We start from the raw sequence: 72,089 nt of genomic DNA on the forward strand, positions 1-72,089 counted from the left end.
CCACAACATAATAAGCTTATCTGCAGAAGAGAGTGTCCCCTCATCTCACTCAGAACTTGGGTTTGCACTGTTGGTGGAAAAGGCACAGCAAGAAAAAACATACATTTACATAGGAGACACCTAAAAGCAAGCCAAGCAGTAAATGAAGGAGTTTCAAAGAAAAATGTATTCTGAAAATGCCGCTCAGACATTGTCTGGCATATCAATGCCCCCCCCTACCCACAAAGTAGCCCATGTATTGGATTCTAACCTCACGGGTGCTTTGGGGGGGGGCAAGCCAGGATGAGCAGGTTCAAGGCCTGTGAGGTTATCATTTTCCAGCAAGTCTGCTTCTTGTTGGACAATTGAGACCACATAGTTCGCAGAATGTCGTCTTAGAAAATTGTGAAGAACACAGCAGGCCAGCGCTATGTGATTTAGTTTGTATTCCGCCATGTGGATAGGCGTTAAAAAAAGGCGGAACCGGCTGGCCAGTATGCCAAAGGTGTTCTCCACCACTCTTCGGGCTCTGGACAGGCGGAAATTAAAAATCCTCTGGTCTGGGGTGAGGGTCCTCATCGGGAAAGGCCGCATCAGATGGTTCGCCAGGGCAAACGCCTCATCCATGACGAAGATGAACGGGAGTCCTTCCTGATTCTCCTCTGGGGGTGGCAAGCCCAGACTGCCACTCTGGAGACGCCAGTAGAACTCCGTCCATGCGAACACTCCACCATCTGACATCCATCCATTTTGCCCCATGTCCACATCCAAAAACTCATAGGTTGCAGACACCACCGCCAAAATCACGATACTATGAAACCCCTTGTAGTTAAAATAGTATGACCCCGAGTTGGGTGGTGGGACGATGCGGCCGTGCTTCCCATCAATTGCTCCTCCACAATTGGGAAAGTTCCACGGACTGGCAAAGTGGGAGGCCACAGTCTGCCATTCCTGTGGCGTTGAAGGACACTGTGGAGTGAAACAAGACCAAAAATTATTAATTTGACAAATCAACATGGCAAGCAGATTATACACAAACGTTTTTGGCCAAGATTAGTATAACATTTTGGGAACTGAGTATTTAAAGCCTAAAGTATAAGGTCCCCTTATCAGAGTCATCACCCCCCCATCCCTCCACCACCCCCCATCCCCCCCATCCCTCCCATCTGATGGGCCCTTGCTAAAAAATGATGGGGGGGGATGTTTTGGACAGGTAACCCTCTCCACTTGATTGAGAGCTGAATGCCTAAATAATGTGTGATACTTTGGGAAGCCCCTCCTTACTTACACTATTGGCAGCCCATCGGACAGGTAATAAGTCTCATAATCCCAAAAAGAAAACAAAATGGAAGCACATTTTGACATTCTGCTATTACATATCAAGATAATAATAGGGGGGGAAAAATAAAAAATATAGCATTTGAAAGTATTGAGGCAGGCCCTTGCACTACATTCTTAGGTGAATTCATCCATAAATGTAACCATAAAAAAGGTAGGTAGAGTGTTTATTGGGTTTGGTAAAGTCAGCAGATAGAGGATTGCTATCAGCTGACCTAGCAGTTGGGGGGAGGGAGTTCCTAATGAGTTTGGCACAACCAAAAAAAAAAATGTCACTCTGCATGAATTGAAGCACACACATCACATTTGTAGACATTTTAGGGGGTGTTTAGGGGAAAGCAATACTATGGAGCTGACAAAAGACATTGTTAAGTGACTAGACTATAGTTTTATGGGCCAAGAAGAGCATGGTAGGGAAGTTAGTGAGGCAAATATGCCTGAGGACAAAGGGGCAGAGCATATGAATTTGAGCATATTGCAATGATGGTAATTAGGGAATGAGGAAAGAAATGCAAGACATTAGCAATCATGAAATACATAGAATGTGTTGTTAAAGGATAAAACTTACCTTCATATAGTCCTTCTGCAGGACCTGAATGATGGCAGAACAGGTCTCTATAATAATGATCCCCGGATCCTGGGGGGAGATGCCTGTAGTGAACTTGAGGTCCTGAAGGCTTCTCCCAGTCGCCAAGTAGCGCAACATTCTTAGGTGAATTCATCCATAAATGTAACCATAAAAAGGGTAGGTAGAGTGTGTATTGGGTTTGGTAAAGTCAGCAGATAGAGGATTGCTATCAGCTGACCTAGCAGTTGGGGGGAGGGGGTTCCTAATGAGTTTGGCACAACCAAAAAAAAAATGTCACTCTGCATGAATTGAAGCAAACTTACCTTCATATAGTCCTTCTGCAGGACCTGAATGATGGCAGAACAGGTCTCTATAATAATGATCCCCAGATCCTGGGGGGAGATGCCTGTAGAGAACTTGAGGTCCTGAAGGCTTCTCCCAGTCGCCAAGTAGCGCAACGTGGCGATGAGCCTCTGCTCCAGGGTGATGGCTTGCCGCATGCAGGTATCCTGCCTGGTGATATAAGGGGTCAGCAAAGCCAGCAGACGGTCAAAAACAGGGTCCGTCATCCGGAGATAATTCCTGAAATAATCAGGATTATTCTCCCGGATCTCACGGAGCAGAGGCATGTGCGAGAACTGGTCACGCTGGTGCAACCAATTCTTGGTCCACAAACGCCTCCCCTCACTGTTCATGGACCGGGCTTGTGTCAAAGTAAGAACCCCAACACGAAGCCCCTGCACAGCACAAACTCTAGGACGAGTACGTAGACGAAACATGGTTTCAAAACGGTCGGCTAGTCAGAAGGACAACAGAAAGCACCGATAAACAGCAAGGCCTGAAAGAATGAACTGAATAGCAGAAGCAAGCAGACAATAATAAATGCAAATCAAAGCATACTATACCAAGATATAGTCCACAATGAGAAACAAATACTTACCGACTGCACGCACCGATTATCAGATACGCAAAGACAAGCAGAAACTGAAGAGCAGTAGCGATCTGAATAATCTGAAAAGCGCGAATCGTCTCTCACCAAACTTCTACTAACACACGATACACACAAGATCAGCAGAAGGAGCCCAAAGGGTGCCAGACGTAGTGCTGAACTTCCCTTTTCTAGTCCCGCCGTACGCGGCTTACGTAACTGCGTTCTTGGCAACTGTAAATACCGACAACTTGGTCCGACCGCGTGTATGCAACATCACTTCCGGACCTCGTCCGGAATTAATCCGTAGGAATAACTCTGACGGATTTTGTCGTCGGAATCTCCGACCATGTGTACAAGGGCTAAGAGTACCTGAACTTCCTTCCTAACCCTCTGATCCTATTTTAAGAGACTGTTCATTGTCTACATTTTTGCAAATAAAAATCCCTTTATGCGGATCTGTCGTCGGTCTCTAAAGTTACTGGGCCATCTGCAACGGGAAACCCCTAGACACAAATCGAGGAGAAGAAGGTAACGGTAAGCCCAATCAAACCAGCAGCTCCTTGGGGTGTGTGATAAATTAATTTTTACCATTACATTCTTGTGTGCTCACCTCAGTGACAGCCTCATGTGCTTTAAAGTCCCATTATTTGATAGAAGAGTGGGTTCGCCTGCAGATATACTATCAGAAGGAACACAAGGCAAATTGTAGATTTTTCAGAATACTGCTTTAGTGTAATGAATCCATCTATAGTCTTCCTATAAAATAGCAAATCTCCACATTTTAGTATAAGTCCACTTTAAACTTTGCTTAGAATTTAAGTAGCATTCAAAGACTTTGATTTAATACAGACAAATACAATAATGGGAAATAGCATGATAACACACAGGAGTTTACACTGCTGTCAGCAGTCTGCCCTTTTGAAAGTATCCAAGCTGTAATCACCTTTGAAATTACATTTCTATTCATTGTATAACTTAGGTGCAAATATAATATCATTCTTGAATTATTTAATGTTGCTAGTGACTTTGTGACCTAACAATCTTTTTCTGATGATAAAATCAGAATCGATCTCTAACAAACTAGTTTGCTCCTTGTCTGGATAAGAACATTTGCAGGAATCGGTTCCTTATCTCCAGAGTCAGCTGTTTATTATTCATAGATTGTACAAAAAATAAAAAAATATATTTTTGACAATAATATATATTTAGCTAGCAAATTATATCTGTCTGTTTGTTATGCTGTTTTTTTTGTTCATATTTTGAACCACTATTTGAAATTGATTTTCATTACGCCTCAGTGTTTATAGCTTTTCATGGGTAAGGTGAAGGCTCTTCAATAGAAATATTTACTTCAAGTAAATGAGAACTGGGATTTTCTTTACCTCGCAGAAGTAATTAGAGAAAGTGTATTACATGAAAGAATGTCAGCATTTTTCATGGTGACATGCTTGTCAATGCCTGTTTGCAGCTCTTGAACGAACAAGTTTACTCAAATTTATGTTTGTATATTAACCACTTTAGCCCCGGAAGAATTTACCCCCTTCCTGACCAGAGCATTTTTTGCGATTCAGACTGCGCCGTTTTAACTGACAATTTGCCCGGTTGTGCGACGTTGTACCCAAACAAAATTGACATCCTTTTTTCCCCACCAATACATCTTTCTTTTGGTGGTATTTGATCACCCCTGCGTTTTTTTTTTTTTGCGCTATAAACAAAAAAAGAGCGTCAATTTTGAAAAAAATACATTTTTTTTACTTTTTATTATAATAAATATCCCCCCAAAATATATATAAAAAACATTTTTTTTCCTCAGATTAGGCCGATACGTATTCTCCTACATATTTTTAGTAAAAAAATCACAATAAGCGATTATTAAATGGTTTGCGCAAAAGTTATAGTGTTTACAAAATAGGGAAGGTTTTATGGCATTTTTATTAATATTAAATTTTTTTCTTTTAAATGGCGGTGATCAGCGATTTTTATCATGACTGCGACATTATGGCGGACACATTGGACACATTTTTGGGACCATTGTCATTTATACAGCAATCAGTGCTATACAAATGCACTGATTCCTGTGTAAATGACACTGGCAGTGAACGAATTAACCACTAGGTGGCAGTGCAGGAGTTAAGTGTGTCCTAGGGGCGTGTTGCTAAATGTGGGGGGCGTGGCTATGTTTTACAGATCACTGATCTCTGCTTCAATCACAGGGAGCAGAGATCAGTGTCACTTGTTGCTAGGCAAAACGGGGAGATGCAGATGTAAACAGCATCTCCCCGTTCTGCCTAGCAACAAGTGACACTGATCTTCTTCCTCTCCGTGAGGCGATCGTGGGGATCGAGTCCGCGGGACCCCCGACTTGACTCATGGAGCTTCCCGCGTGCGCGCGAGTGCGCACCCCCGCCGCCTCTTAAAGGGCAACGTACAGTTATGTGATTTTTTCCTGTACGTGCCCTTCTGCCGACGTATATCGGCATGAGGTGGTCGGGAAGCGGTTAAAGCAGCATTCAACCCAAAACCAAAAATGTAATATATTACAGCTTCCCATAGTCGTGATGACTGCATTCATTTTCTTTTTTTTTTCCCAGCTTTTTTCCCTCTTTTTTCGCCTGATGATTGGGCCAGAAACACAACACCTGTAGTAGAGTGTCCCCACTCTGGATGAATGAGCACACCGGGCACCTTTGGACAGCAGCATTATCAGCCTAGGGGGAGGTGAGTGTGAGATGTACTAGCAGGTTTAGATACACTAACCAATTGAGGCTAACCTCCACTTAACACTTAAGCAGTTACAGCAAACATTTTTTTTTCCTTTCGGGATAAAGGTTTTAAATAAATAAGCCAGCCATTGTAAGCACCCCTGTGAGCGGTAAATGTTTTGCCTCAACCCTCTAATTGATGCTTCTGCAGAACAATGTGTTCTGATGAAAAACAACAGACTTTGCCAGATCATCAGGTGAAATTAAAGGAAAGACAGCAAAAAGAAGAAAGCTACTGCAGCAATCATATTTAAAGAGGAACTGCAGTCTGCTCACATAATTTGTAATAAAAACATTTTTTGCCATTCTGAAGCTTACCTCCAACCACTTAGCATATTATTTTATATATACTGTGATTCTGTACTTGCCAAATATGCTGCAGAAATCTCCCTCCACTGAATCTGATGGCAACCATTTTAACTGTGGGCAACTGAAGCTGATACCTGTTCACTTCCTGGATTTACACAGACATACAGAGGCACACCTCCAGCTCTGCAGCCCTTCAACTCTCATTGACCCTCTTATGACTCACTCACCCTCCCTTCCTGGCAAACTCTCATGAGAGTGAAAAGAGAGTTGTGCACGATATAATAAGCCTAGACTTTTTATTAGACAAGAAACAAGAAGTGGGCCGTATAAGGTATTTACTGGCAGAAAAAAAAATGTTTTACTATCCAAAGATAAAAAAATAAGGGCAGAGGATTTAATAGATGGAAAGTTGAAAAAATTACTAAAGTTCCGCTTTAAGAATTGGTAAGCTGCAAAATAATAAATGTTTGATTTTGGGTTTATTAATACTTTTACTCTTTTAGTAAAAAAAGAATACATTTTAATATTTTTTATGTAGCTTCCCATCCAACTCCAGAAGAGTAATACAATGGGGTTAATTTGGTAAAGGCAAATAGGCTGCTCACCTTACTAGAGAATTTTTTTAGTTTAATGAATGAGTTGAAACTGCTGATTTCTATCATACATTCACATGCAAGCAAAATTATTATTGTTTCCTTGCACATGATTGTTTTTTTTTTTTGTTTTTTTTTTTGCAAAGGGAATTTGATCGCATCCATTAAGCTAAGGGAAAATTCCCTTGCAAAGTGAGCATGCTGTTTATTTTTAGCAAATCAACCTCTTTATTTTTTATTTTTTGCAAGGTGAATTTTCATCACATTCAAGCTGCAAAAAAGTCCCCTGCAATCTGAAAACTCCCTTTCAATGTGAACAGCTTATTTGCCTTTAGTTAATCAAACCCCGTAATGGAACATGCAGAACTTGAAAGTGTAGTTTGTAGGATTTACTAAATCATATTGAAAATGTTTTTTTAAGGAACAGTTGAATCTCAGATTTGTATATCCTGAACAAAGTTTTCACCATTTGCAGAATTTTTGTCCCTGAAATGTGAAAGTAGCCTTAGAAAAATATTTGTCTTCAGTATCCAACAGCAAAATTTGCTTTAAAAAACATGAACTCCCTAACTGAAACAATTAGCAAACCTTTTTTTGTTCTTCTCAAATTCATATGTACATTCAGAACATGTTTGAAAATGCAATAATGAATTGTGATTTTCCTAAATAGCCATCTTGTGTGTGAACACTAGAGGGAGCGTGTGCTAAAACATTAGCTTAAGTTGTGAGAGCATTTAGAAGTGTACGTGTCATAATGTGAAATATAGTAAACACATTTACAACATGGAATGTGCTTCAAAGGCTGCTGGTGTTAAAACGAGGTCACTCTCATACTAAGCAAATTATATATATGTTTTATATAGATGTAATAAAAATGTTATAGGTTAGTTTGGGTCAAAACCTTGCTATTGTTCTTTTTTAATCATTTATTATCATCAGGGCGTCATGCACACTGGATGTTTTCAATGCTGCTGTTAGGGGCATCTGGCATTTTTATATATTTTTTCCATGTTAGCCATGAAGTTTAGAGGTAGAGGGTTTAACTGCTTGCCGCCCGCCCTCCGTCAAATGACGGCGGGCAGTGCGGCTCTCGTTTTGGGATGACGTCATAGGACGGCGTCCCAGAGCAGCTGCTCTCGCACGCTGATAGAGGCTGCGCCGTGTTGCTAGGACACAGCGTGACCCTGATCTCTGTAGAGCCACGTCTGTGGCTCTTTAACCATGTGAACGGCTGTGTCCAAGCACATCCAGTCACATGTAAACAAGGAAGTGCCGTTAATCGGCGCTCCTTGCCTCACACTGACTGAGTGTGAGGAGAGGAGAGCCTATAAGCATCATCTCCTCACAGGGGACAGCTAGGAATGTGCCCTGATTACAATAGTGCAATATAGTGTCACAAATCAGTGCCCACCATTGCCCACCAATGCCAGCTATCAATGCCCACCAGTGGCAGCAATCAGTGCCCACCACTGGCACCAATCAGTGCCCATTAGTGATGCCAGTCAGTGATGGCAATCAGTGCTGCCCATCAATGACCATCAATGCTGTCAATCAATGCCCATCAGTGTCACTCATCAGTGCCACCCATCAATGCCCATCAGTTCCCATCAGTACTGCCTATCCGTACCACCTATCAGTGCCACCTAACAGTACCCATCAGTACCGCATATCAGTGCTCATCAGTGCCACATATCAGTGCCACCTATCAGTGCCCATAAGTGCGGCATATCAGTGCCACCTAATCAGTGCCCATAATTGCTGCCTCATCAGTGCCCATTAATGCCACTTCATCAATGCCCACCAGTTCAGCCTACCATTGTATGCATTCAGATCATGGACTACCCCTAGGGGTTATTGAGGTATGGATTATCCTCAGCTGTGAGTGTTCCCTCATCTTCTCACAGCTGCAAAAGACATCATGCATGACGCTGGCAGGGACCCGCCCAGGGCCTGGGGTATATGAGCTGGGACAGACAGACGGTTCACTCCTCCACTGCACTCCACTAGGAAGGGATCACTCCTTAACTCTACATATGGGTAATAGAGTTTTATTCATGTTTTTTTTTTTCTTCTCCTCTATGCACATACATTGTTTCATTCAGAGCACTGCACACATTTGAATTGGATGATTTTGTATTTCCCTATCATCCATTCCCACTTATTTAACACACATTTAGCTTTCTCCTATTTCCCAATCATTTGTGCATATCTTATTCACACGTTTTTTTCAGTAATTAGCTATATTTTTGAGATGTTTCGGAGGTAAAGTCTGAATAATTTGGATAGTGATTGGATTTGGGGCTGAAAGGACATGTCAGAGTCTAGGATTACACCAAGTACCTTGGCATGAGGGGAGGGACTGATGGTTGCATTATTGATAATGGTGGAGAAGTTGGGGGGGTCATGGGCTGGAGGAAAAATTATGAGCTCAGTTTTAGAAAGATTGAGTTTGAGGAAGTGGTTTGATATTTATGTTGATATGTCAGTTAGTAAGTTAGTAATGCGAGAGGAGACTGAAAGAATGAGGTGAGGAGTAGAAAGATAGATTTGTGTGTTTTCAGCATAGAGGTGGTACTGGAAGGCATGGGAGTTTATTAACAGACCAAGGGATGAGGTGTAAATGGAGAAGAGAAGGGAACCAAGAACAGAACCTTGAGGTACGCCTACAGAAAGTGTAAGTGGAGAGGAGGAAACAGAGTTATAGGTAACACTGAAGGAGCGCTGTGATAGGTAGGAGCAGAGCCAGGAGAGAGCAGAGTCTTGAAGGCCAAGAGAGTGGAGTTTTTTGAGGAGTAGGAGATGGTAAACAGTATCAAAGGCTGCAGAGAGGTTGAGTAGTATGAGTATGGAGTAGCGGCCATTGGTTTTAGCAGTTAGTAGGTCATTAATGAGTTTCATTAGGGCAGTTTCAGTGGAGTGTAGCATGCGAAAGCCAGACTGTAAGGGATCAAGAAGGTTGTTGTCAGTGAGTTAGGAGCTAAGATGGTTGTAGACTAATCGCTGGGATCCAGTGAGGGCTTTTTAAGCATTGGGGTATCAGGGCATGTTTTAGAGGGGAGGGGAAGGTGCCCGTAGAGAGGGAGAGATTGAAGATGGGAGTGAAGGAGCATACAATAGAAGAATAGCGTGACCGTAGTAAATGTGAGGGAACAGGATCCAGAGGACAGGTGGTAAGGCAGGCTTCTGAAAAAAACTTTAGAGACCTCTACGGTAGTAGCAAGGTCTAAAGAGTAGAGTTTTGAGAGTGGAATTCTACAGGGTATGTTAAGTGGGTTAGATGTCTGTGCAGTGGAGATGTCCCCACGAGTTGCATCAATCTTGTTTTTGAAGTGATTGGCAATCTCATGAGCAGTGAGCGAGTTACTGGGTGGAGATGCGTAGTAGCAAGTAGGTTTATTTGGCAGCATGGAGGGAGGAATTGTATTTTAAAGCAGAGTTACGCCCGCCCCTTTAAAAATTAAAGTCAGCAGCTACACATACTGTAGCTGCTGACATTTAACATTAGGAAACGTACCTGTCCTGGAGTACAGCGATGTCGGCCCCACAGCTGATGTTTCCATCAGCTGTGCTCTCTCACTGGCCCGGCTGAAGGGGAGGAAGGAGGAGGGGGACCGAGCTGATGACGTAATTTGCCACGGCCTGGTCTCCCAGAAGTGGGGACAGGGTACCCGCTCCCCCCCCCCCCCCGAAAGGGGACAAATGTGTCACTGGAGGGAGGGGAATCAGATAAGCAGACGTTCCACTTTTGGGTGGAACTCTGCTGTAAGAAGGCAGATTTATATTCGGTGAATGTATTCTGGGAGTTGGTTTTATAGCACACTCACTCCAGTGCTCGGCTATGTTCCTTAAAGTTTCTGGTGTTGTCGGTCCGCCAAGATTGTAATTGTCGGGGCCTGAAATTTTGTGTAGTGAGAGGAGCAAGAGAGTTCAGTGAGGATGAAAGTGAACTGTTGTAGATAGAGGGGACCAGGTTGGGGCAAGACAGGGGTGAGATTTTGTTATGGAGGAGGTCAGTTGCAGAGTAGAAAAGAGAAGGAATAAAGTGGCAAAGGTTTCTGCGGGTAATTGTTTTCTGTTTGGGGGACAGGTGGTTGGAGACAAGCACATTTTGGTCAGAGAGGAAAGGGGATGTTGGTGAGGTTGTAGGAGGTGCAAAGACTGGAGAAAACAAGGTTGATGGTATTACCTTTAGAGTGAACTGTGTTCATTGTATAAGGTCAAAGGATGAGGTTAAGTTGAAAAGTTGGGATGCAGCTGGGCTGTTAACATTGTCAGGGATGTTGAAATCACCAAGGATAATAGTGGTTATTGCAGAGGAGAGAAAGTAGAGTAGCCAGGCAGAGAAGTCCTCAAGAAAGCGTGACACTGGTCCAGGAGGCCGATAGATCACTGCAATCCTTAGAGAAATGGGAGAAAACAGACAAATACAATGGGGGTTATTTACTAAAGGCAAATCCACTTTGCACTACAAGTGCAAACAACAAGTGTAAAGTGCACTTTAACCCCCCTGACGGTATTCCCGAGTCTGACTCGGGGTGGATTTTTCATACCAAAAGCGGTATCCCCGAGTCAGACTCGGGACTGCATCGCTGGATCCAGGAGGAGGTTTACTCACCTTCTCCTTCGGATCCAGCGTTGTCTCCCCGCTGTACGAGCGAGCCGTGTCTCGCTCGATGCATCACACCGCCGATCTCCGTGCCCTGCGAGCGTTGCGACGCACGGGCACGGAGATCGGCGCCAAATTCAAAAAGTGAAACAAACAGTATACATACAGTATAATGTAATCTTACAGATTACATTGCTGTATGTAAATATTTCACATCCCCGTTGTCCCTAGTGGTCTGCCCAGTGTCCTGCATGCAGTTTTATATAATAAAAACTGTTCTTTATGCCTGGAAACTGGAGATTGCCCATAGCAACCAAAACTGTCACTGTACATCAAAAATGATTTTAGAGCAGCTAGAAAACAGCGATAATAAATTAGAATCACTCGCAGAATTGAGCGATAGCGATTTGTGGGGAGATCCGTCATCAAATACTGAAAAGTAATGACAGTGACAATTCTGCAACTGAGCAAATTTCAGTGTTTTTGATTTGATTACATTATTGAATAATTTTTATTATTGTTATATTATTATTTGGTACAATTATTTATAATTATTTATTATATTATAATTTATGATTTAATTTTTCAAACTTTATCATACCCGGGATGTCTGCTAGACTCTGGTTTGGACAGATTTAAGAGAGTTATTCCTAAGAATTGCAGGACTACAATATAAAACGCCAAATTTTCATGCAAAATAATGGTACCGCTTTTAGCACCTAAAATCCGAAATAATCGTACCGCCAGGGAGGTTAAATTACACTGAAAATGCACTTGGAAGTGCAGTCGCTGTAGATCCGAGTGGGACAAGCAAGGAGAATAAAAAAAACAGCATTTTAGCTTGCACATGATTGGATGATAAAAATCAGCAGAGCTTCCCCTCATTTCAGATCTACCCCTCAGATTTACAGCGACTGCACTTCCAAGTGCAGTGCACTTTCACTGCAATTTCAAGTTCACTTTGCACTCATAGTTTGCACTTGTAGTGCAAATTGGATTTACCTTTTGTAAACAACCCCCCAATGTGTCTTAAAAGAATTGAAGGATAGAGAAGGAGGGTTTGACAGGACTTGAAAGGTGGGGATATAAGCAAACCAGCTCCACCACCTTTCCACCCACTGGGGCTGGGGGAGTGAGTCCAGTGAAGGCCTCCATGGGAAAGGGCTGTGTGCGAGGCAGCATCTGGCTCTTGAAGCCATGTTTCCATGATTGCAAGAAGGTTAAGGGAGTGGGAGTCAAAAAGGTAATGGACAGAAGTGAGGTTATTGCAGACAGAGCGGCTATTCCAGGGGGCACATGAGAAGGGGAGGGTGGTTTTTAGGAGCAGGGGGATCGAGATAAGATTGTGGCTGATGCTAGAGGAGGGAGGGTGCCGGGTGTGGGGGTGAGATACTGGAGGACCGGGATTGGGGGAGATATCCCCAGAGGTTAACAGAAAAAGGAGGGTGAGGAAAGTATGATGGGAGTGGGATGTGTATGAGTGCACGTGCTTCCCTGTCCTTGTGTGTCAGCAGGTGGGTTAAGTATTAGCAGGAGGTGATGAGAGCAGTAGTAGGGAGAGGGTAGAAGTGACGTGATATGTACAAATTTTGGGGTGGAGAAAAGGGGAAAAGAAGTGAGAATTTGAAAGCAGATTAGAGGGGACATATTAAAGGGCATAGGATTCAGACTTGGAGGATGCCTTCCAAAGTGGTGGTTTGTGGTCAGTCCAGAGTGGAGCAGAGTTCTTTGTGATCTTTTCTTGCTGCTTTCGTTATCCTGCTTTAGTTATACTCATGGCTGCAAAAAATGTATCTGCCTAAACCCCTTGTCTCTGACGTCCCACATGGGCACAACTCAATTTATACACAGATGATCAACTGAGGAAAATTACAAATAAAAAAACATAAAACTTAGATGCATACCCCAGTTATAGCAAAGTTTTGCAAAGCAGTGAGACAGTTTTGAATTGCTTGAGAGAGTGGTGCATGCCTGTGAAGAAGCAGAAAAGGTGATGAGATGATGAGAGAACATACTGCTGCGTTCAACTGCTGATTGCTCCTGCAAAAAATTGCTCATGGCTGCAAAAATTGATCTGCCTAAACCCTGTGTCTTATTCATAAATTCCAACCTTTGCTTCTTTAAACCTGATCTCTTGGCTCACTGGCTCTATTATCCATTGATCTTGATCGATATCCTATCCAGTTTAGAAATGTGTTTACACATATTTTGCTGTCAGCCAGGATCAGTATAACGAGGAACTGGAAAAATCCTGATCCTCCTTCCATAAAAGAAGTGATAGAATCGACTCAAACTCATTACATTTATGAATCAATTCTAGCTCTTCGGCCTCACAAAAAAGAACATACTCATAAAATATGGCAGCCCTGGTTAAAATGGGCTAGTCCCCAAAACATTGCACGAGTTCTTTGTTCATAGATAACTTGAATTAAAAAATTACTTACCCCGCTCTAATATTTTAATCTTTGTTTTGTATCTATTAATTGACAGGTTACTATTACTGTCTCGAAAACAGTTTAGCACCCATAGGGGTGTTCGGGAATATATTTAGGTTCATCATCTTTGAATTACTTAAATTGGCAGTATATAAATATATGAAGATAATATTTATATTACTTTTGTGTATTGTCTCCACAATGGATGTATTAATAACCTCCCGATCGTTATCTTTATTATCCCGATTATAATTCAGATATATTAATATGGTTTTCTTTATATTATATTTTTTATTATTTTTGGATACTATTATCTATGTATCTAAATACTGTAACTGATCTGTTATTTAGTCATAATTTCTGTCATTTGTCTTGATAAAAATGTAAACTTTAATAAAAACTATTGATTAAAAAAAAAATCTGATCTCTTGGTTACTATGTACAGCTGCACCAGATTATGTGTGCACCAGTTTTAGTAACTCTCCCCCAATGTGTCTAGTGTAAAGCTACATAGTTGGTAAGTTTGAATAAAGACACAGTTCGACCAGTGTGAGTGTGTGTACGTTTGTGTTTGTGTCAATATCTTTTCCCATATCCCAGTATATTGCATTTGCTAAGATGCCCACAAAGTGTGGTAATTTATTGCAACCAATCTTTGCTACAGTCAGACTAGTGCAAGAAACGCTGTTACGTGTTGCTCTTTTAATTGGTCCAGCTAAGCTACCTCTAATGCTGAATGTACTGGGGTTGATTTACTAAAGGCAAATAGGCTATTTTGCAATGGAGGTTTCCTTAACTTATGAAATATGGTCAAAATTCACTTTACAAAGAATATTCATTACAAGCAAAGAAAAAAGGTCCTTTTTTCCCACAAATAGAGCTTTCTTTTGATAGTATTTGATCACCTCTGTGGTTTTTATTTTTTGCGCTATAAACAAAAAAGAGCGACAATTTTGAAAAAAACACATTATTTTTTACTTTTTGCTATAATAAATATCCCACAGTTTAGGCCGATACGTATTCTTCTACATATTTTTGATAAAAAAAATAAATAAAAACGCACTAAGCATTTATTGATTGATTTGCGCAAAAGTTATTGCGTCCACAAAATAGGGTATAGTTTTATGTCATTTTTATTATCGTGACTGCGATGATTTTCTATCGGGACTGTGACATTATTGGAGACACATTGGACAATTTTGACACATTTTTGGGACCATTGGCATTAATACAGCGATCATCAGCTGCCCATTCCATATGCACTAATGCACCCCCATACGATCAGAGATGCAGGTTTTTGAAAAGAGTGCTGATAAAAAGCCAGGTTTTTCTCCTCTTTCGTCCGAAGGACGCATAGTTGCCAAAACGGAAGTCAAGTATCTATTTATCTGACCACAGAGCAGTTTTCCCCTTTGCAACATTTTAAACAAGCTTTGGCCCAGAGAAGATGGCGGTGTTTCTCGATCATGTTCAGATATGGCCTCTTCTTTGCATCATAGAGCTTTGCATTATTGGATGGCACATTGAACTGTGTTTACAGACAGTGATTTTTGGAAGTACTCCTAAGCCCCATGCAATGATGTCCATCACAAAACAATGCTTGTTTTTAATGCAGTGCTGTTTGAGGGCCCAAAGACAATGGGTATCCAATACTGTGTCTCAGCTTTGTCCCTTGTGAACAGAGATTTCTCCAGATTTTTGGAATCTTTTGATGATGTGTAGATGATGAAATAATTGAAGTCTTTGCAAAGTTACCCTTTAAAAAAAAGTCTTTGCAATTTTACATTGAGGACCATTATTGCTAAACTGTTCAATCATTTCTCAACCTAAGCCTATCTTTACTTCTGAGGCCGCGTACACACGGGCGGACTGTTGGCTCAACTTTGTCCGCTGACCAGTGTTTCAGCGGACAGTCCGCTCGTGTGTGGGGCTTCAGCGGACAGTTTCAGCGGACAGTTTGACGAACAAAGTTTTTCGGAAATTCCGAAAAACTGTCCGCTGAAACTTGGTTTGAGCGAACAGTCCGCCCGTGTGTAGGCTACTTTCGAAATGAGCAAACTGTTCCCGCTCGGAGGGAAGTCTGCTCATTTCGAGCGCGTGTGCAGGTAGGCGGGGCCCGCGACGGAGACGTCGCGGGCTCCGCCGCCTGGAATGGACTTAAAGGGGAACCCCAACGCCGAAAAAAATCGGCGTGGGGGTCCCCCCAAAGTCCACAACAGACCCTTGTCCGAGCACGCTACCCGGCCGGCCAGGAAAGGGGGGCGAGCGAGCGCGCCCCCCCTCCTGAGCCGTACCAGGCCGCGTGCCCTCAACATGGGGGGTGCCTTGGGGAAGGGGGGGCCGCGCGGCCCCCCCACCCCAAAGCACCTTGTCCCCATGTTGATGAGGACAAGGGCCTCTTCCCGACAACCCTGGCCGTTGGTTGTCGGGGTCTGCGGGCGGGGGGCTTATCGGAATCCGGGAGCCCCCTTTAATAAGGGGGCCCCCGGATACCGGCCCCCCACCCTATGTGAATGAGTATGGGGTACAATGTACCCCTACCCATTCACCTGTAAAATAAAAGTACCCAAAAAAAAACACAACACACGAGATAAAATATTTTATTGCACAGCTCCGGGGGTCTTCTCGCCGGACTCCTCCGCTATCTTCTTGTAGCTCTTTTGCTAGCGGAGGAGTCCGGCTTTCTTCCTCCCCGCCGCCGGCCTCTTCTCCCGACTTCGGGGGTCTTGTTCCCCTCTTCGGTTCTTCTGCCGGGCCACCGCGCCTTCTTATAGCTCTTTTGCAGGCGATGGCCCGGTCTTCTGTCGCCGCTGTCGCCGCCGCCTTCCGTTCTTGTTCTTCTTCTTGTTCTTCTTGTTCTTCTCCAGGAGATGTTGACACGTCGCTCTCTCCGGCCGGAATGCCAGAGCCGCGCTGAGCGGCCACTTATATAGTGACAATGGGGCGGTGTCACATGGTATATGTCACATGGGTTGGTCACATGGGTTGATGTCACATGGGGACTATGACATCGTAAGGGGGCGGGGTCACCATGTGACCAACCCATGTGACATATACCATGTGACACCGCCCCATTGTCACTATATAAGTGGCCGCTCAGCGCGGCTCTGGCATTCCGGCCAGAGAGAGCGACGTGTCAACATCTCCTGGAGAAGAACAAGAAGAACAAGAAGAACAAGAACGGAAGGCGGCGGCGACAGAAGACCGGGCCACCGCCTGCAAAAGAGCTATAAGAAGGCGCGGTGGCCCGGCAGAAAAATGGAAGGCGGCGACAGAAGAACGGAAGGCGGCGACAGAAGACCGGGCCACCGCCTGCAAAAGAGCTATAAGAAGGCGCGGTGGCCCGGCAGAAGAACCGAAGAGGGGGACAAGACCCCCGGAGCTGTGCAATAAAATATTTTATCTCGTGTGTTGTGTTTTTTTTTGGGGTACTTTTATTTTACAGGTGAATGGGTAGGGGTACATTGTACCCCATACTCATTCACATAGGGTGGGGGGCCGGTATCCGGGGGCCCCCTTATTAAAGGGGGCTCCCGGATTCCGATAAGCCCCCAGCCCGCAGACCCCGACAACCAACGGCCAGGGTTGTCGGGAAGAGGCCCTTGTCCTCATCAACATGGGGACAAGGTGCTTTGGGGTGGGGGGGCCGCGCGGCCGCGCGTCTGTTGTGGACTTTGGGGGGACCCCCACGCCGATTTTTTTCGGCGTTGGGGTTCCCCTTTAAGTCCATTCCAGGCGGCGGAGCGGACTGTTGCCTCGTGTGTGGGCGAGTCCGCTCATTTCAAAAGTTGTGCGGACTTAGTACGACGAACAAAGTTTGCCGTATTTGTCCGCTCAAAAAGTGCCGTGTGTGGGCGTGTTCGTTCATTCAAAAGTTTGAGCGGACTGTTTGACGAACTTAGTTTCGGCAGACAGTCCCCGCGTGTGTACGCCGCCTGAGACACTCTAACTCTCTAAGATGCTCCTTTTATACCCACTGACCCGTTGCCAATAAACCTAATTAGTTGTGAAATGTTCTTCCAACTCTTCCTAGAGTAGTAGCACTACTTATTTTCTTCACAGAATATAAGGCATTCTGTTATTGGATTAGGAGTGATCGTGTCATTCATCTACCCCTCTCCCCTCTCTTCCCTTGTCCAATCAAAAAAAGCTTTGCATTCTACGAATTTAACCACTTCAATACCGGGCACTTAAACACCTTCCTGCCCAGACCAATTTTGAGCTTTCAGCGCTGTCGCACTTTGAATGACAATTGCGCGGTCATGCTACACTGTACCCAAATGAAATTTTTATCATTTTTTTCCCAAAAATAGAGCTTTCTTTTGGTGGTATTTGATCACCTCTGCGGTTTTTATTTTTTGCTAAACAAATAAAAAAATACCGAAAATTTTGAAAAAAAAAATGTTTTTTTTTGTTTCAGTTTCAAAACTTTGCAAATAAGTAAGTTTTCTCCTTCACTGATGGGCACTGATGGGGTTACACTGATGGGCAATGATAAGGCGGCACTGATGGGCACCGATGAGGTGGCACCAATGAAGTGGCACTGATGAGGTGGCATTGATGGACACCAATATGTGGCACTGATAGGCGGCACTGATGGGTGGCACTGATGGGCGACACGGATGGGCACTGATAAGTGGCACAAATTGGCATGGATTGGCATGGATGGGCATGGATAGGTGGCACAGGTGGGCATGGGTAGGCATTGATAGGCGGCACAGATGGGAACTGATAGGCGGCATTGTATTATAATATATTGTACTGATGGATGCCAATCAGTGCCAATCAATAATGCATGCCAATCAGTGATGCCCATTGTGGGCACTGATTGGCATCCATTATGGGCACTGATTGGCATCCATTGTGGCACTGACTGGAATCCCTGGTGGTCTAGGGTGGCATACCTTGTCCTTGGCATCCCTGGTGGTCTGGTGGCTTCCCTGGTGGTCCAGTGTGGGCATCCTCGGGGGGGCTGTGCTGATAATCGATCAGCACAGACCCCCCCTGTCAGAGGAGCAGCCGATCGGCTCTCCTCTACTCGCGTCTGACAGACGCGAGTGAGGAAAAGCCGATCACCGGCTTTTCCTATTTACACTGTGATCAGCCGTGATTGGACACGGCTGATCACGTGGTAAAGAGGAGACTCTTTACCGAGATCGTAGTTGCCGGGTGTCATCGTAGCAGCGGCTCATAATCCTGATCACGTCATATGACGTCCGGTCAGGATTATGCAACCACTTTGCCGCCGTCTATTTGCTATAGGGCGGGCGGCAAGTGGTTAATAAAGCCATTTTATGAATGGATGAGGAGGATGGTAGGAAAAGGGGGAAGTAAACAACACTATCTTTCACTATAGTGCTCCTGGAACTCAATACAGAAAGGAAGAAGATCAAAGCTGAGATTAGTATTGAAGTATGTCGAAAATTGTATGCATCCCCAGCAGTCATCCAGATGTAGTATATTCAGCATTAAAGGTAAAAAAGAAAAAAAAATGTTTTTTTCTTGGAGTCACACTTAAACATTTAGATTTTTCCTCTTTCTTATTGAAAAAAAAAACATTTGAAGAAAAAATAAAAGATGAGTAATAAATAATTTACATGGTGTTAAAAGCTATTTTGCTATAGACAGCCGCTGAAAATATATCACTTCAGTATAGGAGAAACCATCCTAGTCAATAAAAATTAAACTGTTACCTCAAGTGCTGGTGCTTCTACAGATAACAAAAAAAGAAGTTCAGCAATACATAATCGAATATTATGTATATTTTCTGGAAACTCTCATTTACTTTGGAGTTCTCTTTTAATAGCATGTGTGGAATACATATGAAGTTGAGTATGATATTGCAATGGAAGTAATGCAATTTGCACCTTTTTCTTTATTACTGCACATATTTTGCATCACGTTTACATTTAAAAAGTGAAATCATTTATTTTAGATCAAATTTTAAATTCTAGGCTGTGAAAGGTGGTTTTATTGAGATGGAGATAAAGCTACCAGATGTACAATTTTACTGTGGAGACAGATAAGTCAACTTAAGTTCAAGTGAAGGTCAGCAACATATAGCTGCATTTATCATACATTTATCAGATAAACATTGAATAAAACATTGGATAAATCATTTCCCATCCAACTTCATTTGTTTTTCGATCCACCATACTGCGGGAGTCCAAGTACCAGGATATTGCTTGTAAACATGAAGCTTGTGGTAAGATTCTGAAAGCAAAAATATTTAAAAAAACAGTAAACCTATATGTGTTGTATAATCAAAGGCCCCTTTCACACGGGACGGATCAGTAATGATCCGCCCCGTGATGATCCGCTCGCTCAGCAGGGATCGCTCCATTGTCCCCGCTGAGCCGGCGGCGGACAGGGCGGTCTCCGCACACTGTGCAGGGACTGCCCTGTCAGTTCTCCATTCTCCTCTATGGGGATCGGATGAGCACGGCCCGTCTGTCCGTGTTCATCCGATCCGCTCTGCAGACGGATAGAAAAATAGGATTTTCCTCCGTCTGCAGAATCGGACTGTTGCGAAGGCGGACAATAGCAGGTGTCTGCGGATATTCATCCGCAGACACTCGCTGTCCCATAGGGATGCATGTATGTCCGTATTTCATCCGCAAACGGATGGATGAAATACAGACATACTGTCCGCATGTGTGAAAGGGGCCTAAGAGGTGCTAACATTATTCACAAAGAGACATTTCCTAAAACCTGATTCACTGACAATTTGCCTAATTGTCCCCTTGACTCAATTTTTTGTTAAGTAAGCATCTAAACCAGTGATGGCGAACCTTGGCACCCCAGATGTTTTGGAACTATATATCCCATGATACTCAACTACACTGCACAGTGTATGAGCATCATGGGAAATGTAGTTCCAAAACATCTGGGGTGCCAAGGTTTGCCATTACTGATCTAAACAATCAGTGTACTTGATCAGTTAGACCAACAATAATGAAAATAGGGAGATTTGGGCTACAAAATGTTTTACATACGATGTGTGACAAAACAAACAATCATGACAGTATGTAAAAGAATGAAAACACCACAGATTTGTACTAGGTTTAGGAAAAGTTTATCTTGACAACATATCATAGAATATGTTCAACGCATTTCAGGGGCTCACAGATTTCTCTTCATCAAGGCTTAAAATGTTACTAAACTCACAACAGTAAAATCAGTCTGTATATACAGTAAAGCATGCTTTACTGTATGTGTTCTACATGTGTTCTACATGTGAACAACTTACCTAAGAATTTAAATAACAAGTAACACCCATGTTATCAAAAACAAAATTCTGTGAAATAATAAATACAGCTGCACTCATAAGACAAGTAATTTTTCTCAGCTCAAAATAGGCCACTTTTTAGGTGTAAGGCAAGACAACTACTATAAACATCTAGAACAGCCATAATGTGCACCTTGTGAACGTGAAAAAAGTTATTCTTAAAGTGGTTTTAAACCATTCTATATACTCAGTGAAGAGACTTTTCTTAGTGATACACAGAGATGAAAAAATCCTTCTGCATACAGTATCTCACAAAAGTAAGTACACCCCTCACATTTTTGTAAATATTTTATTATATCTTTTCATGTAACAACACTGAAGAAATGACACTTTGCTACAATGTAAAGTAGTGAGTGTACAGCTTGTATAACAATGTAAATTTGCGGTCCCCTCAAAAAAAAACTCAACACACAGCCATTAATGTCTAAACCGCTGGCAACAAAAGTGAGTACACCCCTAAATGAAAATGTCCAATTGGGCCCAAAATGTCAATATGTTGTGTGGTCACCATTATTTTACAGCACTGCCTTAACCCTCTTGGGCATGGAGTTCATCAGAGATCCACAGGTTGCCACTGGTGTCCTCTCCCACTTGTGACAGTGTTGTCACATGAAAAGATATAATAAACAAGTTACAAAAATGTGAGGGGTGTACTCACTTTTGTGAGGTACTGTATGTTGCATCTGTCTGTCTGCCATCTTTTCTTCTCTACTTCTGTTCAAAAGTGTTGAATTTATAAGCTTGTATGAGAGTTCAGAAAAAAGGGGGTGGAGACCCGAAGTTAAACTCTGCAGTGCTCAGTGAGGAGAGGTCTCAGAGCTGATTGGAAGGAAAAGACACGCCCCCTTCACACAGCTCACAGGAACAGAGCTGAGGCTGTTAATCTGCTGGAGGTCTCTCCCCTGTCACCATTTTTTTTCTTGGTGTTAGGAAAAATTGACTCCTACTGAAACCAATATTATGTACACTTGATGGAAATGATCATCAGCTCTGGGGTTCTCTTTCAGTAGCATGTGTGGGATGCATATGAAGCAGAGTATAAATATGAAATGGAAGTATTGCAATTTATACACTTTCTTTATTACTATACGTACTTTGCAACATTTTTACATTTAAAATTTGATAAAATGTGTTTCATATCAAATTTTAATTTCTAGACTGTGAAACGTGGCTCTTGAGATGGAAATAAAGCTACCAGATGCACAATTTTAGTATGGAGACAGATGAGTCAGCTTAAGTTCAAGTGAAGGTCAGCAACATATAGCTGCTTGATGCGCAATATCTAAAAATAATCATACATACATTTATCAGCTAAACATCGATATTAAATCATTTCCCATCCAAATTCATTGGTTTTTCTATCCCCCTAATTATTTATGGAGTCCAGGTAAAAATAAATTGATTGTAAACATGCAGCTTGTGGTAAGATCCTGGAAAAAAAAAGATATTTAAAAGTCAGTAAACCTAAAATATGCCTTGTGTGATGTAAAGGGGGTGTTAATAATATTCACAAAGAGAGATTTGCTAAAATCTGCATCACTGACAGTTTGCCTAATTATCCCTTTGACTCAAATATATCTCAGTAAACATCTAAATCATCGATGTCTTGGATCGGTTAGACCAACCATGATGAAAAATAGGGAGATCTTGCTTCCAAAATGTGTTACATACAGTTCATGACAAAGTGAAGGTTCATAACAGTATATAAAAGGATAAGAGCACCACAGATTAGTACTAGGTCCAGTTAAAGTATATTTATCCTGACAACAGATCACAGAATATGTCCAACTTATTTCGGGGCTCCCAGCTCTCCCTTTATGAGGGCTTAAGTATTGGTATTTAACAAAATGTGTTGTGTGATGTAAAAGAGTTGCTAATGATATTCACTAACATTTTATAAAATCTGCTTCACTTCTGCTTAATTGTCTCTCTTGTTTTAAATTTTTCTTAATAAGTAGCCATCACGTCCCTAATAAGTAACCATCTCTTGGAAGAAGTCTGTAAACACCAAACACAACGGGATGTGGAAGAGCGTAAACAGGGAGTGAGTTTACTGAGAGAGGCGTCTGTCTGTATGAGCAGGGCCATGCTTCAAACTATCCTTCCCGGCCAGGACTGTGTAGTCACCGACCACAGGATCTGATCTCCTTCCAGGAGCCCTATAGGGATCACCAGGACTACTGAACACCCCCCTCCCCATGGGAGGATTACAGTAGAGGCTCCTTGACACCACCACTTCTATCTGCTCTGATCTCCGGATTACAGGAACATGCCTCTCCCGGCACCGTTGACACGTACCCACTCTTCTGCCTCCCCTTGCACCTCTTCCTTGGATTATATCTGGATGGCGTAGTGCCTTGTCCTGGCAACTGCATCTGTACAGCACACAGCAGAGAACTTGTATTCACATGTCATTCTCTCTCTCCCTCTCTCTGTCTTTCTTGCTTTCTCTCCACCATATCTGCTCCTTTACATAACGCAGTGTCTCCCTTACATCAGAGTTCCGCATTAAATCAAAGTCTTCAGCATTCCCCTTTACAGAGATCATATTTATATTATATATATATATATATATATATATATATATATATATATATATATATATATAATATTATCAGGATAGAAAAGGTGATCATACTGTCTTCATTTGATTCTACTGGGATTTTCATGCACAGCCATCTTTACAGAAAAAGAGAAAATATCCAGTAAGTGGAAATTGTGTGGAAGAAAATGCCTTGTTGATGTCAAAGGTCAGAAAAGGATGGGCAGACTGGTTTGAGATGATAGAAAAGCAACATTAACTTAAATAACCACTCGTTATAACCAAGGTATGCAGAATACCATCTCTGAATGCACAAAACATGAAACTTTCAAGCAGATGTGCTACAACAGCAGAAGACCACACCAGGTGCCACTCCTGTCAGCTAAGAACAGGAAACTGATTTTACAATTTGCACAGGCTCACCAAAATTGGACAATAGAAGATTGGAAAAACGTTGCCTGGTCTGATGAGTCACGATTTCAACTGCGACATTCAGATTTCTACATCCTGCCTTGTATCAATGGTTCAGTCTGGTATTGGTGGTGTAATGGTGTGGGGGATATTTTCTTGGCACACTTTGGCCCCTTAGTACCATTTGAGTATCGGTAAATGCCACGGCCTACCTGAGTATTGCTGCTGACCATGTCCATCTCTTTATGACTACAGTGTACCCATCTTCTAATGGCTACTTCCAGCAGGATAATGCACCATGTCACAATGTTCAAATCATCTCAAACTGGTTTCTTGAGCATGACAATGAGGTCACTGTACTCCAATGGCTTCCACAGTCACCAGATTTCAAGCTAATAGAGCACCTTTGGGATGTGGTGGAATGGGAGATTCCCATCATAAATGTGCAGCCGACAAATCTGCAGCAACTGCGTGATGCTATCGTGTCAATATGGCCCAAAATCTCTGAGGAATGTTTCCAGCACCTTGTTGAATTTATGCCACAAAGAATTTAGGCAGTTCTGAAGCCAAAAGGGGTCCAACCCGATACTAGCAAGGTGTACCTGATAAAGTGGCTGGTAAATGTATGTTTAAAGTGGAAAGAAGACACAGGAGTGGAATTTGTGTTTATAAATTTGCTTCAGAGTTTCTTGGGACTGAATGCACTGGACTCTTATGTTTTGTTTTAAAAAAAAAATTCACTTTAAAGCGGTCCTCCATCCTGAAGTGGAAGTTCCGCTCATCTGATCCCCCCCCTCCGGTGCCACAATCGGCACCTTTCAGGGGGGAGAGGATGCAGTTACCTGAATAATCCAGGTATCTGTATCCACTTCTGGGACAAGACCCCCGCAGACCGCCGCAGAACTTTTGCGCAAACCAATCAATAATCGCTAATTGCGATTTTTTTACCAAAAATATGTAGAATAATACGTATTGGCCTAAACAGAGGAAAAAAATGCTTTTTTTATATCTTTTTTGGGTATATATATTATAACAAAAAGTAAAAAATATTGCATTTTTTTCAAATCCTCAATTTGGTGGTGCGGCATTTCCTAAATACTTATGCAGGATTGCAAGATATGCTAAAGCTGGCCAGAATAGTCTGTAGCCATTTCAGGCGGTCATACACAGCCAGTGCTCAGTTGGCGGGAAACCCACCTGCCCATAAATTGCCTCATTTGTGACAGGCCCACCAGGTGGAACTCAACTTTGTCAATGCTGCAGCGGCTATATGTGTGCAGAGGGCCGACAAGGAGTACCTGTGCGAATATGGCATGATGACAGGCTCAGGCCACCTTGGCTTTTTTTTCCCACTCCAATGGCTGATCATTAAGGTTTCATACAGTATATTGTCAACATTTGAGGAGGCCACAACGATGGTGAGCCGTGACAGTGCATGCATCAGTGACACAATCCCTGTTATGTTCCTGCAGGAGCAGACTCTGTGTGGCATTATGGACAGGGTACTGGAGGCAGAGCAGCAGGAGGAAGAAGGTGACTTCCTTTCCTCTCAAGGCCCACTTTATCCAGACACCATCATTCCTATGTCACAGGACACACAGGAGGAGAGAGGGGAGGAGGATGAGGAGGAGGATTCTGGCACTTTCATATACTTCGAAGAAAAGGAAGACATGTGTCAATCTGTAAACAATTGCTTTCCAACCCTAGGAACCTTGGGACAAGTACGTGGCTGGGAGGAGGAAGTTCTAGATGTTGTCATCCTGAGTGACCCGAGGAGTCTGTTTCTCAAGCCTCTGCAAATTTGAGGCGCATAGGCAACCTCATGCTTCAAAGCCTTTATTGTGATTCTGTTGCTCATTATTGTCTTTCCTCTCAAGGCTTACTTTATCCAGACACCATCATTCCTATGTCACAGAACACACAGGAGGAGAGAGGGGAGGAGGATGAGGAGGAGGATTCTGGCACTTTCATAGGCTTCAAAGAAAAGGAAGACATGTGTCAATCTGTAAACAATTGCTTTCCAACCCTAGGAACCTTGGGACTAGTACGTGGCTGGGAGGAAGAAGTTCTAGATGTTTTCATCCTGAGTGACCCGAGGAGTCTGCTTCTCAAGCCTCGGCAAATTTGAAGCGCATGGGCAATCTCATGATTTAAAGCCTGCGAAAGGACCCAAGAATGCGTGGCATAAAGGAGAAGGATGATTACTAGTTGGCATCCCTCCTTGACCCTGGGTATAAGGGGAAGGTCTCAGAACTTATCCCATCCCCACAGAGAGTGCAGAAGAAAAAATCTCTTGAGGACATATTAAAGAGGAATTTATTGAATGTTTTTCCTGACTCCAGTAGGTTACAGTGTCATGGAAAACATAGTTTTGAGTCTTCTGTTGATCAAAAGAGGAGCGTTGGAGAAGGCGTCCGCCTAAGTGAAGCATTCGTCCTCGACGCCCAGGGCTATCAGCTTCCACATCCCATCGGTAGCGTCTGCATCACATGGTGGACAATTACCTCGGTGCCAAAACAGAGATGGAGAGCTTTCCAGCTGACTATCCACTAACTTACTGGGTCATGAGAATAGACCACTTGCCCAGTATGCTATTGAGTTGTTGGGTTGCCCTACATCCAATGTGCTTTCAGAATGGACGTCCATTGCTGCAGGAGATTTTGTGATCACAGAACGCGTCTGTCCACAGACTCTGTGGACCGTTTGACTTTAAAAATAAATCAGTCCTGGATTACCAGCTATGAATCCCCTGATGGTGATGTCACTGATTAAGTCTTTTTGGGATGTGGAATCGCTGCAGGACTTTGCGGCTGCCTAGTTTTGAGGGTGATCAATCATTTCATCTGGAATAATGTTTTTGGTATAGGTTTCATTGGCTCAATTAACACCCAAAGACCAATTTTTCTGCATATGTTTGACAGGTGCATATCATTGCAGTTTTTACAGCAACGCAAATTCTTGCTTTCATCAAGATTAAATATATAGGGTTACGATGGGAAGGCGCCACCAAAACCCAAAGATCAATTTTTACTCACCCATTACTTCGATCCAAAGTCAAAGTGGCACCAGAATGTATGTAAAAAAGTTCTAATCTTGTTCCCAGTGCACCACATTGTGGCCTCATCATACACATGCGCTCCCCAGCTGTTGCTGAGCTAAATAAATGCGGCTTGCAGGGAAAATTTCTTTTTTGGCTTTATAAATGCAGTTATTGCTGCAGCAGCTTCTAGACATGGTGCAGATCTGCCACTTTACAGGTAGACTAAGGGGACCCCCAGGCACTATATTGGAAGTTTTCATTTTTATGCTTTCACTTTAAAAATCCAAAAAATCACTGCTCTTTTAAAAATGACGTTTTCTGCCACCTTTTTTTTATTGATACATGTCCTCCAGGGCAGGACCCGGACCCCTATAATGATTATATGCCCATTTACCTACATATAAGCCTTCAAAATGGGCACTTTTTGTGCACCCCCCTGTTCGGTTCGCACCAGAACCTGCGAACAGACCTAAACTTCGTGTAAACTTTAGAACCCTATTAAAGTCTATGGGACTCGAACGTTCACAATCTAAAGTGCTAATTTTAAAGGTTAATATGCAAGTTACTGTCCTAAAAAGTATTTGGGGACCTGGGTCAATGCAAAAAAAAGTTTTAAAAACTGCAGTTTTTTCAGGAGCAGTGATTTTAATAATGATTAAAGTGAAACAATAAAAGTGTAATATTCCTTTAAATTTCGTACCTGGGGGGGTGTATAGTATGCCTGTGAAGAGGCGCATTTTTCCCATGCTTAGAACTGTCCCTGCACAAAGTGTCATTTCGCAAGGAAAAAAAGTCTTTTAAAATCCTTTTCCATTGTCGGCTCCCGTAATACAGAGAACACTCAATGAGTGTTCTCTGTATTAAGAGGAAGTAAACCCTGATGGGTGTTACTTCCTCTTTCATTCCCTGCAAAGGTAAAGCATAATGGACTACTATGCATCGCATAGTAGTCCATTATGTGTCACTTACCTGACACAGGAGCCAGCGAAGTCACCGCTGTCCCCTGTAGTCCGGCACATCCATCTTCTCGGTGGGGTCTCGCAGCTCCGCCGCTGTCATTCGGCAAAGCCGCGATGACGTCACTCCCACGGATGACGTCACTCCCAGTGCGCCTGCGTGCCTCTGTTCTCTGTATTAAGAGGAAGTAAACCCTGATGGGTGTTACTTCCTCTTTCATTCCCTACAAAGGCAAAGCATAATGGACTACTATGCATCGCATAGTAGTCCATTATGTGTCACTTACCTGACACAGGAGCCAGCGAAGTCACCGCTGTCCCCTGTAGTCCGGCGCATTCATCTTCTCGGTGGGGTCTCGCAGCTCCGCCGCTGTCATTCGGCAAAGCCGTGATGACGTCACTCCCACGGATGACGTCACTCCCAGTGCGCCTGCGCGCCTCTGTCTACAGCGCATGCGCCGTAGACAGCGGTGCCTACATTCGGGCAAATATCTCCTAAACCATATAGGTTTAGGAGATATTTCTTGGACCTACAGGTAAGCCTTAATCTAGGCTTACCTGTAGGTCAAAGTGTGTTGTAAGGGTTTACAACCACTTTAGCCGACAATTCATTCATTGATTAAAAAAAAAAAAAAGCATGGGGGTTCCCCTAAAAACCGTACCAGGCCACATGCCCTCAACATTGGGAGAATGCTTTGGGGGTCTGTGACCCCTCAAAGCACCATGTCCCCATGTTGATGTGGACAAGGGCCTCATCCCCACAACCCTGGCCGGTGGTTGTGGGGGTCTGCGGGCGGGGGGCTTATCAGAATCTGGAAGCCCCCTTTGCACCTGCGTTACATCAGAGGGAGCAGGGTCACACATACGTCACTGGGGAACACTATGGCTTCCCTCATCAGCGTCAGAGGGGGCGGGGTCAGGTGACGGGTGGTCCCGCCCTCCTAATATAAGAAACATCAGCGCTGGGATCCCCACAGTGTCTCCGCAGTGGAGACAGAAGACGGATGCATGTATGGACAGTGCTGGACTGAAAATCACCCGTCGCTGGATCAGATCAGCCATCACTGGACCCCGGAGAGATGATCATCCATCGCTGGATGGCAAGAGTGGATTACCACTGCTGGAATCTCTTTTTTATTTTTTTTATTTTTAATAAAGGAATTTTTCAAAAGTGTGTTTGTCTTATTTAACCATTTTTACACTTTCTTTGTGAAATGGTAGGGGTACTTTTGTACCCCCTTACCATTTCAAACAGGGGGGGCCGGGATCTGGGGGTCCCCTTGTTAAAGGGGGCTTCCAGATTCTGATAAGCCCCCCACCCGCAGACCCTCACAACCACCGGCCAGGGTTGTGGGGTTGAGGCACTTGTCCACATCAACATGGGGACATGGTGCTTTGAGGGGTCACAGACCCCCAAAGCATCCTCCCAATGTTGAGGGCATGTGGTCTGGTACGTTTCAGGAGGGGGGGCGCTCTCTCGTCCCCCCCTCTTTTCCTGCGGCCTGCCAGGTTGCGTACTCGGATAAAGGGTCTGGTATGGATTTTTAGGGGGACCCCAAGTCAATTTTTTTTTAATTTTGACATGCGGTTCCCCTTAATATCCATACCAGACATGAAGGGCCTGGTATGGATATTTAGGGGGACCCCCACGTCAATTTTTTTAAAAAATTTGACACAGGGTTCCCCTTAATATCCATACCAGACCTGAAGGGCCTGGTAATTGAATTTAGGGGAACCCCCACGCTTTTTTTTTTTTTATTCTTTTTTTTTTTATCAATGAATGAATTGTCGGCTAATACAGAGAACACTCATTGAATATTACACTTTTATTGTTTCACTTTAATCATTATAAAAATCACTGCTCACTGCTTCAGTTTTTAAGACTTTTTTTTTGCATTGATCCATGTACCCTGGGGCAGGACCCGGGTCCCCAAACACTTTTTAGGACAGTAACTTTCATATTAGCCTTTAAAATTAGCATTTTAGATTTCTCCCATAGACTTGTACAGGATGTTCCGGCTTTTCGAATTTGCTGCGAACAGCCCAAATTGTTTACTGTTCGCTGAACAGGCAAACAGGCAATGTTCGAGTCGAATATGAGTTTGACTCGAACTCGAAGCTCATCCCTACGTTCGGGTCACATTGACTTTAATGGGGTTAGATATTTGGGTCCGAACCTTCTCAGTGTTCAAAAGTTCTAGTGCGAACCAAACAGGGGTCCGTTCAGCCCATCCCTACTGGTCAGAGAAGCTAAAGTTTGACTTTGAGAATGAGGAGAAAGCCACATTTGAAAAAGTCAAATTTTGTTTTTGTATCTTTTTTTGATAAGGTGCAGCATTAGTAGAAGAAATTAGGGTTATCATTTGGAGACTGGAAAGAGAGCCTGTGAAATCATCCAAAAAGGAGAACATATTCTCACATGTACAAAAATAGTGGAGATAATTGGGCTGACTTACTAAAGGTGCTAAGAACCTTTACACAATATATTGTGTGAATATTCACTTCAATTATCCAAAAATGTCTTTTCACTTTGAACACCCAATCATGTACAGATGAAATGAGTGAACAGAAATTTTCTTTTCAAATGTTTGGATAATTGAAGTGGATAATAACACAATTTATTGTATGTTAAATAAAAAATATTTTTGATTTAGTATGACATCAGAGATGTGGTTTGAAAAATATTTCTTTATTGAAGGCTTCACAGCCAAACAAAGATTAAACTGCACATATCTGAACCCAAGGAAGAGAACAGCTAGCAGACTCCACTAGCAACCATTGTCCTAAAGCCGCTATGTCAGCAATCTGAAATTCCAAAAGGAAACTACCTCTGTGAGAAGAAAGCTAAGTCTTTCTTGATACTGAACTTTGAGCAAGAGAAATCACTAGTTGAATCCGTGTAGAAACTGACACTTCTAGCAGTGTTGATATCCAATGCACCCTGTGGTGCTTAACAGACCCCTACATCAATACAGTGCATAGTTGTGTCACAGAGGTTGCCATCTTTTAGAAAAGATATTCTGCTGCTGCATATTGTGAAATCAATGTATTCATGCAGAATTGTAAAGTTACTGAAAGGTCCACTTTTAGTATTAGCAAATTTAAGTATTAAAGTATAACTAGAGGCAAAACTTTCTTTTTCGTTTTTGGACAGAGTGGAAAGGAATTGAAACACCGATCAGGTTTTTACTGCTGTATGTGGTCCTATTATCTTGTTTTCTGTGACCAAGAATAAAAGTAAAATCCCTACTTTTCGGTTGCCCCCTGAATAGGAATAGCAGGGAAATGTCCCATGGAAACATTTGATCTGATGAACCTGGTGAAAATCAGTGATTCCCTTAGTTTGGAGGGATTTTCTCTCACTTCCTGTTTTGGCTAAGGGACAGGAAATAAAGGGAAATCTCCCCAATTGGGCACAAACAAATTAAAATCAATAGGGGTTATAACTCTTCTTTACACTATCCAAAATGCCAAAAACTCTCCCCCCCCCCCTTATTTTCCTTTGCTTGGAATGAGCAATGCCTGCTAGTTGTGGTCATGAACTCTGCTCTATGCACACTACAAATCCTATAATCTATAGTCTATAGTCCATCTCGGAACTAAATGTATCTGAGCGCCACAAGCTAAAAAGGCTATTTAATGAATTTTTAATATTCAAAGAAAATTCACCTATCCGCCCATGTCTCCGTGATTTATTTTGTTGAGAAATCACTTTGAAAAACACCCCCTAGCATTTTTAATTGCTGTCATCTTGAGTAAGGGCAGATGATTCATGTAGCTTTACTTCCTGGAAATCATCTGCCTTTAGCTTAGGCATGCAGGCAGTAGGGTGTACTTAGATGAGAAAACCCTCCTCAGCTTCTGCAGATGAAAGAGGAAAAAATGCCAATGAAGGCTCATGGGGCGTATGCCATCATTTTGGACTGGGAAAGAAACTAGGAAGCAACTGAAGAAATCTAAGAAATTTAAAACAAGTAAATTGAAATATACCTTACAATCTGTTTACTAATGCTAGCAGCATAAGGATAAAAACAAATAGTTAATGTTGATTGAGAGAGTTTAGTTACACTTTAAAGTGGTTGTAAACCCTTACAGACCACTTTGACCTACAGGTAAGCCTAGATTAAGGCTTACCTGTAGATCCAAGAAATATCTCCTAAACCTACACGGTTTAGCAGATATTTGCAAAAAGACAGGCACCGCTGTCTACGGCGCATGCCGTTAGTGGCGGCTCCTGTGCGCATGTGCGGGAGTGACATCATCACGGCTCCGGCCAATCACAGCGCCAGAGCCACGATACCTGGAAAAAAGATGGAAGAGGGGACAGCGGTGACATCGCTGGCTCCTGTGTCAAGTAAGTGACACATAATGGGCTACTATGCGATGCATAGTAGCCCATTATGCTTTACCTTTGCAGGGATACAAAGAAGAAGTAAACCCATCAGGGTTTACTTCCTCTTTAAGAATACATACTTACCAATGTACTCCATACCCGCTGAAAGGGTGGTTAGTTCTTTAGTGCTCTCCCTTAGGCCTGTAGGGGCTGCCCCTTCACATATAAGTTTTATTGTACTGTATCATATTTGTTGTTGCTTTCATGGAGTTGAGACTAGTATCGTGGAATGTCCGAGCTCTTAATGACAAGGTAAAAAGGGCATTAATGTTTAAATATTTGAACAATCATAGGCCCCATGTCTTGTTTCTGCAGGAGACTCATCTCCTGGGGAACAAGATCCTGGCATTGCGCAGGCCCTGGGTAAGGCAATCATTTCACGCAACGTACTCTAGTTATGCGAGAGGAGTGGCCATCTTATTGAATAAATCCCTGGCGTACAATGTCGTTCACCTCCATACTGACCAGGGGGGCCGATTCATAATCCTATTGTTAGAGATCAGAAAGGTGGTATATGCTTTTGTAAATGTATATGTCCCCCTCCCTTTAACCAACAGGTTCTTTACAGCCTGTGTGAACTTCTGGCTCCACTACAATTTTCCAAATTATATATAGCTGGTGATTTCAATTTTATTTTGGATCCGTCCCTGGACTCTTCCAATCCAAATAGGGTGTACTCATCGGACCTGCTTCAATGGGCACAAACATTTAATTATACTGAGATCTGGAGATGGAGGCATCAAACTGCTAGGGCTTATTCCTTTCACTCCTCCACTCATAAATCAGGCTCCAGGATTGACCTGGTCTTTGGCAACTCCAGTGCCCTAGCAGTGGTGAGGGGGGCCTCGTATTTGCCTGCGGGCCTCTCTGATCACGCTCCCTTGGAGGTCATCTTGGAGTTGTCGGACACCAGGGGACGAGCCTGTTGGCGTTTGGCACCCAAATGGTTGCAGGATTTGAGGGTGGGGGAGGAAGTCTCTCCTAAATTGCAACAATATTGGGAGATCAATGAGAACTCAACCTCAGCGGAGATGGTCTGGGATGCCTTTAAGGCCACCACCAGAGGCGAATACATTTCGGCTATTAAGGCGGTCCGCTCTGAGATGTTCTCCCAGGTTCAGACACTCGAGGAGGGAGAGGCTAGGGCGGCTGAGGCTTTTTATGACTCACCGACTCTGGAGCACTATAGCCAGCTAGCTGAGGCAAGAAGGGCTTTGTCTCTACATCTTGCAGCAGCCACACATTTAGACTTAAAGACTTTGGCGGGGAGAATTTTTGAGTCCGGTGACAAAAATAGCAAACTCCTAGCAAATTTAGTGGCGGATTCAAAGATGCAGACAGTGGTGTCAGAAATCTGTGGGTCGGATGGTCAACTAGTATCTGCACCCGAACTGATTCTTGATGAATTCAGATCCTTCTATGAAAATTTATATAATGTAGTCCCTGGCTGGTCTGAGGACAGGCGTAGGGAGTTTCTCCATTCCCTGCATCTACCCACTCTTTCGCAAGAGGATATTGAGTTTCTAGATAAGCATTTTACCATGGAGGAAATAGAAGAGGCAATTTGCTAATTTCCTAGCGGAAAGACACCAGGACCTGATGGTCTACCTGGTGAGTGGTACAGAATGTACGCCTCTTTAATTGCACCAAAATTGTTAAAAGTCTTCTCTGACAGTAAAAAAACAGATGGCATTACCCCCTTCCATGTATCAGGCACACATAGTTCTTATCCCTAAGCCCGGCAAGGATGTCTCCCTCTGCACTTCATACAGACCAATCTCTTTGCTAAATTACGACCTCAAGATCTTGACAAAAATTCTAGCCATCAGACTGCGAACAGTTCTACCATCCCTGAATAATATAGACCAGATGGGCTTCATGCCAGGGAAATCCACAGATATAAACTTACGTAGAGTGTTTACCCATCTTCAATTTCCTCCCACGGAGTCCTCCACGAGGTAATGGTTACATTAGACATTGAAAAGGTGTTTGATTCGGTAGCATGGTCGTTTATGTCCTCAGTCCTGGAGGTTATGGGTTTTGGAGAAGAATTTCGTAAATGGATTACTATTTTATATAAGGATCCAACGGCGCAGATTAAGATTGGTGGTGCTCTGTCAGAACCCTTTGCCGTTAGAAGAGGAACGAGGCAAGGTTGTCCACTGTCACCAGCTCTTTTTGCCTTCGTGATGGAGCCACTTGCCTCGGCCCTCCGACAGGCGGACGAGGTTAGGGGGATACAGGTGGGATCCATACAAGAGAAAGTCGCTTTGTACGCAGACGATCTTATCCTCTTCTTGAGTGATCCTGCCCAGTCTCTTAGAGAGACGCTAACCATCCTCTCCAATTTTACTAGCTGTTCGGGACTTAAGGTAAACTGGGATAAATCCCAAATTATGCCGATAGATAGAGAGGCAAAAGATGCAGCAGATCCCAACCTGTCACTGCTGTGGGCGAACAAAATCAAATATCTGGGTATCAACATCTCCATTTCTACCTCTGACTATCATGCCCTCAACTTGGAGCCACTGGTGCATAGGATGAGGGCCAGACTGAAGGCGTGGGCACATCTCCCTCTCTCCTTAATTGGGCGGATCAATTTATTTAAGATGAAGCTTCTGCCTGCCTTCCTTTATGTTCTCAGACCTGCACCGGTCTGGATCCCAAAAAGAGTATTCCGCACAATAAATTCCATTTTAGTGTCCTTTCTCTGGGGCACAGGTCAGCCGAGATTTAGGCTGACAGTGCTGCAGAGGCCGTGGGGGGATGGTGGCTTGGCTTGCCCGGACCTCCACTCCTATTTCTTGGCGGCTCTCTTGTCCCACGCCCACAAATGGCTGGTCTCGGACGAGTCCAACGCGGCAGTGGTCCTGGAAGCAGCATGTTTGGGATCGTATGAGGCGCTACGGAATATACTTTACCGAGGCCCTAGAGCTCCTTTCCCTCTCACCTCTGCAATGAGGGCGGTCATAAGGGCATGGTCAATGGCTAATTCAATACACCCCGTACCCTCGGGACACATTTCCCTGCATAATCCTCTTTGGTTTAACCCAAATTTATCAGAGTTCGGTTCCGTTCCTGACCCTAGTGTGTGGGCAAGCAGGGGAATCAAATATATTAATCAGATCTGTTTTGAGGGCAAAATACAGACTTTTGACAGGCTGAAACAACAGTATACTTAACTCACATCTATTTAGATTCTTGCAACTTAGCCACGCTTTTAAGACGCAGTTTAAAAATGCCCCCGTAGCCTTCTATACCTCGAGGTTGGAGACTCTGCTCAGAGATAAAAATCTATCTAAGCCCCTATCCATCATATATAAAGCATTGCTCCCTAACGTTCATATGGGTCTAGACAACCTTAAGGCAAAGTGGGAGGTATATTTCCCTATGCTAGACACAGAGGACTGGGAAGACATGTGGGAGTATCCATTTTCACAGCTAGTGTCAGCTAGAGATAAATTAGTGCAATTTAAAATAGTACATAAGGTGTACTACACACCTGTACGGCTCCTGTACGGCTCCACAGAATTTATCCTTCTGTTTCCGCTTCTTGCTGGAGATGCAACTCGCACTCGGCGGATTTCACTCACATGTTCTGGAGCTGCCCTCAGATTGAAATTTTTTGGGTGGAAGTGACCAAATTTATTCTGACAGTAACCACCGTTCCTGTACCACTGTCTGTAGAAGTATGTCTGCTGGGGTTGGTCAAGCCACTGGCTCCACGCCGGGCGATCAGAACACTGCTAGGACTGTTATTATTCTATGCCCGTAAAGCTATAGTACTCAAATGGAAGGCCTCGGCCGCACCTTCAATTAATTTCTGGAAAAGCTTGGTGAATACGGCTCTACCACTGTATAAGGCTACGTACCTGTCACGTGGCTGTGACACCAAATTTCACAAAATATGGGATATTTGTCTGGAACCGCAGGACACCAATGCAGATTCGAACGATGATTAGTACCATTCTATTAAGCATTGGGAAAGAGGTGGGGGCATCCCTTAGGTGTTAACATCCCTGGGCTCTCAGGTAAATGCTTTATGGGGAGGAGAGGGAGTAGCACGTGGAAGTGTATTGTACATGTCATCCTAGGAACAATCAAAGGAATTGTAGGGTCTGGGTGAAATTGGAAGTTACTCTGCATGATATGCTTAGGTGGTAGAGCGTACAGTGGTTTTTGTTAGGTGTACATGCAAGTAGATGTATGTTGTTGGGGGGGGGGGGTTTGGGTTTTTTACAAAATTTTTTTTGTTCTCTCAGTGGTTAGATAGTTGTGACCAGCCTGGGTATGCCCAATAGGCTGTATGTTGTTCTGTGTTTACCTTGCAATTAAATAAAAATAACTTTAAAAAAAAAAGAATACATACTTAAATAGATTTTTTTTGGGTGTCACTTTAAGTATTTCCTTACATCTATAATCACAGAATCTAGCAAGATTGCCAGAAGTTCAGAATCATCTGTGAACCCCCCAGAGGACCTAGTGCACATAGCAGTTGATCCGGTTCAAATATGTGAAATTGAATAAAATGATTTTTCTTTGCTATGATGTAGCTCTACCCCAGGCTGAAGCCCAATTTATGGGTTTTCCTATGGGGAAGTTACAGACACCACTGAAGCCACAACCTCCTCTTCAAACAAAAGCCCACTATAACACACTCCTATGGATGGAGAATAAAACAGGTGGAGTAAGAGTGGCTTGGGTGGAAACCTAATCAGTAACTGATGCTGAGATATCTCATGGCTAGAATCTCTAAGAGACACAACAGACTCCACTTTTAACTTAAACTTGAATCACTTTTGTCTGGAACTTTTTATTTACCTCTGTCTGTTCAGATGTTAAATTAAGTAGTGATCGGGGAAAACCCAGAACTTAAGGGCTTTCAGTAACATTGACTGCTGAAGCCGAATTCAAGATGATGTGTTTTAATATACAAGCCTATGGTTTTAGCCATAGGCAGGGAGAACAACTTTGTATCGTACATGGTATACATTCAAATATATTGTTCTAACTGAGGCTGGGAGCCTTAAAACATTTATACAATTCTAAAAGGGGGTGGAGGTCTTGTGAGTCTTTTTGAAGGTCTAATCAAGTTGTAATTGTATTTATATTCACAAAGGGATGGTCACTTCGCACCTAGGTGTCACTTCCAGATTCTCTGGGAAGATGCCCCTTCACAGCTGGAGGTGTGAATGGCATTTGGACACTATCAAGACAGCTATACAAACACATCCTGACCACTTGAAACAAATACACTTGCTTAATCAGAATACATGTTTTTGATAATCATGACAAAATTGTTTATAAATAAATGGCAATTCCATTTACCCGCTCAGTAGCACTGATCCAAATAAGCATCCTTGGGAAGGGCCCAGGCTGTGCTGTTCACACAGACCAGGCTTTCAGTCTGGCCAGACCTCCAGCACTTCCAGTCCATGTGTGGATTAGCCCAGGAAGAAGAAGGCTGAGGAGGGTGGCAGGCTGGGAACAGGGCAGTGAATGAAGCCAGCTGAAGAGGCACAGGGCTGCAATATTACATGTTAGAGCTGAAGATGTTCTGTCCTGGCAACTTAGAAGGAGAGGGTTGACATTTTGCAAGTCCTGTGTACACTGTCTGTCTTATCCCCCCTCCTCCTGCAGTGGCAGTTAAATTAATTATATATTTATCTTGTTGTGAGCAGCGTGGTCCAACAGTGGTGGGAAAAGGGGAGTACCATTGACCATGTTAGCTCAACAGTCTCTTCGTATATTTGAGCAGACTAGGTCCCCTGAGGCGATTCAGTAAGGATTTTCAACATCTAGCGATACGTCTTCTTGAAGATATTTGAATTTTGCATTATGAATGAACAAGTACCTGGATCTTGCAAGTCGTTTCCTCATTCATGTCTTGCAAAGATAAGACTAAAATAATAACATTTGCATAATGGTTATTCAAATTGATTTTCCTGACTTGACACAGATTGAGGGTAAAATCAATCAACCTGCTTTAGTTAAACATAACACCAGAAGTTGCCAATTGTATGTTTTTTTTCTTGCTGTACTCAAAGTTAATTTCTGCATTTTGCATTGGATTGTTTCCCTTTTTTTTTTTTTCTTAAAGAGTCAGACATAAACAAGAAAAGTCACAGAGTCACAGAAAACAATTTAAACACTAAGCTGAGCAAAGTAAGATGAACGCATCATCAAAGATTTATAGTAATAACTCACTATTTGTGATGAATTCTGTAAAAATGAAAACTATAATCCCTGCCAGCAGCACTTTATGGACCTAATAAAGTAAATCAAACAAATTTCTTGAATATTGAGAAACGGCAGAGATGCCTATATTATTTAAATGCTGCAATGTACATTATTTTACTGCTTGCATGTCTGCTAGAGGATTTTACAGCTACCAGAAATGAAATTCTCTAAATGGATGAAACATTTTTAAATGACTGAAAACCTTTTTGTGTAATTATCTTAAAATATTTAAATTGCTCATTAAACCAGAAGAACTCAAAGCAATAACAGCTAAGGCTGCATTATAGCAACGGCTTGTCTTAGATTTTAAAGTATGATGGAAGGAGTTGTCAAAAAAAAAAGGGTGCTCTACCTCCGTTTTTAGGTGTTTTGACACCTTAGTGAAATTTTGCATGCAATGACACACATTGACATTGGTCTATATGCATTTACAGTACACGTGTTTTCTAAAAAGCATTCTGATCAATATACCCACTTATACTTACATAACACAACACAGGTAGACACATTGAACCGAGAAGCATTGCATTCTTAACCTTGTGCACTGCAATATTTTTTAAAAATATTAACTTTTGTTTTTTGCTGCACACTAATTCATGTGTAGTGCAAATAAATGTTGCTTATGTAAATGAGTTTTAAATCGAAATAAAAACCTATTAATACTTTAGGTTCTTTTAACTGTTAATCTGACTCACTACCCTAGGTGACAGCTAAGTTGAAGCTCTAAAGAAGCTTATTATTTGGCTATTTTAAATTCAGGCTCATTGAATAATGATTGTGTGCCCAGTCCACTACGGTTTAACGGGATAAATTTACTAAAGAAGAAGGGGCTGGTCACTTTGCAGAGTGAATGTTAACCGAGCTTAGTAAATAAGGTGGAGTTGTGTTTACTTCAATCAAGCTATCATGGGCTAGCAAAAATCCATTTTTTTTTCCAACTCACATATAATGGGGTATTCAAAGAAAACATATATTACCTTATTTTGTAACCTTTATTATGCAAAGTAAGCATTCAGTTTGCTAGGTATACAAACTTTATTATTTTAAGAACCGTTACCTCTTTATGTTGATAGATTAGTAGCAGTTTACATAAGTTAAAAAGCACATAGACCAAGAAGCAATGTTGATTTACTAAATCCCTTAGGAAAATTAATGTGAAGTTTGGAAATTAATCTTTACTCAGTTTAGTAAATAAGGTGAACCCATGATTACTTTGAATATTAAAGCTGGGTATACACAGGCTGAATGTTGGGAGACATTTGCCGGTTCCAAAAAAAGTCAGACATTTGGCCATGTGTCTGTCCGACAGAAGCCGGCAGTCTGGCTCCCTTCTGTTGGATAAGCATGCTGGAAAATCAGCAGCCGACTGACTCCCAATCAGCACTCTCTGTCAATGGTAGAGATCGCTGATCGGAGAGTTCTGGCGGGGGGGGGGGGGGGGGGGAGGAGTGTCCTCCTGTCAGAACACAATAGCTCAGTGGGGGAGATTGCTGTATTAATGTTGGAGTGGGTTGCAGGGAAAAAACTATTAGTGTGTACTGTTGTCTTATGAGTTTATGTGAAATCTCCATTAACAAAACTCTCCTTTAACCCAAATCATATCTGATGCTGTGTACACACGAGCGGAACATCCGACAGAAAAAGTCAGACGGGAGCTTTTCATCATATATTCGGATCATGTGTATGCCCCATCAGGCTTTTTACATCACAAATTCTAACGGACCTAGAAAGAGAACATGTTCTACATTTTTCAGATGGAACGAATTCCTATCGGGAAAACTGCTTGCTGAATACTGTTCCGAAAAAAAACAACCTAAAACGACACATGCTCTGAAGCAAGTAGCAGACGGAAGCTATTGGCTACTGGCTATTGAACTTCCTTTTTATAGTCCTGTCGTATGTGTTGTACGTCACTGCATTCTTGGCGGTCGGACTTTGGTGTGACCGTGTGTGCACAAACCTTCAGAGTTTATTCCGACGGAAAAACTGCTCGTGTGTACATGGCATGAGAGATATTAAATCTCAAATATAGTATACTGGTAACAGTACCAAGCTTTAGTCATGAGCAAGAGAAAAAAAAAGCAGGCTTAATGCTTGCGTGTGATTGGATGGAGTGAATACAACCTCACTTTATGCACTAGGCTAAGAGAACATTCACTTTCAAAAGTAAATATTCCTCTCTACCAGTTTTTATTTCTCTAATCAATCACCACATCATCTCTCTAGCTCAATCTATTAACCACTACAGCATTGGAAGAATTTAACCCCTTCCTGACCAAAGCATTTTTTGCGATTTGCCACTGTGTTGCTTTATCTGACAATTGCGCAGTCCTGCAACGTTGTATCCAAACAAAATTGATGTCCTTTTTTTCCCCACAAATAGAGCTTTCTTTTAGTGGTATTTGATCACCTCTGTGGTTTTTATTTTTTGCGCTATTAACAAAAAAAGAGAGACGTTTTTAAAAAAAAGCAATATGTTTTACTTTTTGCTATAATAACTCTCCCCAAAAATATATAAAAAAAAACATTTTTTTCCTCAGTTTAGGCCAATATGTATTCTTCCACATATTTTTGGCAAACAAAAATCACAATAAGCGTATATTGATTGATTTGAGTAAAAAGTTATAGCGTCTACAAAATAGGGGATAGATTTATGGCATTTTTATTATATATATATTTTTTTTACTAGTAATGGCGGTGAGTTGTGATTTTTATCAGGACTGTGACATTATGGCAGACACATAGGACACTTTTGACACTATTTTGGGACCATTGTCATTTATACAGCAATCAGTGCTATAAATAGCCACTGATTACTGTATAAATTACATTCACAGGGAAGGGGTTAAACACAAGGGGGCGATCAAGGGTTAAGTGTGTCCTAGGGAGTGATTCTAACTGTGGGGGGGATGGGCTATCACTGACATGGCAGCGATCACTGCTCCCGATGATAGGGAGCAGTAGATCTCTGCCATGTCCCTAGGCAGAACAGGGAAATGCATTGTTTACATAGGCATCTCCCCATTCTGCCTCTCCATCTCATGATCGTGAGCCGTCGGAAAACATTGAGTTTGCGGGGCCCGCGGGCACGCTCCAGTGGCGTGTGGCGGGTGCGTGCCCCCGCAAGGCAGCAAATTCAAAGGGATGTACAGGTACACCCATTTGCCTGTACGAGTCATTCTGTCGAGATATATGTGTGTGCAGCGGTCAGCAAGTGGTTAAAGAAAAGACATATGCTGTCCAAAGACAAATGATAGTTACAGCAATCCTATGTGCAGGACTCAGTATATTGTATATCCCAGGACACCAGTCTGAGAAGATTATTAAAGAATAATACCAAATTATTTTTACTACCCCACAGTAATTAACATAAAGGAAAAAATCCATGAATATATGTGTCATAATCAGGGTCAGACTTAGAGACCTGTAGCTATAGCAGTAAGGGGACTCCCACCACCCAGCAGGATAGGTATACAAACAGGTCACCCTGGTGGATGACGTGGGCTCACCTGAGATGCAGGGTCTAAATACTAATCTGTGTTCACCAGAGATCCTGATGGTGGAGATGGGTTTTGCTGCATGTTAGTACCAGGTCGCAGTCCTCAGGATCGCTCCACCAGGAGGTGAGGAGGCCGAGGTTCAGTAGTGGATATAGCCGGTAAGGATTGAACAGAAGCGTAGTCAGTAAACAAGCCAAGGGTCAGTAACAAGTGGTTACAGGTTGGAATCAGGCAGAAGAGTAGTCAAGGAACAAGCCAAAGGTCAGTAATGAGTGATAACAAAAATATGGACTGCAGCAAGGAAGACAAGAGGGGGATATTTGCTGGAGAGGACACAATAATCTGGTAAACAGTAAGTGCTTAAATCAAGAAGTTGATGGGAAGGGCAAAGAGTTCAAGGTTCAGCAGAAGTCAAGAAACAACGCTATTTCAGGAACTGAACACCTGGCAGCGAGTGAAGCTATGATAATAGATACGATTGGATGGATAATTAACTCTTCACAAAGTTGGAGGATCTGAAGACCATAACCACCAGCCCTTTACCCTGACTGAAGCCATGTTAAAAATTCCCCATTGCCTAGAGGTAGAACTAATCTAGAATCTAGATTTATATTTTAGTTTTGCTAGGTGCTGAGATCATAGCACTCCTAGGCAAAATTATCAGCCATGGTCATTATTAAAGAAATGATGGAGGTTTAAGGCCTAAGTGTTGCTTTTCTCCCCATATTAGCCTACAGTAATGTAAAGCTGGAAGCAGGGTGATGCAGTTTAGAAGGAGGTCACATAGAAGTCAGAATGAAATCAACTGTAGGTCAGGTGCACCTGTCGATGAGTTCTAAGTAATCTCATAAGGGTGTCAAGCTGATGTAAAATGCAAGCGGAATGCCCCTGAAAGCAAGCTACAATGACACAAACCCTTACCCCGTTGCAAATATTTAGATGCTGAATTCCACATCAGGGAGAGCAGAGGTAAAATCTGTCAAGGAGATCTGTCCACCAGAACCCTGGGAAAAGAGAAACCAAATGGTAATCCAATACTCCATCTTATAGAACAAACTAGAATATCAGTTGTGTGTAGAATTTCCTCCTTAAAGTGAAGTCTATGCTTATGTTATGTTTGTTAGGTGATTTTGACTCTAACAATATTTTATTGCTGTCAGTTGTGCAACAGGACTCTTGAACTAGTGAAACAGTTAATATAAATCCCTAAGAGAAAGATAACAATCTTGAAATGCAGCATTTATAGCAATAACGGAAAATATGTGTTAACTTAGTGATTCATGTCAGTAAGAATATAAATGGGATGAAACTGCATACATTTAGAATTATTAATGAACTAAAACAATGTACATTAAGCCTCTAATTAAATAATGGCATAGCATTAGGATATATTTAGTTCATGTTCATTTACCTTAAAGAAAATAAAGGATGCAATTTAGAAAAGTAGGACAAAAGCTTGAACTTCATAGCTACATATTACTAAATCGGTGGGTCACGTTATTGAGATTTGATCAACAGCCAGAAAACTTGTTTTTTTGTCCGGCAGCATTCTGTAATGAAAGCTTCTGTATTTCTCTCATGGCAGGTTTTTTTTAAGCATTACACTTTTCAGCCCAGGCTGAGCATATGTGTGTATTTTGTGCTTTTCATTTATGGTATATGTGATATCAAAATGTTGAATTAGAACAGTGAAATGATTATCAGAGACGATGTCCCTTTAACATAAGTCAAAATGGAGGTAGTAGCTGATAGCATGCCAACATCCCTGAGATATATACATGGTAAAAACCCTCAATGGGTAATTTTTTAGTGAATAGAAAGTATATTTGAAAGGATTTAAAAAGTTTACAAATCCTTTATTGTTACAAAAATCTACAAATTTACCATATATATTAAAAATAGGTTACACGCTCTTCTAGATACAATGTACTTGATAAGGGAATCACCAGACAAAGGGTGAAGATGGAGAAAACCCAAGGTGTTTCGAAATAGATTTTCTTCCTCAGGGGTGCATAAACATTAAAGAGAAAAGATTGCCTTCTATAACAGAAAAAAACACATTTAGACTGATGTACAAAACATAATACTGAGCTTTTGCATATAAACAGTGAGTACATCTAGAAATAATATCCATAATTAAAACTTGACTGCCTATTGTCCTTTAAATATCACCAAGCAGCATCCAAAACAATGCCCAGCCAGTGATCCACCGAAGTCAGATGATTCATCGCAGTGAAAGTATTAATGTGTTTACTATTAAAATAGTATGAAAGAAGAGCTGGAGGACGGCTTGGTTACCCGCCCCATTGATCACTCCACACTCAGACCATCACGTAACTAATACAAGCATGACAATATGCAGAAATTGAGAATGCAGCCAATATAAACGGTATATGCAGGCCTTTTTCTCAGCAGGACTGTGGGGGAACACAGCACAGCACAGCACCTTCAGAACTGAATAGCAAGGGGTGCTAGGGTGTGCTGGAGAGTCTATTGATGCTGGCTGCTGGGGAATCTATTGTTGCTGGAGGAGATCTATTTTTGCAGAGGAAGGGGGTCTATTGTTGCTGGGAGAGGTCTTCTGTTGCTCGTGGGAGATCTATTGTTGCTGAGTGTGGGTCTTATGTTGCAGGGGAGTCAATCATTACTGGGAGGGATCTATTGTTGAGGTAGAGGTCTTTGTTGCTGGATGCGGGAGGGTCTATTGATGCTGGCTGCTGGGGGATCTATTGTTGCTGGATAGGATCTATTTTTGCAGGGAGGTCTATTGTTTGCTAGGGAGGTCTATTGTTGCTGGTGGGGGATCGATTGTTGCTGGATAGGATCTGTTTTTGCAGGGAGATCTATTGTTTGCTAGGGAGGTCTATTGTTGCTGGTGGGGGAATCTATTGTTGCTGGGGGTTGGTCTTGTTGCAGGGGGTCATTCGTTGCTGGGAAGAATCTACTGTTGAGGGAGGAGTCTAATGTTGCTGGCTGCTAAAGGGTCTATTGAAGCTGGCTGTTGGGAATCCATTGTTGCTGGGTTGGATCTATTGTCTCTAGGGTGTCATGTTGCTAGATCTATTTTACTGCCTTTCTTGTTATCATTAACAAATTCCATACAAAATACTTTTACCACAAAATGATACTTGGTTCTTTATTCTCTAAAAGGGGTGGTATTGGGCGGTGGGTAAGGGGTGGACCCAAGGAATGGTGCTCACAGGTGGGTAGAGGGAAGAGTCAAGGGGTGACTTGGAAGGGAGGGGTTTCTGCACCTATTCTCTGAGAAAAAAAAACCATGTAAAGGAAATGTAGAGCATACTGTATATGTAAAAAATATTTCAGTGAAATATCTGTCTGTGTTTGCTGGTAGTCTTCTTTTATAGTTCTTTTAGGTAATCCATAAAAAGGGGGATCATTTAAAAATGAAACATAAAATGCAAGTTTCAAAAGCGGAAGTATACTCATATTGTACAGGGATAATATCCACACAACAAGTAAAGTAATAAAATAAGAATATATTAAGATGTTAGATAGAAGTACAATGCAGTAAATAATATTCATCTGCAATAGAGCCAAATATCTTTTTTTTTTTTAAATCTTTCTCTGCTGGGAATCTTGCTGGATATAAAGGCAGGGATTGCAAAAGAACACTCATATGAAGACAGAAGAACAATATGCAGGATAATTTGAAATGCTCAAAAATCTTTTGTGGATTTGTAAGAGCTATTGCAATTTAAGGAACGACTTTACATTCTTTGCAGAATTCTCAAAATACTTATAATACATTTTACATGAGCCTATAAACTTCTTTGTATAATTCATGAGGACTACTGTATATTTATAACAGATGTGTTTGGATTTCAACTTTCAAATATTAACAGTCAATTTAACTTTTCTATTTTAAATTGTAATCAAAAGCACTTACAGCTGTTATATGCATTATATGTACTTGTTTTTCAAACGTTTTCACTTCTTTAACCACTTCACTACCACCATATGTTTTAAAACTGAGAAATGTTGGATATGTATTTATGTTTATAAACTATATGTATAGATAGAACTTTCTCATTTATTTAGTAGCGCGAAGGCTATGTGTAATAAATAATAAAAAAAGTATAAGAAAAAAAATTATAGATAATAAATAAATAATAAAGGCCTTATAACTCTTAATAATGTTATCAGTGCTAATAGTATAAAAACCAGTGCACTACAAATAAATCAGTATCATCAATAATAAAGTGCTAACATCAGTAATAAAGTGTCATTGATAATGTACTATCATCAGTAATAAAGTGCTAGTGATATAAAATATACAGGTATAAATACACCTAAAAGTGCTATAGATATGCAGCAGGGTCTAATAGTATTCACATAATACTACATAAATAATTAAAATGCATAATGATCCTGCGCAAACATTAATGTGTATAAAGGAAATTAAACTAGAATGTATAAATAATTATGGGCAACACGGAATAAGTCACTAGTAGCGGTACTGAGTGAAAAAAAGCGCATGGCAATACTAAATGCTATAAAACGGGAGTGGCCGGGAACGAACGTAATACCGGAAGTGACCTAAGACAGTCATTTTACTTGAGAGCTGCAATTTTTTTATATTAAATGTGAGAGTCTTATTTAGCTTTTAATAAATTCAGTTTTTTAACAAAATACTACACTATTGGAGGATCCTTTTCCCCTCTTTCTTCCTTGTTAATGAGTGTTACATCATTGCGGAGGAGGTGACCTGGCGTCCAGTATATTTACTGCAGGGATGGATGGCCCCCCGTTGGCTTGATATCTGTGTTGACACCATTGTGCCAGAGAAGTAAAAGAGTGGAAGACCCCCTGGTGGTGGAGAACAAGATAAACAGCAGAATTCCCATAGTTTGATGCGATTTAACAAAGGAGTGGAGGTGAGAGTTCTGAGAGCCCAGATTTGGATCTCCCTGATTATTTTGTTCTTTTCTATGTGTGGGAACCAGCTTTTTCCATATATATTTACTGAAACATCTTTTTATTTACTATTTGAGAGACTTTCCATACCCGAATTGATAAGATGATGCATGCATTTTATAGCATTTAGTATTGCCATACGCTTTTTTTCTCTCAGTACCGCTACTAGTGACTTATTCCGTGTTGCCCATAATTATTTATACATTCTAGTTTAATTTCTTTTATACACATTAATGTTTGTGCAGGATCATTATGCATTTTATTATGTTTATAAACTGCACCACAGAAATAAGGCACAGGCAGCCAATGCTCCTGTTAAATATCTTTAATCAAGCTGTCATTGGACAGTTTACAAACAAAAGTCACCTAGCCAATGGGAGTGGCTCTTTGCCGTGCGATGACTTTGATTGCAAATCACAGAAATCACAAATGTAAACAGTACTAAAATGACCATGGCCATATTTGGGCAATGACGTCACCACTATTCCAGCCACTTTCTTTATATTGCTGATGACAGCTTGTGGAGCTGTCAATTGGTGAGTGGCTGTCTAATCTTTTGGGTCATTTTTTTTTTTTTTCAACATTTGTTGAATCTGGGTGTCTATTTTTTTATAGGCCCTCTGAGGCCATGGTTGTGGGGAAGAGGCCCTTGACTTCATCAACAGAGAGACAAGGTGCTTTGCCAAGGGACAATGTGGTCTGTTGAGGACATGTGGTATGGAATGGTTCAGTGGAGCCACATATTCATCCCCCTCTTTCCCTGGCCTGCCAGGCTCCATAATCAGATTAAGGATCTGTTACGGATTTTTGGGGACATTTTTATTTATTTAGCTTTTATCACTCGACCTGTCTCTCTGCTCCTGTTTGGCATTACTTGCGACAATTGATAAATGTCCCTATTTATGTTTTGAACTCTCCCTCCAGGGCCCAGGCAGGCTACTCCTCAATCCAGGCTTTGGATCCAGGCTCTTTCTCCTTGAAGCTGGCAGGTCCTTCATGCACCCTCTTTCCTAGTCCAGAGGGCTTCCACTATCCCTCTCTCATAGTTCAGGGTCTCCAAACACCTGCTGTCCTAGGCCAGGGCCTCCAGACACCCCCTCACCTAATCTGGGACCTCCAGACACCCCATCATCTAGTTCAGTATCTCCCTTGTACCCCCCACCCCACCCAGGGGCCTTTGTCCCACCAATCACCATTTCCTAGTCAAGGCCCTCTTCTGCACCCCCCCTCCTAATCCAAGGCCTCCTCTACAGCCACCCCAAGTTCAGAGCCTCCTCTGCACCCTGCCCTCCAAATCCCCTCTGAATCCAGGTCCTTTACCACACCAACACCACTTTTCTAGTCCAGGGCCTCCTCTACACCCTCCTAGTCCAGGGCCTCCTCTGCACCTCCCTCCCAGTCCATGGCCTCCTGTGTACTCCCTTGCTAGTTAAGGGTCTCCTCTGCATCTCCCAGTCCAGGGTCTCCTTTGTAATCCTCACCTAGTCCAGGGACTCCTCTGCACACCCCCCCCCCCCCACTCCAGCTGCACCCCCTCAGTCCAGGGCCTCCTCTGCAGCCACCCATTCCAGGGCCTTTTTTTCTCTGCATACTCTCCAGGGACTCACACTCCTGATTGACTTTTGGCAGCAGCTGGATCCATTGGCTATCGCTGCTGTCAATCACAGCCAGTGAGCCAATCAGGATACGGAGTGATTGGGAGTGTGCCTTCTTGGATGACCCGATAGCAAGCTGATTGCTGTGGGGGAACACAGAAGGAGGGGGGGCCAGCAGCGCCGTGAGGGACCCAAGAGGAGGAGGATCCAGGCTGCTCTGTGCAAAACCATTACACAGAGCAGGTAAGTATAACATGTTTGTTATAAAAAAACAAGACATTAATATCAGGCTAGCTGTGTATCTGTGTGTAGTAAAGAATATGCAATAGAACAGTTTTATTTTATTAAAATGCATGTACTGAGGTTTCTACTGTCTGTTACATACTTGCTTGTGGCACAGTCATTAAAGCATATGGCCATTTAAGCCCCTCCCACTGTTGATGCAGTCTCACCACACCCACAGTTTTGGCATGGCGTTGCTATATTGCCAGATACCATTTTTCTTGGGGGGTGCAAAAAATTACCAGCCCCGGGTGCCAGATGTGCTAGCTATGCCACTGGGTATAATAAAAACTCCTGTAAGGTATGCAGAATAAAATTTTGCTTCCACTTGTTTCCAGTCATATGACGCTATTCAGTTTATAGGTGAAAAGATGACAGTTTACAGTTAGCTATTTAACACTGCTTCCTTTACAAGTCTACTAACACCGATACTAACCTAGCATGAAGTAGGAACAACTCCTGAAAAGAGCCACAGATAGTACAACTAACAAGACTTTTAACCTTACCCCACCCAATCCAAAACTAAGTTCATGTTGATGGGTCAGTAAGTGTCCTGCTAATATACTAAAATACCATGGTAGTCAGTCCTTGTTGTGTGTCATGCAAACATATTGTAATGGCTCTTTTTGAACTATACTATGCCCTTACTTGAGCTTATAATGCACTCAAAAGATAATACTCCATGCCATTAGCCCATTCACGTTTCAACCTCTGATCAGAGAGGCTAAGCTAGACAAAGGAAACCCTAAGATGTGCTCTTCAACATAAAAGTCAGTTGGTATTTAGATCCTTTAAAGAGGATTGGTTCATCCCCTTGAAAGTTTTGATTAGCTTACACTTTGGATAGTTATCCCTATAGTTATCCCTATATTACCAAACATCAGATCCACTATCTGTAGGTGAACTTTAGATTGAGAAACCATGGGTGGGTTAAAACCAAAAGACTTGCATTACTTTCTTTTTTTTAGCATCATATCCCAGAAAAAAAAACAGTTGTGTCTGCTATACCTCCCAGTTCAATAACATGACAAATATAGGTAGATCAAAAAAACAGCATTTTTTAAAATTTTCAACCTTTTCAATAAAGCTCCACGCATCTTTCTAAAGATACTATCACATGGAAGTAAACAGACCAAAACCCAACAAATCCAAAATCCCACCCACCAACAACACCCCCTAGTGATGACCACACACAGTGCAAGGATAGAAAGACACATACAAGGTAGAGGTAAAAAAAAAAAACACAAAAAGAAAAGAGTAAATCATGATTGTCCATTAAAAAAGCAAAATATACAAAATCCTAGCTTAAAAAAAGCTACCCAGCAATAGCTCCTGCATAAAATATGCAAAATGCAGAAAAAAGTAGCAAAAATAAAGCATATTATAAACAATTACAAGATGGCCTCCTTTGAATTTGGCAAACACTAGGCAGGCATGGACCACCCATAATTATTGACATGAAATAATAATAAAACAACAAGTGATGTGGACAACATAGCAACAAAGGAAAAATAACCAAACACCCACACTTGTTAAAAAGAAACAAGAATGGGAGTGTGAATAGCACATCACATAAGACAAAGACAATAGATCCACAAAAAACACAGACAGTGCACAAAGATAGGAATACATGCAAATGTACATAATGTAAATCAATACTCCACAACCAGATAGAAGAAACTTGAGGACTCCGATATGTAAATGGTTGCAGAGGAGGAATGATGGTGAGAACCCAAACTCTAACACCAATTAGAAAAGAACATACCATCCCAAAACAAAATGGGTATGGAAGCTTAGTGAAGCTTCCAATAAAGAAAAAGGGTTGAGACAATGGCAAAACATAGAAATTATCACATAAATGTCAAAACATTTGCCAAGGAGATCAGGGTCAGCACATAAGTATAAAGGTCTACCAACTGGATATCCATCAAGTCAGGGAGGATACACACCACTAACTGTTGTTGAGATTAGGGATACAACATTAAAATATAGTCACAGAGCCTGCAAATTAAGTTATTAACGTAATCATTGTGGTAATCAGTGTTGTAGAGTAGAATTCTAAAAAAAAAATTAATAATATTTCACATGTTGATATAATGCATAACTTTCAAAAGGGAGCCAGAAAATTAAAACCAGTAAGTAAAGCAGAAAAGCATCTACAATTTTTTTTAAATATTTTTTAGCTTTTAGGACCATTTTTTATCCTCATAAAAATTTGAAATGATGGCTGTGTCCAAATGCAAAATGATATAGAAAAGAAATAATTGCTGGCTTTTAATACAGAGCTTACATGAAATAACAATAAAACATTCACTGACAGATCAATGAGTTGAAATTTCTAATCCCATTAACAATTTACAATTACAAGAAACATGGGTGCATGCAAAACAACACTATCACTGTACTGCTATTATCTGGCACATATTTCCTGGAGAGATGTGAAAATTGCTTTTCAAATAAAGTGTTAGAAAAATGCATATGAATTCAATGTCTTTCTAAATAGAATTTAAAAGAATACGAACATCTTTTCGTTTATATATAAGAATTGCTAACAGAACATGCGTTCCAGTTATTGGGGCTTTCTAAAAGGGGTCATCGGAGCGCCCGCCGCAGTTTTACATTGGCTGTTTGAAGAAGAGAGTACCGGGGTTATGGCAGCTAGCTGCTGCCATAACAAAGATATCCTCCTTCAAACAGCCAATGTAAAACTGCGGCGGGCGGTCCATAAGTGCTTAAAGGAGTTGTAAAGGCATTCTAAGCATTAAAATAAAGTGCTTTCTGTGTGTAGCAGGCCCCCTATCACCCCATATTACTTACCTGAGCCCCAGCTCTGTCCAGCGATGTCCACAAGTCCCTCAGCCATCCGGGACTATCTGCCCTGATTGGCTGAGACACAGCAGTGGTGTCATTGGCTCCCATGGCTGTCAATCAAAGTCAGTTAGCCAATCAGGAGAGAGAGGGGGCAGGGTCATATGGCAGCTCCATGTCTGAATGGACACACAGAGCTGCAGCTCGGCTCAGGTGCCCTCAAAGCAAGCTGCCAACTGTGGGGCACACAACAGGAGGGAGGGGCCAGGAGCACAGAAGAGGGACCTGAGAAGAGAAGGATCCGGGGCTGCCCTGTGCAAAATCACTGCAACAGGGCAGGTAAGTATAACATGTTTGTTATTTAAAAAAAAAAAAAAAAATGAGACAAACAAACAGATTCTTCCATCCACACATGTGAGCTAGAAGGAGGAATCCTGCCAGCTGTGCCATTGTATACTGACAGTGGACAATTGGATGCAGCTGCTGATCGACAAAAGTTTTTTTAAATGTCCCACTTAAAGTGGTTGAGATGGAGTGATTGGGAGTGTGCCTGTTTGGATGCCCCCATAGCAAGCTGATTGCTGTGGGGGCACCCAGAAGGAAGGAGGGGCCAGCGGCACTGGTGAGGGACCCAAGAGAAGGAGGATCCAGGCTGCTCTGTGCAAAACCATTACACAAAGCAGGTAAGCATAACGTGTTTGTTATGAAAAAATAAAAAAACAAGACTTTAATATCACTTTAAGGCTAGCTGTGTGTAGTAAAGAATATAGAACCATTTTATGTTATTAAAATGAGTGTACTGAGGTTTGTGCTGTCTGCTACATACTTGCTTGTGGCACAGACATTAAAGCTTATGTCCATTTAAGCCCCTCCCACTGTTGATGCAATCTGACCACACCCACAGTTTTGGCATGGGTCACTATATTGCCACATACCATTTTTCTTGGGGGGGGGGGGGGGGTGCAAAAAAATGACCAGCACTGGGTGCCAGATGTGCTAGCTAGCCACTGGGTATAATAAAAACTCCTGTAAGGTATGCAGAATACAATTTTGCTTCCACTTGTTTCCAGTCATATGACGCTATTCAGTTTAGACGTGATAAGTTGACAGTATACAGTTAGCTCTTTAACCACTTAAGGGCCAAGCTTCTTTTTTAGATGTGTTGTTTACAAGTTAAAAACATTTTTTTTGCTAGAAAATTACTTAGAACCGCCAAACATTATACTTTTTTTTCTAACACCCTAGAGAATAAAATGGCGGTCATTGCAATATTTTCTTTTACACCGTATTTGCGCAGCGGTCTTACAAGTGCACTTTTTGGGGAAAAAATACACTTTTTTAAATGAAAAATAAGACAACAGTAAAGTTAGAATTTTTTTACTATTGTGAAAGATAATGTTACGCCGAGTAAATTAATATCCAACACGTCACGCTTCAAAATTGCGCCCATTCGTGGAATGGCGACAAACTTTTACCCTTTAAAATCTCCATAGGCGATGTTTACAAAATTCTACAGGTTGTATGTTTTGAGTTACAGAGGAGGTCTAGGGCTAGAATATATATATATATATATGCTTTAGCTTCTCCACACAAGCTTATTGTAATAGACTAATAATTCCTTGTAATAAAAAAGCATGACAGGACCTCTTAAATATGAGCTCTGGGGTCAAAAAGACCTCAGATCTCATATTTACACTAAAATGCAATAAAAAAAAATGGTCATTTAAAAAAAGAATAAAAAAAATGGCCCTTTAAGAGCTATGGGCGGAAGCGATGTCAAATTTCATGCAATGCCATGGAGATGGGTGGGGGCCATCTTCCCCTCATTCGTCTCCATGCCAAGGAAGGCACAACATCCGATCATCTCTACTGCTGCCGATGGCTCCGGTAAGTGGCAGAGGGCACCGGAGTGCAACGAAAAGGGTGGCCCTCTCCTGGCTCCAATGAAAATGATCTTGCGGTGAATCTGCCACAAAGACCACTTTTATCTTGAAGCAGACCTCCGACCGAACAAGAGGATACTGGGGTTATAGCAGCTAGCTGCTGCCATAAGAATGATATCCTCCTTCAAACTTAGGACGTATATCGGCATGGGGCAGTCCGGAAGTGATTAACACTGTCTCTTTTACAAGTCTACCAACACTCATGCTAACCTAGCATGAAGTAGGAACAACTCCTGAAAAGAGCCACAGATAGTACAACTAACAAGACGTCTAACCTTACCCCATCCCATCCAAAACTAAGTTCATGTTGATGGGTCAGTAAGTGTCCTGCTAATATACTAAAATACCATGGTAGACAGTCCTTGTTGTGTGTCATGAAAACATATTGTAATTGCTCTTTTTGAACTATACTATGCCCTTATGTGAGCTTATAATGCACCCAAAAAATCATACTCCATGCCATTAGTCCATTCACGTTTCAACCTCTGATCAGAGAGGCTAAGCTAGACTTTCCGGCAGACTGGGTCCGACGGTCTTCCCAACGGACTTTCGGCACACATGAATGGACTGAGTCCATTCGAAAGTCTGTTTGTTTTGAACGTGATGAAGTAAGACGGGACTGAAAAAAGAAGTTCAATAGTCAGTAGCCAATAGCTTCCCTCTTATTTGGTACATTGGGCCAGCATACAGATGAACTGTTTTCCTGATAGGAATTGAGTCCGTCGGACAGATTTGTAACATGTTCTATTTCTAGGTCCGTCAGATTTTTTTTCCGAAAAACAATCGCATTAGCCCACACACAATCGGATTGTCCGACGGACTGATTCCATCGGACCTAGTCTGCCAGAAAGTTCTTTCGTGTGTACGCAGCATAAGATGTGCTCTGCAACATAAAAGTCAGTTGGTCTGTAGATCCTTTAAAGAGGATTAGTTCATCCCCTTGGAAGTTGTGATTAGACACAGAAATACACTTTGGATAGTTACCTCTTTATTACCGAACAGCAGATCCACTATCTGTAGGTGAACTTTAGATTGAGAAACCATGGGTGGGTTAAAACCTTTTAAAAAGACTTCCATCACTTTCTTTCTTTTTTAGCATCATATCCCAGAAAAAACTGTTGTTTCTGCTATACCTCCCAGTTCAATAACATGACAAATATAGGTAGATCAAAAGAGCAGCATTTTTTTATTGTCAACCTTTTCAATAAAGCTCTCAAAACACTATCCCATGGAAGTAAACAGACCCAAACCCAAAGTCCCACCCACCAACAATACCCCCTAGTGATGATCTCACACAGTGCAAGAATAAAAAGACATACAAAGTAAAGGGGGAAAAAAAAAAAAAAAGACCACAAAAAGAGTAAATCACGATTGTCCATTGAAAAAACTAAATATAAAAATCCTAGCTTAAAAAAGGCTATCCAGAAATAGCTCCTGCATAAAATATGCAAAATACAGAAAAAGTAGCAAAAATAAAGCATATTATAAACAATCACAAGATGGCCTCCTTTGCATTTGGCAAACACTAGGCAGGCATGGACCCCCCATAATTATTGACATGAAATAATAATAAAACAAAAAGTGATGTGAACGACGTAGCAACAAATGATAAATAACCAAACACCCCACATTTGCTAAAAATAAACAAATATAGGAGTGTGAATAGCACATCACATAAGACAAAGACAAAAGATCCACAGAAAACACACAGACAGTGCACAAAGATAGGAATACATGCAAACATACATAATGTAAATCAATACTCCACAACCAGATAGAAGAAACTTGAGGACTCCGATATGTAAATGGTTGCAGAGGAGGAATGATGGTGAGAACCCAAACTCTAACACCAATTAGAAAAGAACATACCATCCCAAAACAAAATGGGTATGGAAGCTTAGTGAAGCTTCCAATAAAGAAAAAGGGTTGAGACAATGGCAAAACATAGAAATTATCACATAAATGTCAAAACATTTGCCAAGGAGATCAGGGTCAGCACATAAGTATAAAGGTCTACCAACTGGATATCCATAAAGTCAGGGAGGATACACACCACTAACTGTTGTTGAGATTAGGGATACAACATTAAAATATAGTCACAGAGCCTGCAAATTAAGTTATTAACGTAATCATTGTGGTAATCAGTGTTGTAGAGTAGAATTCTAAAAAAAAAATTAATAATATTTCACATGTTGATATAATGCATAACTTTCAAAAGGGAGCCAGAAAATTAAAACCAGTAAGTAAAGCAGAAAAGCATCTACAATTTTTTTTAAATATTTTTTAGCTTTTAGGACCATTTTTTATCCTCATAAAAATTTGAAATGATGGCTGTGTCCAAATGCAAAATGATATAGAAAAGAAATAATTGCTGGCTTTTAATACAGAGCTTACATGAAATAACAATAAAACATTCACTGACAGATCAATGAGTTGAAATTTCTAATCCCAGTACATAATGTAAATCAATACTCCACAACCAGAAGAAACTTGAAGAATCCAATATGTAAATAGTTTCAGAGGAGGAATGATGGTGAGAACCCAAACTCTAACACCAATTAGATCATGCCATCCCAAAACAAAATGAGTGGGTATGGAAACTTAGTGAGGCTTTCAATAAAGAAAAAGGGTTGAGACACCCAGAACACCACACAGAAGATCAATGGCAAAACATAGCAATTAGCACATAAATGTCAAAACATTTGCCAAGGAGATCAGGGTCAGAGCATATAAGTATAAAGGTCTAAGACCTGAATATCCATCAAGTCAGGGAGGATACACACCACTAGACATGTGCGATTAGTTTCGTACGAATCTCAAATTCGTACGAATTTCTCAAAATTCGTACGTTCGGGAGGATCCGAAATACGAATTGCCGTGCGTCCGAATTCTGTACGGAATACGAACTTTTGTTTACGAATTCCGGATCTCAGTCATTATGCTTATTATGACTTGCAGAAGACTTCTGTGATAGAAGTCAATGTAAATTGCCTGAAGACATCAGTGAAGGACTTTCATCCTCTCTGGGCAGGCTGCCAAGAAAAGAACAAAATGATACAATGTTTCTTCTTCAATGGGCTTAACTCCGTGTGTAGAAGTTTTCAGTTTAACCATTTAAAGACTAAATCTTTTCTGACACTTGTTGCTTACAAGTACAAATCCAGTATTTTCTGCTAAAAAATCACTCAGAAGCCCCAAAAATTATATATATTTTTTTAGCAGAGACCCTAGGGAATAAAATAGCGGTTGTTGCAATATTTTATTTGACGCGGTATTTGCGCAGAGGTCTTTCAAACGCAAGTTAGCCCTTTATCACGGTGCTGGTGTCATTGCTGTATGTCACGCTGCTGATGTCAGTGCTCTCTATCACGGTGCAGGTGTCATTGCTGTATGTCACGCTGCTAATGTCACTGCTCCCTAGAGGTCCACCGAAAAAAAAAAAAGAGCTAATTTGCGTTTGAAAGACCGCTGCGCAAATACCGCGTCACATAAAATATTGCAACAACCGCTATTTTATTCCCTAGGGTCTCTACTAAAAAATATATATATAATTTTTGGGGCTTCTGAGTGATTTTCTAGCAGAAAATACTGGATTTTTACTTGTAAGCAACAAGTGTCAGAAAAGATTTAGTCTTTAAATGATTAAACTGAGAACTTCTACACACGGAGTTCAGCCCATTGAAGAAGAAACATTGTATCATTTTGTTCTTTTCTTGGCAGCCTGCCCAGAGAGGATGAAAATCCTTCACTGATGTCTTCAGGCAATTTACATTGACTTCTATCACAGAAGTCTTCTGCAAGTCATAATAAGCATAATGAACAATGTTTTTGCCTTTAAATTCATCGTAAAGTACGTTCGTACACGTTAACAATTCGTATTTCGTACGAAACAGAACGGAATTTCGGACACGAAATACGAAGTACGAATTAATTTTATTACGAATCGAAACGGAACAGAACGAAACAAATTTATTGACGGCGCCCATGTCTACACACCACTAACTGTTGTTGAGATTAGGGACACAACATTAAAATAGTCACAGAGCCTGCAAATTAAGTTATTGACATAATCATTGTGGTAATCGGTGTTGTAGAGTTTTAGATTTTTTTAAATAATATTTCACATGTTGATATAATACATAACTGTCAAAAGGGAACCAGCAAATTAAAACCTATCAGTAAGTAAAAGCAGAAAAGCATTTACAAATGTAAGGATTTTTGAATCCTCATAAAAATTAAAATGATGGCTGTGTCCAAATGCAAAATTATATAGAAAATAAATAATTGCTGGTTTTCAATACAGAGCTTACATGAAATAACAATAAAACATTCACTGACAGATCAATGAGTTGAAATTTCTCATCCCATTAACAATTTACAATTACAAGAAATATGGGTGCATGCAAAACAACACTATCACTGTACTGCTATTATCTGGCACATATTTCCTGGAGAGATGTGAAAATTGCTTTTCAAATAAAGTGTTAGAAAAATGCATATGAATTCAATGTCTTTCTAAATAGAATTTAAAAAAATACGAACATCTTTTCTTTTTTTTATATAAGAATTGTTAACAGAACATGCGTTCCAGTTATTGTGGCTTTCTAAAAGGGGTCACTAAGGAAAGAACAATTCTGCCATACCCTTGTATATATTAATAGCATTACTACTTCTGTTCCTGATCAAGTTATTAACTGAGCATCTGCATGTCTCTTCCTACTGGAGTATGCCCTGCCTTCACTAAATATTAGACCTTTAGAGACCTCTCCCTGTTTAAAGGAGTTGTAAAGGCAGAAGATTTTTTTATCTTATTGCATTCTAAGCAGTAAAATAAATATCCTTCTGTGTGTAGCAGGCCCCTCAGCACCCCATAATACTTATCTGAGCCCCATCTCTGTCCAGCGATGTCCACAAGTCCCTCGGCCATCCAGGACTCTCTGCCCTGATTGGCTGAGACACAGCAGTGACGTCATTGGCTCCCATGGATGTCAATCAAAGTCAGTTAGCTAATCAGGAGAGAGAGGGGGTGGGGCCAAATGGCAGCTCCGTGCCTGAATGGACACTCACAGAGCTGCAGCTCATCTCGAGTGCCCCCATAGCAAGCTGCTTGCTGTGGGGGCACTCAACAGGAGGGAGGGGCCAGGAGCACAGAAGAGGGACCCGAGAAGAGAAGTATCCAGGATGCCCTTGGTGGACTACCTGCACCAGTTGAAATTCTTTACTACAACAAAGTGTGGACTGAGAATTGAGCCATAGATCATAATATGACTGCAAGCCATCACAGGTTGTCTATAATGATCTCAAACTGATTGCAATGGAGCAAAACTGGTAAAGGGACAAGGATACAAGAAACAGTAACGTGAAATTAAATTTAAATGATCGGTAAGGAAGAGAAGTTGGCGAGTTATTTCTTTTGGCGGGCCAGTGAGTAATGTCCATCATAATAGAAAAAGATCTACACCCCTGGAAGATGTGATTGACAATCGATTTACATTATGGGACTTTTTGCCATTTTTCTATTTTTTATTAAAGGATTTGTAAAAATGTGTAGGTTTGTTTTTTTCTGTTTGTATATGACAATATACCCCCTACTCATTCACATTGGGGAAGGGGCAGTATCTGGAGATCCTCTAATTGACAGATTTTGATAAGGCTCCCACGTGCAGACCACCTGGCCAGGGTTGTGGGGAAGATGCCCTTGTCTTCATCAACATGGGGACAAGGTGTTTTGCGAGGGAGGTACCCCCTGGCAAGATGAAAGGACAAGTTCCCCTTGGGGCTTTCAGGCAGCGACAAGAAGCAGAAATAAATTAGTAAAAATATATTTATTTTATTAGTTCAAAGGCTTAATCGCCGTCATAAATTTAAAATATGGACTCTGGTATATGTTATTACAGCATATCGATAGGTAAAGGATATATGCAACATTTGGTACAAAGATAATTACAGGAACAGTTTACAAATACATCAATATTTCAAAAGCTACAAATAGCACCCATGCTACCCCAATGCATTTCGACCTCCAGGGTCTTCTTCGGGGGGGGGGGGGGGACAAAACCCAAGCAGAAGGGGTAATTATATCGTATATTCTGCAAATAGTCAAAAGAAAAAAGACTTTCAATAAAAAAGTTTTTTAGCCTACAATTTAGCTAATTATTATACCTTATTTCAGTAATATTTACCAGTTCCACCAAACCGTTACTGTTCAACCAGAGACTTTTATTAAAATCTGAAAAATAAATTAGTGCCTTCTCTCGAAGGGTCATCCTGGTACCGCTGCCCTGCTGTTCTAACCCACTTCATCCACCCACCAAACTGGGGGAAAGAAGGGGGGGGGGGGAAGAGGAAAATGACTTCACAGGGGCATCAATGGCTGACTTGCAAGAATTGACAGTATCTGGAGTTTATCCAGGGGAACCAGAGGAACAGAAGAGGAGGTTCTTGGCACACCCTAGGTGGCCACACCTAAAAATAATGAAATATAATAAAATATAAATTAAGTGTTCCACGTCAAGATATTCTAAGTGAATAGATAAAATGGTGTGTTACAATATTGTACTATTATATAGGTGCATATATGAATATAAATAAGAAATAGAAAGTGGAAGAAAAGTAATGCTTAGTTGCCCAAATATTATATGTTTATACAAAAGCAATTTAGTAAAAAACTGTGGAGTCACCAGTATGATGATTATCGTTATTGTGAAGTGGTGTTACTATTATTCGTAAATGATTAACAAGTGGTGCGAACAAACCAAAATATGTAGGTTGTGGAGGAAAATAAATAAATAAAAATTGAAAAAAAACTGACACAGGAGTGTGTTTAAACCACTGACCCCATCTGCATATGGTGATGTGACTGTGATAGTATTATGCTGCGTACACACGAGCGGACTGTATGGCATACTTAGTCCGTTGAAACACATTTCAGCGGACAATCCGCTCATGTGTGGGCTTCAGCGGACTTTTTCAGCGTGCAGTCCGGTGTACTAAGAATTTCGTTTTTTTCAAAATTCTGTCCGTCGTACTCGCATTTCGGCGGACAATCCGGCCGTGTGTATGCCAGTCCGCCGTACTTTTGAAATGAGCGGACTTTTCCCGCGCGGAGGAAAGTCCGCTCATTTCGAAAGCGTCTCCAGGTAGGCGGGGCCCGCGAAGGAGACGTCGTTGGCCCCGCCGCCTGGTATGGACTTAAAGGGGAACCCCAACGCCGAAAAAAATCAGCGTGGGGGTCCCCCCCAAGTCCACAGCAGACCCTTGTCCGAGCACGCTACCCGGCCGGCCAGGAAAGGGGGGCGAGCGAGCGCCCCCCTCCTTAGCCGTACCAGGCCGCGTGCCCTCAACATGGGGGGGTGCCTTGGGGAAGGGGGGGCCGCGCTGCCCCCCCACCCCAAAGCACCTTGTCCCCATGTTGATGAGGACAAGGGCCTCTTCCCGACAACCCTGGCCGTTGGTTGTCGGGGTCTGCGGGCGGGGGGCTTATCGGAATCCGGGAGCCCCCTTTAATAAGGGGGCCCCCGGATACCGGCCCCCCACCCTATGTGAATGAGTATGGGGTACAATGTACCCCTACCCATTCACCTGTAAAAAAAAGTACAAAAAAAACCACAACACACGAGATAAAATACTTTATTGCACAGCTCCGGGGGTCTTCCGTCTTCGGGGGTCTTCTCGCCGGACTCCTCCACTATCTTCTTGAAGCTCTTTTGCTAGCGGAGGAGTCCAGCTTTCTTCCTCGCCGCAGGCCTCTTCTCCCGACTTCGGGGTCTTGTCCCCCTCTTCGGTTCTTCTGCCGGGCCACCGCGCCTTCTTATAGCTCTTTTACAGGCGGTGGCCCGGTCTTCTGTCGCCGCCGCCGCCTTCCGTTCTTCTTCTTCTTCTCCTTCTTCTCCAGGAGATGTTGACTCGACGCTCTCTCCGGCCACAATGCCAGGGACGCACTGCGCGGTCACTTATATAGGGACAAGGGGCGGTGTCACATGGCTTTATGCCACATGGGTTGGTCACATGGGTTAATGTCACATGGGGACTGTGACATCGTAAGGGGGGCGGGGTCACCATGTAACACCAACCCATGTGACATAAAGCCATGTGACACCGCCCCTTGTCCCTATATAAGTGGCCGCGCAGTGCGTCCCTGGCATTGTGGCCGGAGAGAGCGTCGAGTCAACATCTCCTGGAGAAGAAGGAGAAGAAGAAGAAAAAGAACGGAAGGCGGCGGCGGCGACAGAAGACCGGGCCACCGCCTGTAAAAGAGCTATAAGAAGGCGCGGTGGCCCGGCAGAAGAACCGAAGAGGGGGACAAGACCCCCGAAGTCGGGAGAAGAGGCCTGCGGTGAGGAAGAAAGCCGGACTCCTCCGCTAGCAAAAGAGCTACAAGAAGATAGCGGAGGAGTCCGGCGAGAAGACCCCCGAAGACGGAAGACCCCCGGAGCTGTGCAATAAAGTATTTTATCTCGTGTGTTGTGTTTTTTTTTGTACTTTTTTTTACAGGTGAATGGGTAGGGGTACATTGTACCCCATACTCATTCACATAGGGTGGGGGGCCGGTATCCGGGGGCCCCCTTATTAAAGGGGGCTCCCGGATTCCGATAAGCCCCCCGCCCGCAGACCCCGACAACCAACGGCCAGGGTTGTCGGGAAGAGGCCCTTGTCCTCATCAACATGGGGACAAGGTGCTTTGGGGTGGGGGGGCCGCGCGGCCCCCCCTTCCCCAAGGCACCCCCCCATGTTGAGGGCACGCGGCCTGGTACAGCTAAGGAGGGGGGGTGCTCGCTCGCCCCCCTTTCCTGGCCGGCCGGGTAGCGTGCTCGGACAAGGGTCTGCTGTGGACTTGGGGGGGACCCCCACGCCAATTTTTTTCGGCGTTGGGGTTCCCCTTTAAGTCCATACCAGGCGGCGGGGCCAGCGACGTCTCCCTCGCGGGCCCCGCCTACCTGGAGACGCGCTCGAAATGAGCGGACTTTCCTCCGCGTGTGTGGACGAGTCCGTTCATTTCAAAAGTAGGGCGGATAGTACGGCGGACTTAGTCGCCGTATTAGTCCGCTCAAAAAGTGCCGTGTGTGGGCAAGTAGCCCGTTCGGAAAGTCGGACAGACAGTCTGGCGGAAAGTACGCCAGACTAAGTACGTTATACAGTTTGACCGTGTGTACGCGGCATTAGTGATAGAAAGTACAGTGAAAACTAAAAAGATATTAGTAGCATTAATGATTGATAATATAATACCTGTATACTCTATCTGCTGCATTTGTTTTGTAGCCTGCAGATGATTAAGTTAGCCCCATTATGGCAAGTAAAAAAAGAGAGAGCCCCCAGTACCGCAGCAGCCCTACAACTAAATATAAAGTAATATAGTTATTCAACTTCACATTATATTAACGGAGAAAAACAAAGGAAGAGGAAATATCTCTCTTCAACATCCTCCATACCTGTTTCAATGATCTGTATCGTATGGTGTTCCAGGAATCAAATGAATGAGTCCTGACTGCTACACCCTATTTATATCACTTGCATAATTGTTTGATTGAGTATAGGTGTGGTTCTCCTCCTTCCTAAAAGGTGTGCCTATTCTCCGCCCCTCCACTGCTCTCCTCAGCGCCCAGAGCCATAATTATGGCTCCTGTCAGTTCCTCTGCGTTCCAGAAGGCAAACAATGCCCCGGAAACACCGTCGTCTCTGACGCAACCTGCGTGACGTCGCGATGATGTGCGCCCATGAAAACCCGTGGAGAACTTCCGCGACATGTGGCGGCGATCACCGAATGCCACCGGCACAGGGCTTACTCCCCCCAGCCAAACCTAGCCGAGGGAATCGGGGGATAGGAAGCAACAATGAAGTGCTCCCTCCTCCCCTCCCCGTGCCAGGAAGTCAGCGAAAACCCCGATATAGTCAGACCTCAATAATTTCAGCATATCCTTGATGCCCAGGAGAAATCACATAAAGTGACAATGCACCAATAAATATAATACATATATTGCTAGTAATGCGAAATATTGTCAGAGTAATGGATACCACCACTGTTGTTTCACTGCTTCTTCCATGGTATTTTTATGGTAAAAATTCAATTATGATCCTGGAAAAAAGGGGAGACGGGAGAGAGAAGAACAAAAACGGAAAAGGGGGGAGGGGGAAACAGAGGGAAAACAGAGGGATAATAGCTGAGCCCACATGATGGCTCCATGTTGAGATTCAACCAAAGAATATATTTCTTTGCATTCACTAATATTGTTTCATTGTTCTTTTTAATCCCTCATCTTGATGCCTTAGCTCGTTTTTCCTGAGGTATAACCTTTTAAGAAAGGTGTGATTTTTTCCCATAAACGTGTAAATTTACGTATTAATAAAGGAATTTGAGTTTCTACCTGGTCACCTTGTTCGAGATCAGTCTCATAACCAAACATAAGATGGGTCCATTCATCCCCCTGAAAAGCACTCATCATAGATGAGGCAGGTTAACAACAATGGGGTAAATTAGAATACAATGCTTACAAAAAAGATATGATGATTATACAAAATTTGTTATAAAATCGTAAATTAGAATACAATGTTTACAAAATTTTTTTTTTTATGATGATTATACAAAATTTGTTATACAATCGTTACACATGACCATCTCCCCCCCCTCCCCTTCTCCCCCTCTACCCCCCCACCCCCCCCCCCCCCCGCCTCACATACCAGAGACCATATCCAAGCTCATATGCACAAATGGGGAAATGGTGTTTAACCACCGATAATTACTAAATGTAAGAAAAAAGAGAAAGTGCATGGGTGCTACTTGTAGCTTTTGAAATATTGATGTATTTGTAAACTGTTCCTGTAATTATCTTTGTACCAAATGTTGCATATATCCTTTACCCATCGATATGCTGTAATAACATATACCAGAGTCCGTATTTTAAATTTATGATGGCGATTAAGCCTTTGAACTAATAAAATAAATATATTTTTACAAATTTATTTCTGCTTCTTGTCGCTGCCTGAAAACCCCAAGGGGAAACTGTACTTTCATTCTTTTCAGAGGCGGCTCTAGACTTTGCGAGGCCTTAGGCAAAACTTAGGCACAAGGCCCCACTCACGCCCATAATGGGAAAAATAATATAGGTGATAAAAATGAACTGCAAAAATGCATATATTAACAGCCTTAAATCCTATGAACTCAGTTTATATCATTTTCACGGACCAATTATTCTTTAATCAAATATCATTAAACATAGGATATATATATATATATATATATATATATATATATATATATATATATATATATATATAAAACACACACACACACACTTGAGCCATGGACAGGGTGCTGACAGACAATCACAAAGATGCAGGAGATGGTCAGACTATGCGGAAAATGATACAGGAGACGGTCAGATACTGTGCGCAGACAATGATACAGGAGACGGTCAGAGACTGTGTGCAGACAATGATACAGGAGACGGTCAGAGACTGTGCGCAGACAATGATACAGGAGACGGTCAGAGACTGTGCGCAGACAATGATACAGGAGACGGTCAGAGACTGTGCGCAGACAATGATACAGGAGACGGTCAGAGACTGTGCGCAGACAATGATACAGGAGACGGTCAGAGACTGTGCGCAGACAATGATACAGGAGACGGTCAGAGACTGTGCGCAGACAATGATACAGGAGACGGTCAGAGACTGTGCGCAGACAATGATACAGGAGACGGTCAGAGACTGTGCGCAGACAATGATACAGGAGACGGTCAGAGACTGTGCGCAGACAATGATACAGGAGACGGTCAGAGACTGTGCGCAGACAATGATACAGGAGACGGTCAGAGACTGTGCGCAGACAATGATACAGGAGACGGTCAGAGACTGTGCAGACAATGATACAGGAGACGGTCAGAGACTGTGCAGACAATGATACAGGAGATGGTCAGAGACTGTGCAGACAATGATACAGGAGACGGTCAGAGACTGTGCAGACAATGATACAAGAGACGGTCAGAGACTGTGCAGACAATGATACAAGAGACGGTCAGAGACTGTGTGCGGACAATGATACAGGAGACAGTCAGAGACTGTGTGCGGACAATGATACAGGAGATGGTCAGAGACTGTGTGCGGACAATGATACAGGAGACGGTCAGAGACTGTGTGCGGACAATGATACAGGAGATGGTCAGAGACTGTGCAGACAATGATACAAGAGACGGTCAGAGACTGTGCAGACAATGATACAAGAGACGGTCAGAGACTGTGTGCAAACAATGATACAGGAGACGGTCAGAAACTGTGTGCGGACAATGATACAGGAGACGGTCAGAGACTGTGTGCGGACAATGATACAGGAGACGGTCAGAGACTGTGTGCGGACAATGATACAGGAGACGGTCAGAGACTGTGTGCGGACAATGATACAGGAGACGGTCAGAGACTGTGTGCGGACAATGATACAGGAGACGGTCAGAGACTGTGCGGACAATGATACAGGAGACGGTCAGAGACTGTGCGGACAATGATACAGGAGACGGTCAGAGACTGTGTGTGGACAATGATACAGGAGACGGTCAGAGACTGTGTGCGGACAATGATACAGGAGACGGTCAGAGACAGTGTGCGGACAATGATACAGGAGACAGTCAGAGACTGTGCGGACAATGATACAGGAGACGGTCAGAGACTGTGCGGACAATGATACAGGAGACGGTCAGAAACTGTGCAGACAATGATACAGGAGACAGTCAGAGACTGTGTGCGGACAATGATACAGGAGACGGTCAGAGACTATTTGCAGACAATGATAAAGGCAATGCTCAGACTGCGCAGACATGATGCAGGATGCTGATAGGGGAAAACAACAGAATGAGCATAATTGATAACTTATCAATGTAATGCTTCTTCATTATCAGCAGGTTTAGGGAGAGGGTAAATAACACTGCTGTATTATTTAACTGTAATAGAGAAGGTGGTGCACCATTCTGGCTTTACTGTCTGGCAGAGGTATATGAATCACAAAAATGTGTGCACAGAATTATAAATCTTTTGGTAGATGAAAAATTGCACGTGTGTGAATAGCTGTTTGCCTGGCATTCATTTATTTTGAAAGCAAAACTGCAGCAAGATAAATAAAAAAAAGCCCATTAAAAATAAAATAAGCCCTCCAGTTTGAACGACAGCCAGCCTCATTCAACGGCTTTCCTCAAAGCCCACACTGGAATGTACATACCCTCAGCCTGTCATTCAACAAGAAAGGAGAAGCGGCACAATGATGATCCCACCCAGTGGCGGCTGATGCTCAAAATGTTTGGAAAAAACTGAAAAAAACATTAATTGCAGTGCCACTGTGCCCATCAAATGCTGCCACCGTCTGTGCCCCATCAAATGCTGCCACCGTCTGTGCCCCATCAAATGCTGCCACTGTCTGTGCCCCATCAAATGCTGCCACTGTCTGTGCCCCATCAAATGCTGCCACCGTCTGTGCCCCATCAAATACTGCCAGGGGACAAATTACATGCAGCCGGTCTGGAGAGTCACCTGCCGCTTATGGTGGTACCGGTCCCCCTGGCCAAGCACGGCCATAATATTTACAAGTGCGGCGCTACATACAGCAAGCCGCCTACATGGGGCAGTATTTGTGCAGGAGGCGGCCGTTGGAGCCGGGACTTGGGAGGATGGGTCAGGGGGGCTTTTTTTTTCATGCAAGCTGCTTTTTTACCACCCCTGCAAAGTGCCGCCCTAGGCCTGGGCCTTGTCGGCCTAGGCCAAGACACAGCACTGAAACAGAGGACCGTGAGACAGAGAGTGAGACCTAGGACAGACCGCGAGACAAAGTGAGACCTAGGACAGACCAGAGACACACCAGAGACACACCAGAGACACACCAGAGACAGAGACACACCAGAGACAGAGACACACCAGAGACAGACAGAGACACACCAGAGACAGACCGTGAGACAGAGACAGACCGTGAGACAGAGACAGACCGTGAGACAGATACAGACCGTGAGACAGACCGTGAGACAGAGACAGACCGTGAGACAAACCATGAGACAGACCCAGACCGCGAGACAAACCGTGAGACAGAGACAGACCGTGAGACAGAGACAGACCAGAGACAGACTGTGAGACAGAGACAGACCAGAGACAGACAGTGAGACAGAGACAGGCCAGAGACAGACTGTGAGACAGAGACAGACCAGAGACAGACTGTGAGACAGAGACAGGCCAGAGACAGACTGTGAGACAGAGACAGACTGTGAGACAGAGACAGACTGTGATACAGAGACAGACCAGAGACAGACCGTGAGACAGACCATGAGACAGAGACAGACCGTGAGACAGACCGTGAGTCAGACCCAGACCGTGAGACAAACCGTGAGACAGACTGTGAGACAGACTGAGACAGAGACAGACCTGAGACAGACCGTGAGACAGACTGTGAGACAGACTGAGACAGAGACAGACCTGAGACAGACCGTGAGACAGAGGCAGACTGAGGCAGACCTGAGACAGACAGAGACAGACCGGGTACTGGCCATGAGACCATAAAAAGACAGGGTAATGTACACTCAGCATGATGATGTACTGTACCTGGTCGTCGGTCCCCTATACTACTAAAGGCAAGGCAGCATGAGAAGCCAGTGACAGGTGATGTTGTCTTTGAGCTCCCTCATGCAGTGCAATCTGGGAGTTGTAGTCTCTGCAGAGCAAAGGCACCAGAGGGCCAAGTCTGTTGTCTGTGCTGTGAACTACAACTCCCACTATGCACTGGGGCCGATGACTGGGGGAAAGGCTAGGAGGATGGCGTGGGAGCGGTGGAGCCTGTTAATGGATGCAGCCTGACTGAGCCGAGATGATGTCATCTAACTTGTCCGCAGAGGCTCATCATCAGCTCAGACAGGCGGCATGGTGCCGACGTCTATGTGCAGCTCCTGCCCGCTCGCTCACCTCGCTACAGGCAGCCGGCTTGCTTGCGCACACTAACCGGTGCACTCCCGGGTCCCACACACTGTCAGGCAAATTAGGCGATCGCGGCCCGCGAGGCCCTTATGAGGGCGAGGCCTAAGGCAATCGCCCAATTTGCCTAATTAAAGAGCCGCCTCTGATTCTTTTTAGAATATTTAGGGGTGTGCAGCCAGCTCGTTGTTTTATTTCCATGCACTTTCTCTTTTTCCCCCCCTGGCAAGATTACCCCCCCCCACTTCAATTCTGAGGTCTGATATGGTTCAGGAGGAGGGCCACATGCTTATCCCAATTTTTTCTGGTCAGCCAGGCTGCATGCAAATAAGGGTCTGACATGGATTCCAGGGGGAAATCCATCTTTTTCTTGTTTTTTTCATGAGCAGCCTTCTTAAAATCCATGCTGGGCCAGCATCAAGGATTAAGCCTTGTACACATGATTGAATTTTCCGATGGGAATTGTGTGATGACAGGCTGTTGGCATAAAATCTGACCGTTGTACCCTCCATCAGACAATTGTTGTCGTATTTTCCCTGGACAAATGTTGGATGGCAGGCTTTAAAATTTTCCGCGGACAAATGTCTGTTGTTGGAGTTTTTTCCGATCGTGTGTACACAAGTCCATCAGACAAAAGTCAAAAGTACAAACATGCATGCTCGGAAGCAAGGACGAGCCAGAAGTGGTCAGTCTTGTTAACTAGCATTCGTAATGGAGAATTAACATTCGTGACGCCGCAAATTATGAAATCTCAAAATGCAGCACACATTCTCTTCTTCTTCAATGGGATAATAATGAAGCTGGTGATACTGATAGAGTTATGGCAAACGGATTTTCAAAGGATTTTTTTTTTTAGTGATATCAAGAATAATATTATTATGCTTGTTATTTTTTTTTTTTGTGCCAGTTCCCATAATTTTTAAGATCAAGATGTTGGTGTCCCTTGTTATTTCTACATTGTATTTTTTTTAATGTAACTGCCTACTGCCAAACTGACATTTGAAGTATAGCACATAGCCAAGTATTATTCTCCGCAATTTTTTAATTATGCATTAAAAAAATAAAATAATAATTAGACATGCTATTTGCCAATAGAACTTAACCAAAAAGTGCATTCTATGCATCGAAAAATATAGAAAATATAACTAATCAAACCATTATTATTCAACTGAAAAAATAAAATAAAAGCCTCATGCATGTGTCCTGCTTCTTAATATAGGGGGTAAACAATGCTAAGAGTTGGTGAAAGCAGGGTTCTGTCATCCAGAGAGAATTCTGAAAATCACCTGGATTATTCTCCTGGAGCTCCCGCAGCAAAGGCATATGACATAATTGGTCACAAAAAAAAAAACTATTTTTGGCCCAAGAAATCATCCTCCTCCTGTTCCTGGACTGGATTTGGGTCAAAGCAAAGCAATAATTCCATTATCTCCTCCGATTCTGCAAAAGGCTGGTTGACGAACGGCCGTTCAGAAACAAACTGAAACGTGCAAACTGTAAAGTGCGAAATGAAAAGTGTGAATCAACACTCAACAAATTTCTACTAACACAAAATTAGCAGAAGGAGCCCAAAGGGTGGTGCTAAAGAGCAGAAAAAACACGTAGTATGTCACTAGGTTCGTGTTTGTTGGCCGACAATTCCTTTCCATTTGTATGCAAGAAAAGTTCCTGGCCAATGCCCTTGGGACAAAAGTCAGGGGCATTGTCTGCAGGAAAATACAATTGTGTTTACGAGGCTTAAGGCTCTTGTATGTATTTTTGGTGGAAATTCACACTGGTTTTTGTGTGGGGTCTCCTATTAACATGATATCAGACCCTCATCTAGCATAACAATCTATTATAGATTAGGGGAATTCCTAACCTCTTTGTTTACAAAGATAAGCGAGAAGCTGGGAGCTGTCATTTACTAGAAACGGAGTAATTTTCTTTCTAAATGTCAGTTTTGCTGCAGTAGGTTGTATAAAAATGTAAAAAAATTTGCTTTGGTGCAAATTCCCCAGGGCAGTAACCAGTCCCCGTGTCAATTTTTGACAAACTTTTGCCTATTACCCTAGAAAATGGCATAATGTTTTTTTAATATTCAGCTCCCACTGACTTCAATAGGGTTCAGTTTCAGCACCCAAAATCTTAGTACTGTTCGCTAAACATGTCTTGAACCAAACCCAGGTATGTGTGGCTTATCCCCAGCTATAATAAAATGTTTCTTTTTATACATAAGGCTGTAAATTTGTTAACACACATTGAAATATTGTATCCTCAAAGCAGACTTTAAGGCTTATTCGGAAAGGGGTACCATTTGTACGTGGAGAATTATTACACAAGCATGCCACTTTTCAGTCACCTTTTTGATTATGGAATTGGCGCATTTGGCATTGTGCGATCTAATCGCCGGGGCTTTCCCCAGCTGCTTGTAGAATCCCAACTTAGACAGGGGGAGAGAGCCTGCTTGAAGCGTAATAATTTGTTAGCAGTGAAGTGGAGGGATTCATGGAATGTTTTCATTCTGTCCTCCCTTCACGCAGATACGACAGTCCAAATTTCTACGGTGACTGGTGTTATGGAGAAACCCCTCTGTGTCCATGAATACAACCTTAATATGGGAGGGGTGGATCTCAATGACCAGTTGTTGGCACCGTACCTACTTGCCCATAAGGCTAGACACTAGTACAAAAAAGTGTCTGTATTCTTATTTCAATTGGCTCTGCTGAATGCTTTTGTGTTATACAAAGCTTCGGGATGGACTGGATCCTTCCCCAAATTCCAGGAAGAGATCGTCATAGCCCTTCTGTTTCCAGACAGTGCTATGGCCCACCTTCCCAAGGCAAATGCAGTGAGCTGGCTGCATGAGAGGCATTTTCCGTATGTCCTCCCTGGTACATTTAACCAAAGAAGATGTTATGTCTGCAGAAAACATGGATTTAGGCATGACACCCGCTTTTATTGTCCCTCCTGTCCTGACCAACCTGGTTTCTGCATCAGTGACTGTTTCAAATGCTAGTGGAGTATTAGCGTAGGGTACAGCACTACGCAGTCCTAGGGCACACTAACATAGGGTCTCGAAAGATGTGATGGCCATCACATTTTAAGAGACCCTAATCTGCAACGTTCAGTTTACAGTTTTTATAAAAGTGCGGAAAAAAAAACACACAAAAACACAAAAAAATTTAATAAAAAAAGCAAAAAACAGTTGTGGTTTTATTTTTCTTCTCTCTCTATTGTTCTCTCTCTCTTATGTTTGCTCTCTACTGTCCACTCTATTGTTCGCTCACTATTGTTCTATATCTTTTGTTCTCTCTCTGTTTATTTGACCTGTTTTATTGTATTTGCTTTGTAGGTATAGTATGTTCTATCGTAATGTTACTTTGTTTTATTGTTAACCATAATTTTCTTAGCAGATACGCCATTCAGCTACAGCACGGGTTTATTTATTCTGACAGCAACAGCGTTTGCTCCCACGACATGTAAAGCCGTGACTCCAGCGATGTCGGAGGTGATTTCACCACCACAATTAAAAAAAGAACATATATGGCGAAGCATGGGGGCAGGGGTGGAGGAGAAATTTACTCCTAACATTAGGGGCTGATTGCCCCCATGCTTTGGCATATATTTTTTAGGCACGGATTGCAATGTTTTATTTTTACGATGTTTTATTGTATTTGCTTTGCAGGTATGGTAAGTCTTACTGTTATACTGTAATGTTACTT

This window comes from Lithobates pipiens, unplaced genomic scaffold (assembly GCF_037356315.1).
Source record: "Lithobates pipiens isolate NorthernLeopardFrog02 unplaced genomic scaffold, aLitPip1_a1.2 Scaffold_19, whole genome shotgun sequence".
NCBI lineage: Eukaryota > Metazoa > Chordata > Amphibia > Anura > Ranidae > Lithobates > Lithobates pipiens.